This window comes from Bos grunniens, chromosome X (genome assembly GCF_055505025.1).
Source record: "Bos grunniens cultivar Pamir isolate PY7600 chromosome X, Bosgru_T2T1.0, whole genome shotgun sequence".
NCBI lineage: Eukaryota > Metazoa > Chordata > Mammalia > Artiodactyla > Bovidae > Bos > Bos grunniens.
The window spans coordinates 130,880,490-130,952,578 of NC_141194.1; the positions used below are offsets into that span (position 1 = coordinate 130,880,490).

General features: G+C 39.4%; 1 pseudogene; it reads right to left on the minus strand.

The window, feature by feature from the left end:
- Positions 1-29,133: 29,133 nt before the first annotated feature.
- LOC147341410 (olfactory receptor 13H1-like) lies at positions 29,134-41,875 on the minus strand (annotated as a pseudogene).
- Positions 41,876-72,089: the final 30,214 nt, after the last annotated feature.

The window sequence follows — 72,089 nt, forward strand, 5'->3', positions numbered from 1 at the left end:
TAAGTCGCTTCAGTCATGTCCGACTCTGTGCGACCCCATAGATGGCAGCCCATCAGGCTCCCCCGTCCCTGGGATTCTCCAGGCAAGAACACTGGAGTGGTTTGCCATTTCCTTCTCCAATGCATGAAAGTGAAAAGTGAAAGTGAAGTCGCTCAGTCGTGTCTGACTCTTAGCGACCCCATGAACTGCAGCCCACCAGGCTCCCTCGTCCATGGGATTTTCCAGGCAAGAGTACTGGAGTGGGGTGCCATTGCCTTCTCCATCCATATACTGCTTTAGCTATATGCAATTTTTAATTTTCATTCTGTTCACAATATTTTCTAGTTTTCCTTGTCATTTCTTCTTTGTCGCATGACTTATTTAAAAGTGTGATAATTTCATACTTGGGCTTTCTAAAATATATATTTCTATTTGTCTTTAATTCTTTTGTGGTAAGAAAAAATACTTTGCATAACTTCAGCCCTTCTACATATATTGAATCTTGTTTAATGGCCCGACATGTGGTCAGTCTTAGTGAATGTCCTGTATGCTCCTGAGGATATATATTTTGAAGTTGTTGCATACAGCGTTTTATTGATTGATACTGTTGATCAAGTATTATCATAATGAATTCATGTCTTCTTGTCCTATTCATACTAAGATAATTATGGACATCTCCAAATATACTTGTGTATTTCTTTTATCTCCTTCCAGTTTGTACCATTTTTTAGATTCTACGTATAAGTGATATCATATGAGTCTTGTTTTCTGTCTGACTTACTTCACTTAGTATGATAGTCTCTAGGTCCATCCATGTTGGTACAAATGGGATTGTTTCATTGTTTTTTATGGTTGAGGAATATTCCATTGTATATATGTACTACATCTTTACTGACTCCTCTGTTGATAGACATTTAGGTTGTTTTCATGTCCTGGCTATTATATTAATAAAAAATGCTGCAGTAAACATTGGAATATATGTCTCTTTTTGAATTCTAGTTTACTCCAGATATATGCTGAAGAACGGAATAGCAGAATCATATGGTAAGTCTATTTTTGGTATTTTAAGGAAACTCCACACTGTTTTCCGTACTGACTGCACCAGTTTACATTCCCACCAACAGTGTAGGAGGGTTCCATTTTTTCTATACCCTCTTCACCATTTATTGCTTGTAGGCTTTATCCATTCTCCCCCAAACTCCCCTTCTATCCAGGCTGCCGCATAACACTGAGCAGAGTTCCATGTGCTATACAATAGGTCCTTGTTGCCTATCCATTTTAAATATAGCAGTGTGTACATGTCCACCCTAAACTCCCTATCTCTTCCCTTGTCTTTCTCCCTAGCAACCATAAGTTCATTCTCTAAGTCTGTGAGTCTCTTTGTTTTGTAAGTAAGTTTATTTGTATCATTTCTTTTTAGATTCTACATAAAAGGGATGCCATATGATATTTATCCTTCTCTGACTGACTGACTTCATTTAGTATGACAATCTCTAGGTCCATTCATATTGTTGAAAATGGCATTATTTTATTCTTTTTAATGGCAAAGTAGTATTCCATTGTATATATTATGTACCACATCTTTATCCATTCCTTTGTCTATGGACATTTAGGTTGTTTCCATTCCCACCAACTGTGCAAATGGGTTCCCTTTTCTCTATATCCTCTCCAGCATTTATTGTTTGTAGACGTTTGATGATGGCTATTCAGACTAGTGTGAGGTGATACCTCATTGTAGTTTTGATTTACATTTCTCTGATAATTAGTGATGTTGAGCATCTTTTCATGTGCCTGTTGACTTTCTGTATGTCTTCTCTGGAGAAATGTCTATTTAAATCTTCCACCCATTTTTTGATTGGGTTGGTTTTTTTAATATTGAGCTGCATGAGCTGCTTGTATATTTTGGAGATCAATCCCTTGGTTGCTTCCGTTGCAAATATTTTCTCCCATTTTGAGGGTTGTCTTTTCATTTTTTATGGTTTTATTTATTTTGCATAAGCTTTTAAGTTTAATTAGATTCCATTTGTTTGTTTTTGTTTTTATTTTCATTACTCTAAGAGGTGGATGCAAAAAGATATTGGTGCGATTTGTGTCAAAGAATGTTCTGCTTATTTTTTCCTTTGAGAGTTTTACAGTTTCTGGCCTTACATTTAGGTCTTTAATCCATTTTGAGTTTATTTTTGTTTGTGATGTTAGTGAGTGTTCTAAATTAATTCTGTTACATGTAGCTGTCCTGTTTTCCCAGCACAACTTATTGAAGAGGTTGTCTTTTCTCCATTGTGTATTCTTGCCTCCTTTGTCAAAGATTAGGTGACCACAGATGCATGGGCTTCTCTCTGTGCTTTCTACCCTGTTACATTGACCTATATTTCTGTTTTTTGCACCAGTACCATACTGTTTTGATAGCTTTGTAGTATAATCTGAAGTTAGCGAGCCTCATCCCTCCAGTTCGGTTTTTCTTTCTCAAGATAGCTTTGACTATGTAGTTGTCTTTTAAAATCTAATCTGAAAATATCTATCTTTAATTGAATGTTTCAAAAATCTTCATGACTTCATTATATACACTGTTAGTTTAATTTTTAACATCTTTCTGTTTCTTTTCTAATTGTTCTATATGTTCTTTGACCATTTTTCTCCTTTTCTTGATTTTTTAAATTTGACTCTCTTTTAGTATCCCATTTTATCTCCAATTGGCTTATTACCTATATGTATTTGATTTTTTTAGTGGTATTTCTGGGGTTTAAAATATGCATCTTTAGCTTATCATAGGCTATGATCCATATCATTGTTGTTGTTTAGTCACTAAGTCATGTCTGGCTCTTTAGTGACTCCATGGACCGTAGTCCACCAGGCTCTTCTGTCTGTGGGATCTCCCAGGCAAGAATACTGGACTGGGTTACCATTTCCTTCTCTAGGGGATCTTCTCAACCCAGGGACTGAACCCACATCTCCTGCATTGCAGGCAGATTCTTTACCATTGAGTCACCTGGGAAGCCCTATGATCCTTATGTACTTGCTAAGTCACTTCAGTCATGTCTGACTCTTTGTGACACTATGGACCGTAGCCCACCAGGCTCCTCTGTCCATGTGATTCTGCTGGCAAGAATACTGGAGTGGGTTGCCGTGCCCTCCTCCAAGGGATCTTCCCAACCCAGGGATTGAACCCGTGTCTCTTACATCTCCTGCATTGGCAGGCAGGTTCTTTACCACTAGTGCCACCTGGGAAGCCCTATGATCCATATACTATGCAGCAAAATAGTACAATACTATGCCACTTCATGTATAATGCAAGAAACTTGGAACAGTATATTGCCATTTACTCCTTCACATCTTTTGTGTTATTGTTCATTTTATTGTTACCTATGTTATAAATTCAATAATAAATTACTTTTATTTTTTATGTAGACAGCCAACAAAATGAGAAAAAAAAACTCCTCTTTTTACATTTACTCATATATGCTATTTCTGGTGTTGTTCATTCCTTTGTATATATCTGAAATTTTAATCTGCTATCATTTTTTTCAGGCTAAATGCCTTCCTTTTATCATTCTTATAGTTCAGATCTTATGATATGAAATTGATTCAGCTTTTGTTCATCTAAAAAAATCTCCTTCTTTTGCCTTCACTTGAAAGATCAATTGAAATGATACATACTTTATATATCACAAAATACAGTCATCTAAAGAGTTCAGAGAGTTTTGATGCATGTATATGCCTGTGTAATCAACACTGCAATCGACATATAGTACATTTCCATTATCCCTTTGTGCCCATTTACAATCAATAGTACCTCCCAACCCTAGGAAGGCACATCTACTGATCTACTTTCTCTCATTACAGATTATTCTTGCTTTTTCTGGAATTTTATGTGAGTGAATTAATTTAGCATGTGTATTTCTTCTTTTGACTAGCTTCTCTTGTTGTTCAGTTGCTAAATCGTGTCCTACTCCTTGCGACCCCATGAACTGCAGCATTCCTGGCTTCCCTGTCTTTCACCGTCTCCACTCGTGCTAAGTGCTGAGTGGCTTCAGTCTTAGAATACTGGAGTGGGTTGGGTTGCCGTTGCCTTCTGCGAGGAATTTTCCTGACCCAGGGATCAAACCCACATCTCGTATGTCTCCTGTGTTTGGCAGGTGGGTTCTTTACCACTAGCACTACCTCTCTCTCCTGCAGTTTGCTCAAACTCGTGTCCATTGAGTCAGTGATATTGGTAAATGTATCAATACTTGTGGTAGATAGAATTCTAAGACAGGTCCCAAGATCCCTGCTATCTGGTACACACACAGCATCTCCAAATTATGCAATTAAGCCCTAATCTAGGTGCTAATGTGAAGGAATTTTACAGATGTAATAAAGTATCAAATCAATTCACTTTAAGACAGGGAGTCTATATTATATTTAAATTCCATTTCCAATCAATTGTTGCTAGTATATAAAAATGCCATTGATTTTTGTGTGTTCAACTTGTATCTTCTGTCCTTATTAAATTAACTTATTAGTTCTAGGATTTTTTTTTAAAACATATTCTCTTTTACAGGGTTTTCCAGGTGGCTCAGATGGTAAAGTGTCTGCCTGCAATGTGGGAAACCCTGGTTAGATCCCTGGGTCGGGAAGATCCCCTGGAGAAGGAAATGGCAACCCACTCCAGTACTCTTGCCTGGAAAATTCCATGGACGGAGGAGCCTAGTAGGCTACAGTCCACGGGGTCGCAAAGAGTCGGGCACGACTGAGTGACTTCACTTTCAGGGTTTTCTACATACACAATCATGGTGTTTGCAAATAAAAACATTTTACACCTTTGTTTCCAATCGCAATGACTTACCATCTTTTTTCTTGCCTATTACAGTGATTAATAAGTTGAAAGGAAGCAGTGGGAGTGGACATCCTTGCCTTTTCCTGGTTAGGTGAAAACCATTAATTTTTTTTTTTTATCATTGAGTATGGTGTTAGCAGGTTTTTTTTTTTTTTTTAATAAAATAGATGTCCCTTATATTGGGAATTCCCTGGCAGTCCAGTGGTTAAGGCTTTGTGTTTTCACTGCAGGGGGCATGAGTTCAATCCCTGGTCAGTGAAATAAGATCCTGCATTCTGGGTGGTACAGCCAAAACAAAAAAAAAGAGGTCTCATAAAGTTGAAGAAGTCTCCTTATATTCCTAGTTTGCTGAGTTTTGTCAGGAATAGGTGTTGAATTCTGTTAAATGATTCTGATAATACTCATTCTCTGCAGCATGAGGTTATATCTCATTGTGGTTTTGATTTACATTTCCCTAAGAATTAGTGACATTGAACGTCTTTTCATGTGCGTGTTGGCCATATGTATGTCTTCTTTGGAAAAATGTCTGTTTAGCCCCTCTGCCCATTTTGAATGGAGTGGTTTGTGTTTATTATTGTTGAGTTTTATGAGTTCCATTCAATGCAATCCCTATCAAGTTTCCAAAAACATTTCCCCCCCAACAGGAATAGAGCAAAAAATAGAAACAATTTATATATAATCACAAAAGACCCTGAGTAGTTAAAACAATCCTGGGGATAAAAGAACAAATCTGGAGGTATCACACTCCCTGATTTCAAACTATATTACAAAGCTACTGTATATCGAAATGGCATAGTATTTTCAGAAAACCAGATACAGAGATCAATGGAACAGAACTGAGATCTCAGAAATAAACCCACATATATATGGACAATTAATTTATGTCAGAGGAACAAAGAACACATAATAAAGAAAGGATGTTGCTGCTGCTGCTAAGTCGCTTCAGTCGTGTCCAGCTCTGTGCGACCCCATAGACGGCAGCCCACCAGGCTCCCCCGTCCCTGGGATTCTCCAGGCAAGAACACTGGAGTGGGTTGCCATTTCCTTCTCCAATGCATGAAAGTGAAAAGTGAAAGTGAAAAGTGAAAGTGAAGTCGCTCAGTCGTGTCCGACTCCTAGCGACCCCATGGACTGCAGCCTACCAGGCTCCTCCGCCCATGGGATTTTCCAGGCAAGAGTACTGGAGTGAGGTGCCATCGCCTGCTCTGAGAGAAAGGATAGTCTCTTCAATAAATGGTTTTGGGAAATGTGGGCAACCACATACAAAACAAAAATAATGATACCAGATCACCAGCTCACACCATACACAAAAATCAACACAAAATGAATTCAAGACTTGAGTGTAAGACCTGAGACCATAAAACTCCCAGAGGAAAACATAGGCAGCACATTCTTTGTCATTGGGGATAGCAGTATTTTCCTGGACTTGTCTCCTCAGGCAAGGGAAACAAAACAAAAATAAACAAATGGGGCTACATCAAACTAAAAACTTCTGTATAGCAAACAAAACCATCAACAAAATGAAAAGACAACCTACTGAGTAGAAGAAGATATTTGCAAGCCATGTATCCAATAAGGGTTTAAATGTGCTTTGACTTTTTGATAATATCCACCCTCACAGCTGTGAGGTAATATCCCATTGGGGTTCTGATTAATATTTCTCTGATGATGATTGATGCTGAACATTTTTTCACATACCTGTTAGGCATTTGCATGTCATCTTTGGAAAAATGCCTAGTCAAGTCTTTTCCCAATTTTGGAGGGAAGAATTATTTATTTTATATATTGTCTTGCACATAGTTAATTAACCATTACAACCATTACATTAGTATTGAGTAACCAATGTATTCTGGTTACAAATATGGAGAAATATAAGCAAAGACTGAGTCAGTCAGCTCAGTATATCATTATACCACAGGTTTCATTATGGGTTCTTTTGAAGGAAAATGGATATTTAAGAAATTTTCAATTGATTTTGACTTTCTGACTAAAGTACAATTTACTATCTTGGGTTTTTTCCTAGTGTAATTGAGACTAACAGACATATAGCATTATTTATGTTTAAGGTGTACAAAGTCATGATTTGTTATATGTATGCATTGTGAAATTGTATCACAATAAGATTCACCAACATATCCACCATGTCACACAGTTACCTTTTTGTGTGTATGGTGAGAACTTTTAAGATCTAGTCTCTAAGCAGGTTTCAAATTTACAGTAGTCTTAGCTTTAGTTATCATGTGGTACATTACATCTCTAGAACTTAATCATCTTGTAAATGGAAGTCTGTACCCTTTGACCATATCACCCATTTCTCTCATGCTCTTGCCCCTGGTGATCACCAATATATTCTCTGATGCTTTGTTTGATTTTTTTAGATTCTACATATGAGCTTGATTTTTAGATTCTACATATAAGTAAGATCATACAATATTTGTTTTTCTCTGTCTGACTTCTTTCACTTGGCATAATGCCATAAAGGTCCACCCACGCTGCTACAAAGGTCAGAATTTTCTTCTTTTTTATTGCTGAATACACACACACACACACACATGTTCACATATATATCACATTTTCTTTATCCCTTCATCTGTTGACAGACAGGTTGTTTCCAAGTCTTGGATGTTGCAAATAATGCTGTAAAAAACATGGAGGTACAGATAGTTCTTTGAGACATTGATTTCATTTTTTGGGTATATACTTAGAATTGGAATTGCTGGATCATATGGTAATTCTATATTTAATAGCTTGAAGAACCTCCATATTGTTTTCCATAGTGACTATGCCAATTTACATTCCCACCAACAGTGTACACGCATTCCTTGCCAATTTTTAATTGGGTTGTTTGAGGGTTTTTGTTATTGAGTTGTAATAGCTTCTTATGTATTTTGGTGTTAGCTCCTTATCAGATATACGGTTTGCAAATATTTTATCTTTTCTTTGTCCTTTGGAAACTTAAAGTTCATGTAGCTCCACTTTTTTTTTACTTTGCTTTTGTTGCCTATGTTTGGTTTCAAATTTTAAAAATTGAGTTAATTTTTTAGAGTGATAACAAGCATTTATTAGCTCAATAAACTGAGTTAACTTTTGTATACTATGAATCTTTTTCCCCTGTAGATTTTCAACTGTTCCAATACCATTTGTTTTTAAAAATGCTTTTTTTCCCTTCACTGAATTGTTTTTGCACTTTTGCCAAAAGCAGTTGGGTATATTTGTGTATGTCTGTTTCCAGGTTTTCCATTCTTCTTCATTGATTTGTGTTTCTATCACTCTGCCAATATCAGACAGTCCTTATTACTGTAGTTATATAATAAATCTTGAAATAGGATAGATTGATTTTCCCAATTTGTGCTTTTTCAAAACTATTTTCACTATTCTAATTCCATTGACTTTTCATATAAGTTTTATAGTAATCCCTGCCGAAATTTAGGAAAGACATTTCTGTAGATAAATTGTTTATAAAACTACATAATAGATATTATATGGTCTACAAAAAATCTTGTTTGGATTTTGGTAGGAATTACATAAATATATAAATTTGAGGAGGACTGACATTTTTACTTTTTCGAGTCTTCTAATTCATGGACATGCTATATCTCTTCATACATTTAGATCTTGTTTGGTTCCTTTTATTTTGTAGTTTTCATACAGCTCCTTTGCATGTTTTGTTAGGTTTACATCTAATTCTTTTACTTTTTGAGAAATGGATGCTAAGTCACTTCAGCCATGTCCGACTCTTTGTGACCCTATGGATTGTAGTCCGCCAGGCTCCTCTGTCCATGGGATTCTCCAGGCAAGAATACTGGAGTGGGTTGCCATTTCCTTCTCCAGGGGATCTTCCCAACCTAGGGATTGAACCCAGGTCTCCCTCATTGCAGGCAGATTCTTTACCATCTGAGTCACAAGGGAAGCCCCATTTGAGCAATGGTAAGTGCTATTATGTTTTTAAATTTTAATTTTGGTATCTACTTCTTCACCAGCTACCTGATCACAAGTGATCATGAAAGGGACAGTGTTTTGTCCTTACTGGAATAAGGACTCTAGATACTGTTTACCTTCCCTGCATTGAGTATTTCTGCCACAACTACCATCCATGGACTTACAGAATGCCTTAATCACTGTAATGTTATTGCACACATCATTGCTTCTGATCAAAGAATTCACTTTGATCAGAGAACTCACTTTGCAGCAATAGCAGTGTGGCAGTGGGCCCATACTCATGGAATTCACTGGCCTTACTATGTTCCCAAGCACCATGAAGCATATAGCTTGTTAAAAAGATTGAATGGTCCTTTCAAGACTCAGTTACAGTGCCAGCTAGATGGCATTACCTTCCCTGGTGGCTCAGTGGTAAAGAATCCATTTGCAATGCAGGAGACGCAAGAGGCTCGGGTTTGATCCCTGCTTTGGGAAGATCCCCTGGAGAAGGAAATGGCAACCCACTCCAATATTCTTCCCAGGAAAATCACATGGAGAGAGGAGCCTGGCGGGCTACGGTCCATGGGGTTGCAAAGAGTTGGACACGAACGAGCACAGCAAGTACTAAGTACTCTAAGACTGGGGCAAGGGTCTCCAGAAGGCTAAATGTTTCTGAGTCAATGTCTAATATATGGTGTTATGGGCTTCCCTGGTAGCTCAGCTGGTAAAGAATCCACCTGCAATACAGGAGACCCCGGTTCGATTCCTGGATCGGGAAGTTCCCCAGGAGAAGGCATAGGCTACCCACTCCAGTATTCTTGGGCTTCCCTGGTGACTCAGATGGTAAATAATCTGCCTGCAATGTGGGAGACCTGGGTTCGACCCCTGAGTTGGGAAGATCCCCTTAAGAAAGGCATGGCAACCCACTCCAGTATTCTTGCTTGGAGAATCTCCATGGACAGAGGAGCCCGGTGGGCTACAGTCCATGGGGTTGCAAAGAGTCAGACACGACTGAGAGACTTAGCTAAGCACAGCATATGGTGCTATTTCTCCGATAGTCACAATTCATGGATCTTGGAATCAAGGGATGGAAACAAGTTGCACCACTCACTATTACCCTCAGTGACCCACAAACAAATTTTTTTCGTCGTATTTCTGTGTGCTGAGGTAAGAGGGAGAGCTATGGAAGCTGCTATCTGTGTTCTCTCCTAGCCTACTAGACTCATCCAAGCTGCAAGTCTGGAAGGAGAGAGGTCAATCCTCTGGGGAATTTCTCCAGAGAATTTAGGAACACCATTTACATATAGCTCTACTTTTTCCCTTCTCAAGGAGAAGCTGAAACCTGGACTTTTGTGTCCACTTGCTCTGTGCTGAGCAGGAAGGGGAACTATGGTGTCTGTGGGCCCAAGCTATTGTCTACATTCTCCCTCAGACTTCTAGACTATGGTGGATCCATCCAATGCGAGATTGACAGGGCAGAGGTCAGTTCTCTGAGGAGCCTCCTCAGAAGGGCAGGGCACTGGAGGCACAAACGAATCATCCCCTTATAACTCCCCTTACCAAATCTAGGATCTTGGGAGCCTCTTTATGATCATATGGCATTGCACTGGGGGCAGGGACTCCTGCAAAAGGATGTCCTGAATCTCTCCACCAGCTTCAGTCTGGTTTCATGGTTGTTTAGTTATTTTGTTTCTGGATTTCTTACAAAGAGAATTTGTCCATGAACTATTGCTGAATTGGTGTGTTTGTAGGGGAAAGGATGGCCCAGGGCTTCCTACTTTGTCATCATGCTGATGTCACTCTTAAGACTTTTTTTAAAGCTTTGTTAGGGTAGATCAAATATGTCTTACTACTAGGGTATTATTGTAGGCTGAAAAAAAATGCTTTCTTCTTCCCCTAAATATTTGTTTCTAAATCCTTAGAACCCATGAACATTATCTTTTATAACAGAAAGGTAAATATGATTATATATGTAAAAATATGTGACTAAATAGGCTTCCTTATTTAATGGCTGAAATGGTGGCTCAGATGGTAAAGAGTCTGCCTGCAATGCAGGAAACTTGGGTTCGATTCCTGGATTGGGAAGATCCCCTGGAAAAGGGAATGACAGCCCAGTCCCGTATTCTTGCCTGGATAATTTCATGGACAGAGGAGCCTGGCGGGCTACAGTCTATGGGGTTGCATAGAGTTGGACACAACTGAGTGACTAACAACTCCACTTTTTCACTGTCTTGACTTATCTGGGTATGCTCTAGATGCAATGTATTCTTATAAGAGAGAGGCAGAGGGAGTTTACACCAATACACCCACACACACACGAAAGTGATGTGAAGAAGTTGGCGGAAATTGGAGTGATGCAGCCACAAGTCAAGGAATGCCAAGTCATCCATCAGTTACTAGGAGCTAAAAAATGCAAGGAACGGATTCTCCTCTAGAACTTTTGGAGGGAGTACACCCCTAACGGCATGTTGATTTTATGCTACTAGCCTCCAGAACTGTGAAAGAATAGATTTCCATTGTTTTGAGTGATCAAGTTTGTGGTAATTTGTTACAGTAGCCTCAGAAAACTAACTCTTTTGAGATTTCTACTGAATGCTCCAGATTTCAGTAAAATTTATCCACTTTTGCTGAATGATAGCCAAAGGTCTTCCATTCCTGTGTGAGCACAAGAAATTGTTCAACCTAAATCTCTCTGGTAACTGTTATTTGCTTAGCCTTTGAACATTTCACCCTTTGCAGACACATCTTATATTTACCAGAATAGTTACAGGGAACCCCCAGCAAATTTCTCTCATAGTTGCCGCTCTCTGGCACTCAACTTTGCAAATTCCAGTCACTTTAACTTCTCTAAAATCCAGTCTCTGTCTTCTCAACTCACTGATGCTACTTTACTTTGCTTGGCTTCCTACTACATGTGTGGCACTTCAAAAAGTGTGGGCAGGCCAAAAAAGTGGCATGTTTATAGGACTCACCTCAGGGTCAATTAGAGAACTGACCTCAGTATTATACCTTGAAAATCAGAGCATAATGGATCATAGCAGAGATATGCAGATTCACCTTAAAGAACAAATATAGGCAGAAAATTTACTCAAGACATTAATGTAGCTTAAGGGGAAAATGTGTCAATCTGGAGGTGGTTTTATCCTGTTGAGAGCACTCAAAAAATGAGTTAAAAAGGCAAATATTGGCAGGGAAGAAAAATGTTAAATTTGTCCAGGCGAGAATGTTTCCTAGAATAACATATTTTAAGTCCTGGTAGTTATAAACAAAATGAACAAACCAAGAGCTTTCAGAACCAAAGATAACTAATGCAAGAACTAGAATTCAGATGCTTGCTGTCTCTTCTTTTGCAGAGCTCATTAACCCAGACATAGGCATAGTAGGTAGCAGTCAAATATTTTGACACTACCACACTACTTCATTACCTTCTATGGGAAAGGCAGGTCAGAAGATTTTTCTGGAAGTGTGCTTCTATGTCTGCTTCTGTGGACCATAATCTTCTTAACTGGCTTGGTAGTTTTCCTGCCAAAGTCTAGCAGTTTCGCTATGACATACTCTGGTTCTCTATCCTAGATTGTTGGGTCAGTTGGAGGGTGGTAGTGAATTCAGGTATCCAGTGAACAGACATTCTAGAGAATGGTGGAAGTAGAATATATGCAAAGGAAGAGGGCAGTTGGCGTCAAAAGATGTTAGTTGATGATCTGTCATTCAAATGTGCTGTGTTTAGTAACTCAGTCATGTCTGACTCTTTGTGACCCCATGGACTGTAGCCTACCAGTCTCCTCTGTCCATGGGGATTCTCCAGGTGAGAATACTAGAGTGGGTTGCCATGCCCTCCTCCAGGGAATGTTCCCAACACAGGAATCAAACCCAGGTCTCCTTCATTGCAGGGAATTCTTTACCATCTCAGCCATCATTCAAATGGTCCCAAGTAATCATCTTTCAGCACGGATGGTAGATACTTGCCTATAAGCAATTATATAGATTTCTCACATGAATATCCTGCCCCAATATATATCAGCGCTTGACTTTCAGTCCTTGTGAAGGACTTGCAGTTCTCTCAGTGTTGTTTGTCCTGGGGGTAGATAACATGGTTGTTTTGAAAGAGAGATCGCTGAGTTTCTCGATCACTTGAAATATTATGTGAAAAGATAGACACAAAAGAGTACATAGTATATACTTCCATTATATGAAACTCCAGAAATGACAGATCTTTTCTAGATGATGAAAGCATATTCATGTTTGCCTGTAGCTTGTATTCGGGTACTGGTTGACTGAGATAGATGCATGGGAACTTTGGGGAGTAATGAAAGTCTCTTATATATATATATATTTTTTAATCTCTTATATTTTGACTGTAATAGTTGCTACTTCCAAGGGGGTATATATAATTTGTCAGAACTCGTCATAACGTATACTCAAAATGGTGACTTTTACTGTATATAAACTATACCTAAAAAAGATTTTTAAAAGAAGCTATGGTTTGCCAAGATGATCTGACAGGTACTGAATCATCAAAAAAATCCATAAACAATAAATGCTGGAGAGAGTGTGGAGAGAAGGGAACCCTCCTACATTTCTGGTGGGAATGTAAATTGGTACAGCCACTCTGGAGAACAGTATGGAGGTTCCTTAAAAAACTGAAAATAGAACTACCATATGACCCTGCAATCCCACTCCTGGGCATATATCTGGAGAAAAACGTGATCTGAAAAGATAGATGCACCCCAGTGTTCCCTGCAGCACTATATACAATAGCCAAGACATGGAAGCAACCTGAATGCCCATTGCCAGAAGAATGGATAAAGAAGATGTGGTCCATATATACAATGTGTGTATAGTATTGGAAGGACTTGGCCTTGGGCTTGGAGAAACTGTTCAAGTGCCTGACCTAACTGTGGGCTCCAGATCCCAGATAAACCATATTCACGTGTAGTTTTGCCTTAGATTCTGAAAGTGCCTCCTGGTTAAGTGGCAGACTTGTCTGGATTCCCAGTTAAGGAAGTGACAGATGGTGTAGGACCATAGTGGGCAGAGCTAGAACTTAGGGAGAAGTCCAAAACCAGATGAAGAGTATAGGTTTTCTTAGGCTCTAAGGCACTTGGATCTCCATCTGTATAAACAATAGACCAAGGAATGGATTATGAGCAGCAACGCACTGACAATACTGGTTTTTTTTTTTTTTGCTTGTTATCTTATGAGCATGTTAATTCAATTATCTCTATTGCTTCCAACATGGGATATCTAGAAGGGGTTTCCATTTAAACTAGGATAACTTTGGTATCTCATCATCACTGTGGAAAGCATACCACCCAGAATTCTATGCTCTGAAATGCCATTCCTACTGCTCTTTGCAGGTAAAAGATGAACCTTCTGTTCTCACCCTGGAACCCTGGTGAGTATACCAAGGAGTTTCCAGTGGAGGAGGTGGTACATATGGGCAAAGACTCTACTTTGGTACATATTCAGAGGTTAGCGTCCAGGAGGCCTGTGGCATGGATTCTTCTATTTCTCTAGTTTTGTGGACACAATCTATATTCATGCCTTGAGACTTACTATTTTTTTAAATTTTTAATTGAAGTATAGTTGATTTACTATATTATATTGTATACCTATACAAAATAGTGATTCAAAATTTTTATAGATTATACTCCATTTAAAGTTACTATAAAATATTAGCTATATTCCCTGTGCTGTACAGTATATCCCTGTAGCTTATTTCATACATAGTAGTTTGTACTTCTTAATCCTCTATCCCTATCTTGCCCCTCCCTTCCCATCCTGAGGCTTATTATATTTGAAAAAAATAATACTGCTCCAATCCATCCATCATGTAGTATCTCCTGAGAATTGCTGAGAGCTCAGACTACAGGGCCTATTCTTTCTAGTCAACAAATGGCACTGTAGGCTATCTCCTAACTGGTGGGGCTGCTGAAAAAAAAATTATTGCCTAAGAGAGTCGAGCTTACTAGACTCTCCTCGTGTTTTGGCAGAATCTGAAATCTCTAGAGTTCTTCCTCACCTGGGGTTGCAGGTTGCTGGTGAATTTCCCCTGAAGTGAGAGCAGCAGAGCAGTGATACTGGTTGAAAGCAATGATTCCCATTTCTGCTCTCTTTGCCTTTGAATGCATCGTGCTGAACGCTGGAGGGCACTCTTGGGCTATTAGAAGTTGAGAGCTGAGGGTGTCCTTAGATGCCTCAATAACTGCGTGGGGTGTAGAGAATTTTCTCGTCTCCTGAGGGATTTATCAGATGGTGCCACCAGGGCCTGAACTGGGTTTGGGGATATGAGGAAAATGATTAAGTACTGATTAGGAATTCAGGCAATGGTGGCCTGACTTTTTAGGCAGAGCTCACTGAGTCACGGGCATGAGACGAGGCCAGTTCAAAGGAACATCTACTTTCAATTACCATATGCATGCAGACTTGCATATCTATATTTCCAAATTTTCCTTCTGAGTCTCAAATATATATTTGTTGTTGTTGTTTAATGGCTAAGTCATGTCTGAGTCTTGCAACCCCATGGATGGAAGGCTCTTCCATCCATGGGATTTTCCAGGCAAGAATACTGGAGTGGATTGTCATTTCCTTCTCCAGGGGATCTTCCTGACCCAGGGATAGAACTCAAGTCTCCTGCATTGGCAGGTGGATTCTTTACCGCTGAGCCACCATACACACACACACACACACATAACATATGAATATACACATAACATATATGTATACACACATGAGATATGTACACACAACCATCTACTTGATAGCTGCTTGAATATCCATCAGCCACCTTAAAGTTTCCAAAAGGGAACTAATATTTTCCTTACTCTCTTTGCCACCCACTCTTCTCACATTTCCATCCCCTGGCAAACCTTACTAACCATACCCCTTCTCTGCCTCCCAGACTTGCCCACTTCCCAGTTGTCCCCATCTCATTAAACAGCACCACCTTGTTCAAGTCATCAAACTGGTGGTATAATCTTTGACCATTTTCCCTTCTATCTTCTTTTTCATTAATTAGCCTCTTCCTGTTCACTCTATTTCCTAAATATCTCTTGAATGTACACAATTTTCCACATGCCTCATTCCTGGCCATCATCTCCTCTCACTTGGATTGCTACAGTGACCTTATAGACACTTTCCTCACATGCCATGTTGATTTCTCCCATTTATTCTCTACTCAGCAACCAGAATGCATCTGAAATCTAAATCTGTGTTACTTCTCTGCTTGAAACCATTTAATGGCTAATCTTATCCTTCAGGATAACGAGTAAATTCTTTAGCATGGGACTCCATGCTTCTTTGAGAGAATATATTCTGTGCTTTGTACTATGTTAGAGACATTGGGGATGAATTCATAACTGAAATATATACAGTCTCTGGTTTCATGAAGCTTCCTTATTAAAGCCGTAACATATGTGGAGGTTATTGTATAGTGCCACAGAAGGCCATGCATGATCTGGTTCCTGCTCTATCCTCTCATTTTGGCATTCCCTCTTCTGACCTATCTTACCATCTCTTCACTATCCCTTCAAATTTTATAGTGCAGCCAGGCAGAGCTACTTCTGGTTTGCACATGCTTCTCTTTAAAGCTTTGACTCCTCTGAACAAGGTATTTTCTTTCTGCGTGGAATACCTGCCACAACTTCTTCATCCAGTAAAATCCTGTTCATCCTTCAAAGCTCATTTCAGATGTCGTATCTTACAGGAAACCCTCCCTGGTACCTTTATCCTCTAAGCCTGTGTTAGGTGTCACTATAATCCCATAGAAATCTTATGTTTATCTCCTTCACAGCATTTTACATACTGTATTATAATTGTTTCCTTCTTTGTCTCTCCCTCTTTGGTGAGAATCCATTTCACAAAAACCCAGAGTAAAGTATATGGCCACGTTAAGTTGCTCATGTTTGCCATCTCTCATTTTCTTCGTTGCTAGCTAGTGTTGACAGACCACTTTTCTCTCTTCTTCTCACAACCCCAATTTGCTACATTTTGGGGGCAAGTGGCTCCACACTGCAATAAGGAAAACATAAGCATGGAGAATGTCGTTGAGCCTAGTTCTAGCTTGGGCAGCAAAATATTCTAGAATACCTGACTGAGAACACTGTCAAAAGCACCCAATAAAGTATCATCAGAGATCTTATTAATTCAGAGCATTAGGGCTGATGCTGAAGGGAAATTGTGGAAAATCTCTGAGAGTTTGGATCTCTTTTCATGCACAAGCTATTTTGTATCCCTAACTCAGGTTATCACTTGAACTTGAACCGTAGTTTGGAAAAGTGATCCCTTTGAGCAACGACCTAGTAGATTTCTGAGGAAAGAACCGTAAAATGTTCTTTTGTTAAAGGAATCAGATTGGATTCATTTAGAATAAAATAGTAAGCCATTTTGATTATGTCTATACATATATGGGCTTCCCAGGTGGCACTAGTGGTAAAGAACCCGCCTGCCAACACAGGAGATGTGGGTTTGATCCCTGGCTTGGGAAGATCCCCTGGAGAAGGGTGTGGCCACCCACTCCAGTATTCTTGCCTGGAGAATCCCATGGACAGAGGAGCCTGACGGGCTACAGTCCATAGGGTCACACAGAGTCAGACTTGACTAAAATGACTTAGCACACACACATACATGTATAACCCAGGAAAGCCTCTATGTGGCAGGATTTCTATCATTCACAGGGTGCAACTAGAGGCACAACCCCATACCAAAGGTTATTTGTAGGGCAGTCTCTGTGGGCAGTCATCCATTTGACAGACACCATTTCAGGGACAGCTGCCTGTGATACAATTAGAGGGGCCTGGACTGCTATGATTTTGTTTTTGGAGAATCTCCTTAAATCATGGGATTTGAGGGGCTCCCTCCAACTCATACTTTTTCAGGTAGTTGCATATGAGGCATGACTGGAACAATATGAGTATAACATATGTCATATTCACATATTCACATATGACATATAGAATGATACAATGTTTATTTGTACATATAATATGGCAGACTCTACCATATGAGCCACCAGGGAAACCCTATTATAATATGACAACAACCATTAAACACATGATTTGAGAAGCCATCTTTGTGTGGTATGGTTTTATCTGCCAGTCAAATACAATCTGATTTCAGGGACAGTCTCTGCTACTGGTGCGAACCAGGTCTGGCTGTCTCATTGGTGGACTAGAGGAGGGGAGGGTCCTTCATACCATGTGACCTGAAGCACGAAAACCACGATAGCTTATTTAGCTATATTTGAGGGATAACTTATCTATAATGTATGAATGTATGTGTAATGTGTCTATGACTTCATTGTAAAAAAAGGCAGGAGTAGCTTGTGACACTATGAAGCTAGTCCTGGAGGGGATAGTAGAACCTGGCAGAAGTACTACATGAATATTGAGATAATAACAAAGATCCTAATAATATAAAATACAATGGAAACAGAACTAGCTATCATTTATTGGACACTTACTACGTACCAGGAAATTTTCAAACCACCTACCTTGTACACATTTTCTTTCAGTATTTCATTTTAAAAATCACAGTAACTCTGGAAAATAGATATGTTTCTCATTTTATAGAGTAAGAAGCTAGGGCTCAGAGAATCTAACTATGCCACATCATACAGGTATTAAGTGGCAGACCTGGGTTTAGAATCCAGGACTGTCTGACTCCAAAGCCCATGCTTTTTCCACTGCACTGCTTGAGAGATTCAAGCTTCAGATTCATTTAGTCCTAAGCTTTTTTTCTCTTGGCTTCAGAGGAAGGATCGCTCATCAGCTACAGAAGGATCTTTAAGAAGAAATGCAACAATTCAAATAAACTAAATGCTCATTCAATCACCAAGTTTTCTCAAATCTATCCTCAACCAAATGTCTCTGTTGTTGTTTAGTGGCTCAGTCATGTCCGACTCTTTGCCAGGCTGCTCTGTCCATGAGATTCTCCAGGCAAGAATATTACAGTGGGTTGCCATTTCCTCCTCCAGGGGATCTTCCCAATCCAGGGATCGAACCCGGGTCTCCTGCATTGGTAGGTGGATTCTTTACCACCAAGCCACCTGGGAAGCCCCAAATATCTCTGTAGTTCTCTCTAATCCATATGCTCCTCTCTCTGCCCACTTCTGTAGGCACCTACTTCTGTAGGTCCTCTCATCTATATTATTGAAATGACTTCTTAAATGCCGTCTTCACCTCCGAAATCTCTTCTCAATCTGCCCTCTGCAGATAATTCCTAGTGATGTTTTTAAAACACAAATCTAATCAGGTCATTCTCATGCTCAAAACCCTTCAATGGATCTCCATTGACAAAGGAATGTGAGAACATCAGCTCTTAGGTCCTTGATTAACCTTTCAACCTCAGATACTATTCTTTCAGTCATAACAAGCTCCTGCAGTTTTTCAAGCACAGCATACTCTCTTGAGACATTGGGATTTATCCCTATCTCAATTACACTAGAATTAATTAAATTCTTTTCCTCCATGTGGGCCTTATTCAGGCCATCTTTTACTATGTGTAGACTGATAAATATTGCTAAGACAAGATCTCTTAACTATGTGGATTTATCCTTCTACAGATTTATGGCTTTTAAGCTCCCTTTGCACCCCCATGTCATAATACTGCGATGTTTTCTTGGACTGCTCTCTGCTCCATTTCCCACAACAGCTTACTGGAACCTCCATGAGTTTCTCCCTGTCTTCTCCTTCATTATTTCTATCTTCACACTCAATACTTGACCTCCCTAATATCCAAAATATTGAAGTCATCAAGTTAGAATTCTTATACTTCTTGTCCCTTCCTTCTACCAACAGGTATATGTTTGACTCATCACTGTCTCCTTCCCTCCTGCTTTGGTGAAAAAGAATTCCCATTATGCCTAAGATAAATTCCTCTATCTGTGCTCTGGATTCCATTTCCTTTTATTTGCTCTAAAAAATAACTTTGTTTTGTATTAACACCTCACTCCCCTTTTTGACTGACTCTTTCCTCTTAATCTTGTAAGCATGTTCAAGTTCCCCCACCCTACCCAGCCACAAATGCTACTATTCCTTCTCTGGCTATCACTTTCTATTACAGTTCAACCTCTTAAAAAATGTAATAATCACTAGCTATAGTCTTCACTAGTCAGGAAAGGTCTGTATGAAAAACAGAGATTCAGGAATGAATATGTGTGGATGATGAGTTTATGTTGAAGGGAGAAATAAAAATCCATGTTAGGAGGGGTAGAGAAAGGAGTAAAAGAATACCAAAACGTGGAAGAGCAGCAAAAAAAATGTTGGGATAAACTGAAGGAAAAAAGACAATGTGGCTTTGTTACATAAAACATCTACAGAGTAGGGAAAGAAGGATGATAGAGACACACGAAAATAAATACTACACATTCCCTGAAGATGGAGTTCAAGACCCAGATGAATGAAGGATAGAGAAATGGGTAGTAAAAAATTTAGATTAATCAAAGAGGAGTAAGATCTGTTTACCCCTTTCTATCCTTTCAATTTTAACTCTCCTGTATCTGAAACTATACTTTTTTCTGCCTGTAGGAAAGAAGCTCCCACCTGCTTTCCTATCAGAGCTAACTACTGCATGCACATGGTTAGCTGATTTCACTTCCTCTTGACTTTTCAGGATCTTGCTTTAGTAACTATCCTCATGTTCCATGCTACCAGTTTTATGATGTATACACACACACACGTATCTCCTGATTTGTACCAAACTCTGTTCCTTATGTTTACAATCATACAGAGGATTCTCCAATTCTAAGAACATTCATCCCTTAATCCTGATAAATTCATGAGCTATCTTATTTCTTACTTTCTGTTTATCACCAAACTTTACTAAAGAGTAGTCTACAATTGCTGCCTCTCCTTTCTCACCTCCTTCCCACTATCTAGATTCTGCAACTTCCTGTCTACTGAAATACCTAATGCTTTTTAAAACACCTTCTCCTCTGTATCTCTGAACCATTTCAGCATTGTTAATCATCCTTTCCTTTAAATTTTTTCTTCCTTTGGCTTCAATAATGTTTCAGTCTCTGGATTCTTCTAACTACCATACAAAGCTTTTGCTCCTTAATCTCCAGTTTTCTCTTCCTATCCCCGTGGGTATTTTCCAAGGAAACACCTTCTGATCTTTCTTCTGACTTTAGGCATGGTGATTTCACTCACCTCTATAATTTTAACTATCCTTTCTGTGTGGTAGAATTTCAACCTTTATCTGTATGTTTAACCTCTTAAACTTTCATATGTGTGTTTTTGATGAACAGCTTGATTTGGATGGCTTTCAAGCACTTTATATTCACTTATATCCCATTTCCCACTGACCAAAGCCAGCAGATCCCCTTCTTTCTTTCCTTTGTTAAGTGTTGCTCTCTTCTTACTCACTCAAATAAAACATTTTGGACTTATCTTTGATTCATTCATTCACTCTTTCGGTAAAGATTTGAGAGTCTACTATGTTACTCCTTTTTAAACTTCCAAAGGCTTACTTTTTCCTATAGAATAAAAGATAAACTTAAGTGAATAATAGGCTCTACAACATGCCCCCACCTTACCGATGAACAATACTTGCAGCCCATCCTTCAGCCAACAGGAACTAGCCATTCTGAAAATACACCCCATGACAGGCATTTACATGTGTGTGAATTTTTCCCTGCCATTTGGAATATGATCATATCCATCCCACACCATTAAATGCTACCCATACTTCTTAACCCAGCTCGAATTCTTATGCGTTAAAGAAATAACCTACATTTCTTCTTCAGTTCAGTTCAGTTCAGTCGCTCAGTCATGTCCGACTCTTTGTGACCCCATGAATCGCAGCACGCCAGGCCTCCCTGTCCATCACCAACTCCCGGAGTTTACTCAGACTCACGTCCATCGAGTCAGTGATGCCATCCAGCCATCTCATCCTCTGTCGTCCCCTTCTCCTCCTGCCCCCAATCCCTCCCAGCATCAGAGTCTTTTCCAATGAGTCAACTCTTCGCATAAGGTGGCCGAAGTACTGGAGTTTCAGCTTCAACATCAGTCCTTCCAATGAACACCCAGGACTGGTCTCCTTTAGAATGGACTGGTTGGATCTCTTTGCAGTCCAAGGGACTCTCAAGAGTCTTCTCCAACACCACAGTTCAAAAGCAGCAATTCTTTGGTGGTCAGCTTTCTGTATAGTCCAACTCTCACATCCATACATGACTACTGGAAAAACCATAGCCTTGACCAGACAGATCTTTGTTGGCAAAGTAATATCTCTGCTTTTGAATATGCTATCTAGGTTGGTCATAACTTTCCTTCCAAGGAGTTAGTGTCTTTTAATTTCATGGCTGCAATCACCAAATGCAGTGATTTTAGAGCCCCCAAAAATAAAGTCTGCCACTGTTTCCACTGTTTCCCCATCTATTTGCCATGTAGTGATGGGACCGGATGCCATGATCTTCGTTTTCTGAATGTTGAGCTTTAAGCCAACTTTTTCACTCTCCTCTTTCACTTTCATCAAGAGGCTCTTTAGAAAGTTCCTCTTCACTTTCTGCCATAAGGGTGATGTCATCTGCATGTCTGAGGTTATTGATATTTCTCCCAGCAATCTTGATTCCGGCTTGTGCTTCTTCCAGCCCAGCGTTTCTCATGATGTACTCTGCATATAAGTTAAATAAGCAGGGTGACAATATACAGTGTTGATGTACTCCTTTTCCTATTTGGAACCAGTCTGTTGTTCCATGTCCAGTTCTAACTGTTGCTTCCTGACCTGCATATAGGTTTCTCAAGAGGCAGGTCAGGTGGTCTGGTATTCCCATCACTTTCAGAATTTTCCACAGTTTATTGTGATCCACACAGTCAAAGGCTTTGGCATAGTCAATAAAGCAGAAATAGATGTTTTTCTGGAACTCTCTTGCTTTTTCTATGATCCAGCAAACGTTGGCAATTTGATCTCTGGTTCCTCTGCCTTTTCTAAAACCAGCTTGAACATCTGGAAGTTCACGGTTCACATATTGCTGAAGCCTGGCTTGGAGAATTTTGAGCATTACTTTCCTAGCATGTGAGATGAGTGCAATTGTGTGGTAGTTTGAGCATTCTTTGGCATTGCCTTTCTTTGGGGTTGGAATGAAAACTGACCTTTTCCAGTCCTGTGGCCACTCCTGAGTTTTCCAAATTTGCTGGCATATTGAGTGCAGCACTTTCACAGCATCATTTTCAGGATTTGAAATAGCTCAACTGGAATTCCATCGCCTCCACTAGCTTTGTTTGTAGTGATGCTTTCTAAGGCCCACTTGACTTCACATTCCAGGATGTCTGGCTCTAGGTGAGTGGTCACACCATCGTGATTATCTGGGTCATGAAGCTCTTTTTTTGTACAGTTCTTCTGTGTATTCTTGCCACCTCTTCTTAACCACAAATAATTTATCTGTTTTCTTTATATGTGTAACATACCATTGTTTCCTTATAGTACATGTCCATTATTCATATGTCATAACTTTTTTTTTGACGTTCTTGTTGTTGAAAAGGAGGAAGAGACTACAACAGAGAGGAGGATTTTTGGTAAAATATTATCATAAAAATGTTTGAAAGATAGGAGATCTGAATTGGAGGGCATGATCAAGGATGTCAATTAGGGAGGAGAACAGCTTGGATTTGTAAACTAAAGATGTGGTGCCCTTTCTTCATTCTTCATAAAGCAGAGTGGTTTTGGAGTAGAGGGACATTTAAATTACATCTCAGGAAAGGGAAAAGGGCCAGAGATAATTGGAAATTGACCAGTAAAACTGAATACTCAGAAATTGTGTGCAAAAATGTAGACTTGAAAGATTATTTGGAAGCATATGCTAACACTTTGCAATATGCTTACATAAAAGGGAGGTGATCCAGTAGGTTGACAGGATTTATATGCAAGAGAGAGTAGAGTTCCGACATATAAAATGAAAGATAGCACTTTTTCTTATCATGCAATGGTAAAAGCTGAAATTAATTTCTTAAAAGCTTGGAAATTTGGCAGAGGTAAATGGAGGATGAGCAAATTCATATAAGTAAGAGAAGGTAGTGAAAACAATGAGGAATGGTCAAGGAAAGAGAAGCCCAGCTTTCATTTCAAGCTGTCAGAGAGGATTGGTACAGATGAAAAAATAATTTGAAGAAAGCTCTCAAAGAAAAAAACGAAGCCAAATGCTTTGAAGAAAAAAATAGATATTTTCGATTTCAGAACAAACTAATGGAGAGCACAGAAAAAAATAGAGAAATTAGAACATAGGTAGGGAAAATCAAAGCGCAAATGACACATGTCTGCAATAGACAGAAAGCCTGGGTAATATAGGGAAGAAGCAAAAGCAAGCAAAGCTACTGACATTTTTTTCATGTGTATGAAGAGAAGATTGCCATGTGTTTGAGAGATTATAGACAGTTAGGTTAAGGTGACTTTAAGTCAGTTATGAGAGTCTTTTATGGATCTATAATGCAGGAAAGAATATAGGCTAATATGAAAAAATAAGCAGCAAGTGAAAGAGTGACTCAGCAACAGACTTCACAGCTCAAGTGTGAGTGAGCACCATGAACAAGTTGTTGATGAGAAAATTGAATTCTGCTGCCTTATGGATGCAGCACAATGGAAAATCTACAAGCTTTAGAGTTAGAGATGGGTTTGAGTCCTACTTTTATTTTTGGCAAATCTTTGTAACTTCCAAATCCTTGAATTTCTCATCTGTAAAGTGACTTCATGTTGTTGTGAAACTCAAATTGAACGATCTTTGTGACCATATCTTGAAAAAAATTTAGATATTATTATTCTAGGACTTTTTTTTACATGGGCTGAGCAAACGTTTATTTGTGGGTGTCTTCCTGTCCTCCCCTGTCTTCACTGAGATATGACTGACATACAACCTTGTGTAAGTTTAAGGTGCACAACATAATGGTTTTAGACACGTACATATTGCAAAGGGATGATATCTGTAGTTTTCCGTGGTTTTATGGGATAAGCAGGAAGTAACTGATATGATAGAACAGGGAAGGTTAGTGGCATTTGAGCAAAGAAAAAGAAACTGGGAATCACTGACATTACTAAACAGTATTTTTAGAAATCTTTTTATTAAGGCTTGTGATGGCACTATTCCTGATGCATGAGATGCAGTAGTATGTCTAAACAAGTGACAGGTGACCAGTGAACTGCAGAGATCACGTGAGAAGCCAGAGGATCTTTATTATCTTTAAATAAATGTATTTTATTTGAGCAAAATGCAATTTTATATGCCGTACACAGCTATTGTGGGTTACAGAAAGGGCTGTAATACATAAATAAAACACCCAACTAAGTAACTTTGGACCTGGCTCTCTTCATATTTCTCTGTGCTCACTGAATGGTAGGAAAGAAATGAATGATGCTCAGGATGAGATCACCCGGCCCTGAGGCCCCTTACTATATTTGTGCGAAAGATCCTGCTTTGGAGAAAATGCATGTTGAATGTGAATGAAATTGCATGTCAAAATGAAAGAGGAAGGTTTATTCTAATGACCCGAGTTTCTTCCAAATCTGTATTGCTACAGTCTTAGTTTGAGTTTGTTGTTGAAGCCTCCTAATGGGCCCTATATCCAGTCTTCCATGTCTTCAATCAATTTTACACATTTATTGTAGAAGTTGGGGCTTCCCTCATAGCTCAGTTGGTAAAGAATCCGCCTGCAATGCAGGAGACCCTGGTTCGATCCCTGGGTCGGGAAGATCTGCTTGAGAAGGGAAAGGCTACCCCTTCCAATATTCTGGCCTGGAGAATTCCATGGACTGTATAGTCCATGGGGTGGGAAAGAGTGGGACAAGACTGAGTGACTTTCACTTTCACTTTCATTGTAAAAGTGAGCTTTTAAAAACACGATTCTGAGCATGTTACTGATCAGCTCAAAAAGTTTCAGTAGTTATCCATCACCTATAGCAGGGCTCAGCAATTTTTTTTTTCCTGCAAAGGGTCAGATTGTTGTTGTTTTGTTGTTGTTTAGTTGCTAAGTTGTGTCCAACTCTTTATGACCCCATGGACTATAGCATCCCAGGCTTCTCTGTCCATGGGATTCTCTAGGCAAGAATACTGGAGTGAGTTGTCATTTCTTTCTGCAGGAGATCTTCTTGACCCAAAGATCAAACCCAGGTCTACTGCATTGGCAGGTGAATTCTTTACCACTGAGCCACCTGGGAAGCCCTAAAAGGGTCAGATAGTAAGTGTTTTAGGCTTCACAGACAACACACAGACTTTGTCAAATTGTCTTCTTAGGTTTTTTTTTTTTTTTCCAGTTCAGTTCAGTCGCTCAGTCATGTCTGACTCTTTGTGACCCCATGAACCACAGCACGCCAGGCCTCCCTGTCCATCACCAACTCCTGGAGTTCACCCAAACCCATGTCCATTGAGTTAGTGATGCATCCAATTAGCATCCATTAAAAATTTGAAAACCGTACTTAGCTGTGGGCTACACAAACCAAGAGCTGGATTTGGCTCTTCAGACTGTAGTTTGTTGACCTATAGAATAAATGAAGTGCAAGCTTTATATATAGCATAGCAATCTTCCCATAATCTGGCCTTCTGCTTTCTTCTCAGGTTTTATATTTTGCCAAAACACGTCCCACACCCTCTGCTGTGGGAACTGAATTGGCAGTATCTGAGAGTTCAGCAACCTGGGTTTTATATCTCTGTTCTTGTTCACACTGCATCCACTATAATTGTCATTCCTTATCCAACTGGCAAACTCTTCCTTTCTCAAGGCTCTACTAAAGGTGTCATGTCTTCTAGTAAATGTTTCCTGACTGCCCAGTTAGAACTGATCTCTGTGACTTTTATAAATATGGATCGCAGTATCTGTAGCACTTCACTGTGTTTATTTACTCCCCAACTCCAATGTGAGCCTCTCAAAGGCAAGAGAATGACTTACTTGGATTTGTATCCTTAACATACAGTAGCCACTTTAAAAATCTTAATGGAATGAATGACCCCAAGCTTTCTGTTAAGAAGTCATCCAACACCAGCAATAACATAAAAAGAAGTGAAGAGAGGCTTAGCAGTCCTCTGAATTGTGCATGACCCATATATAGAAGTAAGTTACTACTTTTTTTAGTCTCTAGAGAAGCTCCCTGAGTCCCATTCTTACTTCTTCTGAAGATTTCCTCATATACCCATCAGGGCATGACAGTGGTTACACAGATCCTCATGGCAGATTTTTTTTTTTTTTTTTGATCACTAATGCTGTCTAATAGTGCCTGTCCAAAGTGGGACTCAGAACCTATCTTTCAATAAACATACTAAAAAAAATTCTCCTAAGGCCTTTAGTATTATTAGTGATAGAATGATGACCTAAATAGGTGTTGGTGAGCTGCCCTTGGAATGTTGCTATCCTGTCTCAGTGGGGAAAACGTGCTCTGAGTTCCAAGCTGATGACTTATGAGTTAACTTTTGGACATAACTCATTCCTAAGTTTGAGGCTGTCTCTACTTAAAATATATCAAGCGTAGGTCAGAGGAACTGGAATAGGAGTCAACCAGATCAAGAGTAAAGCCATAAAAGTGAGAGCCAAAGGGAAATATGATATTACTGTGTTTCTAAAATTGGAAAATGGGACTGATGAGGCTCCTCATTGTACACCCTGGAGAAAATGATGCATAAATGAAATTGATTTTAAAAAGCAAAGAATAGGAATATTTGGAAGCTTTTAGAAAATAACAGTAGTATCTAACATTTATTGAATGCTTACCATGTGCCAGGAACTGCTCTAAGAACTTTAAATAGATAATCATATCAATTTAATTTTTCCAACAGCACAATAAGAAGGGTACTATTATTATTTTTATTTTATGGGTGGAGAACTTGATGCACAGAGCAGTTACTTGCCAAAGATGCCATAGCTAATAAATAGTGGAGCTTAAATATGAACCCAAGCTTTCTGACTCCATTGGCAACAATCCAAATGGCTTCAATTATATATGGAACCATCAACAAAGCACAGTGTTGAATATAATTACATATATTATACCTTTATAATTTATTATATATTTTTTATATATTATAAAGTATATATAAATTATAAAATATAGAATATATTATAAAAGTATAATGTATGTAATTATAATATAAAGATAAGATAGTTGGATGGCATCACCAATTCAATGGACATGAGTTTGAGCAAGCTCTGGGAGTTGGTGATGAACAGGGAAGCCTGGCATGCTGCAGTCCATGGGGTCACAAAGAGTCAGACACAGCTGACTGACTGAACTGAACTGAATATATAACACATAATATATAAGTATATTATATGTGCATATATACAGGTATATATATCATTTCTCAGATAATATACCTTCAAAATAAACAACCTTCAGAAAGTGAAGAAAAAGGCTAATGACAGAAAGTATTGTGACCAGATACCCATCTACCCAAGAGAAGCCTCTAGGAATAAAGGAAATTTTAGAAGACATATCTACCTTCTGAATGTGCTGTGGCAAAAGGTTTCTGGAGTCAATCAACTTAAGATGAGAAAAAGAATCAACAAGTTACCATAATACAAAGTATAAAGTAAATGTTGCTTGGCAACAATAGGAACTGCATATGGCATCTTATTAAATTGGGGAAAAAGAGAAAAATATTCACAATCTTGGCCATGAAGGCTCTTGGGTAGAGCAGAAATGCTCATGAATGTGTATGAGAAGTGGGAGTAGAAATGACCAGAGGGTCACTAAAGCACATCACGGAAGAGAAGGCAGAGAAATAGGAGAAGGCAAAAGAATAACAATTTCAGTTTAGACATTTTCATAGGAAATTGATATGATGGAAATTTAATATATGCAGAAATAAATGTTGGTTGAGAAAATATTTATTAATATGTATAATATGCAAACTATTTTAAAATAAGGAATTATAAACATAAATTAGAATAATTTTTTAAAAAACACTTTCAAATGATAAACATGTTTTAAATACAAAAGTTGCTTATTGCCATGAGATAGTATCACCTACATGTGGGGTGTGAGGGGTCATTTGTCCATCAGGTTCAAATTGGGTCAGACATCTCTAAAATGCGATATGAGGAGCAAATGCTATATTCTGGTTGCATGACCACTGTCCTATATATGAATTCTGTCTACCTTGTGTGGCAAATACAAAGATGTTTGTTTGCAAAAGTCTTGTGCTCTATACCCCAGAAAAAAACTCCTTGATGGGCTACTATGGCTGTAGCCATCATCTTTGCTTCCCTAATACCATTATTCTCTTTGTGAACTATTTCAGGCACATTCATGGCCTTAACGCTTCACATGGCTTGACAAAATGTTAACTCTCATGGTATACTTGTTAATGAGTTCCTAGTGATGACCACAGAAAGAATGCTTACTCAGGTTTTGTTGTTGTTGCTGTTTTTAAATACGTAAACTGAAATTTTATGGACTGAGTTTTCACTGTTTTTCTGGCATGTTGGAGAGGCTTATAAAGAGAGCCATTAGGATTTTTCATTTCCTTTGGCTAACTTCATAAGATCTCCTTTTACGTCCTTATTTCTCAGAGTGTAAATGAGGGGATTTAACATGGAGGTGACTGTTCCATAAAATATTGAGATGACTTTGTCCTCTTCTTGATATTCTTTTGACTGAGGTTTCAGTAACATGTAGATGGCTGTCCCATAAAATATGGTGACCACAGTTAGATGGGATCCACAAGCGGAGAAAGCTTTGAGTCTGGCCTCCACAGAATGGGTCTTTAGCACGGCAACCACAATGCGAGTAATAGATGAGGATGCAAGTGAATGGCAGGGGCAGTGTGAACACACTGATAACCAGACCCAGAATTAGACTGACAGGGGTGTCTGAGCAGATAAGCTTCAGCAGGGCTGGGATCTCACAGGTAAAGTGGTTGATGAAATAATGCCCACAACCATGAGCAGGGCTTGCAATGATTGGTGTGACTGCTACTAAGAAGGCACTAGTCCAGGTTCCCAAGGCCAACTGTATGCAAACCCAATTGTTCATAATGACGGTGTAACGCAGGAGATTGGAGATTGCAACAAACCTGTCATAAGCCATGATAGCAAGGAGGAGACACTCTGTCATCCCCAAAAAGAGGAATGTGGTCATCTGGGCCTAACAGCTGGTATAGGAAATAGTAGGGAAGTCCCTGAAGCATTGGGCCAGCACATATGGCTCCCAGCTGGTAGACTAACAGATATCAAGGAAGGATAAATTACTGAGAAAAAAAATACATGGGGGTATGATGTTGAGAATCCCATCTCACTACAATAAGGTTGTTCCCAAACACTGTGACCAGGTAGAAAAACAGCAGTCCTAAGAAGAAGGCAACCTGGATTTGAGGCTGTTGGGAAAATCCAACAAGGATGAATCCAGTCACCTCAGAGGCATTATCTTTCTTTACACTGCCTATTTATTTAGTTGTCTCAAGTACTAGGGAAAGAAGACAAAACATCATGTTACTTAAATGAAGAAATAGGAAGAGTAGCATCTCAATAGCTTATTAGAAGCCATGTTCTGGATTAGTGTGTGTCATTCATTTTACTGGGTTAGACTCAGCTGTTCAAGTGTCCAGTGGTGGAAATAGAGGTTCTCTCTTTGTTTTTCTGTCTTACAGAACTGTATATGATCAGGAAAGGCTTATTACGTTGTTTGGACTGTTAGGTACCCCTTAGATCATGTAAGACACATTTGATCAAGTAAGTGGGTTGGTCATGTAAGACACTATTAAACATCAATAGTGGGTTAAACAGAACTATTACACTCATAAAGGGGCATAGCTAGATGATTGACTATATTCTTAACCAAAAAAAGGCAAATATGCTATATCTCCCCACCCAAAATGCTTGTTTATAGTCAGTTTTATTTAAGCTGGTTCATTAATTAGCAAGTAATAATTTTTAAGTTTAAGCTCAATGATCCAGTTGTGAATTCTTGGAATACTTCTTTGCTTTTAAACTTTTTTTTTGTTCATATATAATAGTAAAACCACCTATGCATGTAAATTAAAAAGTGCATATGTAGCTAAATCTATTACTCAGTTCAATGGAAAAGCATCACCAGCCAAAATGACATGAAATAAACCAAGTAATGTGTGGGTTTACTGAAATCACACTCTGTTTAGTTGTCCTAACAACTATTTTCAAATGACAGAAACTCACTATGTGTAGGTCCTGCCATCTCCATATAGTTCAGAACAAAAGCTTAAAGGGTGATGGGAAAATCTTATTAGATAAAACATTTCATGAAGACGACAGTTACCAGAAATTGTGAAGGGAGACAAGGGAAATCTTGGAATACATGTTTCCAGAAATGTTCAGAAAAAAAAAAAAAAGAAAAAAGACAGAGCTTTCCTAGTTTTATATGATTTCAGTAGGGAGTGAAAGAGATGACCCATCGAAGTCCCTTTTGGCTTTATGATTTTCTTATTTAGACACAGAATCAAACCTCTCCTTAACTGTATAGTTATGTTCGTGCTATATACATAATTAGGTAATTCTTCATGCTAAATAGGCAGAATGTTGAAATACAGAGAGAAGGCAAGGGAGTCACCTGGATCCACTAATAAGCTGCAACATCTTGAGAAATTCAGTTTCCTCACACATAAAATGGGAATATCACCTAGCCCCTGGCAGAACTGTTCCAAGAATTCAGTTCAGTTTAGTCGCTCAGTTGTGTCCGACTCTTTGAGACCCCGTGGACTGTAGCATGCCAGGCTTCCCTGTCCATCACCAGCTCCCAGAGCTTGCTCAAAGAATTAGACAAGATTATTTCTATAAAGAATCTAACACAGTGCTGAGTACAAGTATACCACCCAAGATACATTAGCTCCCTTCCCACTTTCATGGCCCATGAAGACCTTCCCGTCAGCTTGGATTTCATCCTTGTAAACATGTGCCAAAATGTCATGTCATTGTACCTTTCTTTGTAAGGTTATCATGTTACCAGAAAGAATACCATCTGAAGTTTTTGGTTTGAGTAACAACTAAAGAAAGTTTGAGTATGTAAGTCATTAAAATTTGTTCCTAATGGTAGGCGGGAAAAGACATATAAAGAGATGAAAATTACTCAGACTTAGGGCTGGAGGACAGCAACAGAGAAGTGCACCTCATTCATAACAGAAGCATTTTGCAGTTGGCGACACCCCCACAAATGACTAATCTCCAAGAAGAAATTTGATTCTTTCAACTGCAAGGAAAAGAAGTTTAATACAAGCAGCTGTGGTAATAAATCTTCCTATCAGTTGTGGTTATAAGGTTGGAAAATCTTGAGTTAACGGTGCTGGTGAATCATGACCATTTATTTCTACTTGTTAAATATCTTTTTCTTTTATTTACCCAGAGTTGGCTTATAATAAGGCTACCATGAAAGGTTGGTGTCTAAAAGACAATAGAAACATTCATTTTCCAGCATAATAATAATAATAATAATAATAATAATATAAATATCAATTCATGACATGTGGTTTTTCTTTGCCTGTACAAATATTAGAATACTATTTCTTCTAGAAGTGTCCAAAATTCTGTTACTTTGTTCCCAGCAAACACAAAAATAAATTGAGAAAATGTCCTTTCTGAATACATTGAGATATTTTTAAAGCATTTGTGTTTGCCAAAAATGTATAATCTACTTACAGACCAAAAATATTTAAGTAGTATTAAAAGAAGCCACAATTCAAAGGCAAGAAGGAACTTTGGAAATTTGGATAATCTTGTGGTGGGTTTGAGAATTTATAAGCTCAGTCTTGAAGAACAATTTCCACTTTGGGGATTTAGGAGATATCCCTGCTTTGTAATTAAGTTGCCTAATGCAAATAGAGAAGAGAGAAAACAAATAAGGAGGAGGAGACATCTGCTGTATTTAGCTCATTAAAATAATGTTCACTTTTCTCCTAACTTGATTAATGAGCATTTCAGTGAATGCTCCCTATAGCGATGATTCTAGTCAGTAAATATGGTGGCAGTTGGGAACCAGCACTGCTTTTCCTCAAAGGAGAAACTTTCTTCTGCCTGTAGCTCTTCATTTACTTACTTTTCTGATAACAAGTTAAATATTCAGGTAAGTGCTATAAAGAATTTATATTGAGGAATTTGGGGGATGAAGATGTACATCAAAGTATGATTATGTAACTTAACTTTTGTGTTTACTGGATCCTCCAAAGATATACTATGGTTGTCAGTCCAGTTCTCTCTCAAGTATAATTGTGAGTTCAATTTAGTTTTTTTTAACTTGAGGGACCTTTGTCTCTGTATAATGGAAGTAAGACTGAGTGTACATTTTGGAAGCTATAAGCCCCTGGATTTAGCGACCATATCTGAGTCATTTCCATTTTCTTTGGAACTCTACCTTGCACAGAGAAAACTCTTCAAAGATGTTTGTTGAAATAAAAGCTCTTGATGTCACTTTAACTAAATGGATTCTTCCATTCAGGTATTTTTTTACATTGCATTTAACCATACAATTTTTTTTTCTGAATTTTTTCCTTTCTGGCTGCCCTGTGTAGCACATAGGAATCTTAGTTCCCTGACCAGCGATCAAACCAGCAAAGTCTTAACCATCAGATCATCAGGGAAGTCTCTTTTCCTGAAATTTTTACTTGTCGATTTCTTTGTACCAAAAAAGTGTATCACCTGACGGAGCAGTTCTCTGTAGAAATACAACATAAGAGAACTTTCACCCAGTTAGTCACATCATAGCAGGTTCTGTGGGTCACTCTCTCCACAGAGTGTTGATGATAAGGTTCTGCTTATGTGAGATATTAATTCCTCAAGAATTTTCTTTGTGATTCTATCCTGGGGACTTTCTGACACCCATATATTAAAAATATATTAAACCTTTGTGGAAATCCACAAAACATGAAGGCGAATAGGATGATGAACATTTGTAGTAGCACACAAATTGAAAGAAATTGCAATGCTGCCAAAGAAATATTTCATGGAGAACATGATTGATGCTTCCCTGATGAAGATTATAGAACGGACATAGAGGCACAGCACAATAGGAATGGAAAGCTTCAGCTGTCCAGGCATCTGATGGAAATCTCAGTCTGGTAAAGAGCAGGGCATCTGATAAATTTGGGATTTGCCTTGCTGACAATTTCATTTCTCAGAAGGTTAAAGAAGCATTGAGGGGAAATGATGCTATGGATTTAATTATGATGGAATGGACCGGAATCTTGGACAAAATAACCATATCATCTGGGAGTTCATAATAGAAAGAAAGGCTATGGCCAATACTTCTAAAAGGGAAGTTGGCTATGAAACCAGATAGCTTTTCTCTGAATCTTTTAATTTCAAATTTCTTAAACACTCTGATGATACTTTGACCAGATACAGATAATCACAAGAGATTTAAGATGAAAATAGACCTTTTCCACTTCAAGAGCACAGGACAGAGCATGCAAACAGTCCAGACTCAGATCTCCTGCATGTAGACCGGACTTACATAACAATCTCTAAAGGCCTAATTGACAGCAACTTTCCTGTCTGTAGTCAGATTCTACTAGTGAAAATGAAACTTGCTCAGTCATGTCCAACTCTTTGTGACCCCATGGACTATACAGTCCATGGAGTTCTCCAGGCCAGAATACTGGAGTGGATAGCCTTTTCCTTCTCCAGGGAATCTTTCCAACCCAGGGATCGAACCCAGGTCTCCCTCTTTGCAGGCAGATTCTTTACCAGCTGAGCCACCAGGGAAGCCTAAGAATACTCAAGTGGGTAGCCTATCCCTTCTCCAGTGGATCTTCCTTACCCAGGAATCGACCTGGGGTCTCCTGCATTGCAGGCAGATTCTTTACCAACTGAGCTATGAGGGAAGCCCAAGATTCTACTAGACCCATCCCCCTATGAGGGTAGCTCAAGATTCTACTAGGCAACATAGATCTGTGTGGCGTAATTTGAAAGTTTACCAGGTACCTGGATTTTACTTGTCTTGTGGATATTTTTCTCAGAGCTTTTTGTTGTATCTATGAGAGAATTCAGTATATGCTTTAGAGTCAGGCATAATCATTTATTCATTTGTCCATTCAGCAAATATTTTTTGAGTTCATACCATGTATCCAATTCTGTTAAAGTTGCCGAGGATACAGCAATGAACAAATAGAGATTAGGCATCCCTTCTCATTTAACTTATACTCTATTTGGATGATAGAACAAGAAGTAGCAAATTAAGCAATTCATATCATTATAACTGTTATGAAGAAAGCAGAGTTGATATGAAAGAGAGTGCTAGAACAAGATTACTATTTGAGTTGAGACCAAAAGTACACAAATAGACTATGTGAAAATCTAGGGGAAGAGAGTTCCAGGGAGAGGGAACAGTAAGTGTTAAGACTCTGAAGCAAGAACAAGTTTCACTGTTTGCTGAATAGATGGCAGATAACTGCAGCTGAAGTGTAGTGTAGGGTAAACAATCATCCTGGCTTGTCCCAGACTTTCTTGGTTTTACCACTGAAAGTCTCATGTAATACGGAATCCTTTAATCCTTGTGTGGGACTTTAAGTATTAGTATAGAAACTCACTACTCATTACTATAGAATACTCTCACAGAGTATTTTTTTCCCCAAGTTAAGTATTCTGTAGCCCTTCCATCTCAACTCAGAAGATATATTTAGTTCTAAGGCCTCTCAATCACAAACGCAAAACAGCTCCTGATAATATACTTGATTTTCTCCCCAGTGTCCTTTTGAAGAGCGACTCTTTGAACCAGAAACCCTTAGGTATCTGCAGGTCTTGTGCCCTATTTGTGGTTCTCTGTGCCCTCTGAATTCCTCATAGAACTAAGGCCTAGAAATGTGCTACTGAACTCACGGTTCCCAGTCTTAGGGTTCTCTGAGAAGACAGCTTTTAAGCCTACCAGTTTTCATACATGCCCCTGGAGTGAAATTTCTGCCAACTTAATTATTAGGTGATAGCAATTAGCAGGCATTAGCACCCGTCCTGTAGAAGTTCAGGTTTCCTTCAGTGAAACTAACTCATACCCAGAGCTTTGACAGCCATTTACCAAAAGAGTCTAATCTCCTCTTGCACCAGAGGTTGTGAGCATCCCTGGATGACTGAAGCTACTGTTGGCAACAGGCTCTTGGGTAGAGCAGATGACTGAAAAGAGAAACTAGAGCAGGACAAGGGGAGCTCTGTAAGATGATGTTTGCAGATGACTGTGCCATCTAAAAGAGAGTTGAAGTCTAGGAAGCATATCTACTGCCTATGTAAAACCATGTTTTCCACTTGACTCTAGAATGAGTGCCAGGTTTTCAAATGCATAGGATTCTTATTTCACTCAAATTTTAGGTTAATTGAAAAACAGAATTCTAAATGTGTCTTCTTTAACTCTCAATTCGAAGAACAACTTAGTTTAGAAGTCCTGAAGCCAGATTTCTTGCCCTGGTTGTGCCAGAACACCTGGGATTTTGATTTCTCCTCTGTTAAGCAAATGACTGTCACTGGACAATTACTCTTTTTAATAACATTTTTCTAATCAAATGAGAGAACATGTAAGCCACAGAAAACTGTAGGTAATGGAACTAAAACCACAGAGAATTGTACTGTTGATCATGGCCATTGACAACATTTGAGCTCTTTCCCTATTCCTATGCCTATTTTCACAGTCATTATGTCAAACTATAGAAAATGCTGGGCCCTGTCTCCCACTCTAGCATTTTCCCCATGGCACAGACAATTATTTAGGACTCTTCTTGCCCTATGATTCTGAGTATATTTGGTTTCTTATGGTCAATGTAAAATAGATGATCAAAAATCATGGTGACATGTCAGAATTAATTGATATTTATAGAGCATTCCACCTCAAAGCAGCAGACTACACAGTCCTCTCAAGCACACACAGAACATTCTCCAGGATTGACCACATGCTAGGCCACAAGATGAGCCTTCAGTTCAGTTCAGTTCAGTTCAGCTGCTCAGTAGTGTCCTACTCTTTGCAACCCCATGGACTGCAACATGCCAGGCCTCCCTGTCCATCACTAACTCCTGGAGTTTACCCAAACTCATGTCCATTGAGTCAGTGATGCCATCCAACCAGCTCATCCTCTGTCGTCCCCTTCTTCTCCTACCCTCAATCTTTCACAGCATCAGGGTCTTTTCAAATGAGTCAGCTCTTCGCATCAGGTGGCCAAAGTGCTGGAGTTTCAGCTTCAACATCAGTCCTACCAATGAACACCCAGGACTGATCTCCTTTAGGATGGACTGGTTGGATCTCCTTGAGGTCCAAGGGACTCAAGAGTCTTCTCCAACACCACAGTTCAAAAGCAGCAATTCTTTGGTGCTCAGCTTTCTTTATAGTTCAACTCTCACATCCATACATGACTACTAGAAAAACCATAGCCTTGATCAGACAGACCTTTGTTGGCGAAGTAATGTCTCTGCTTTTTAATATGCTGTCTAGGTTGGTCATAACTTTCCTTCCAAGGAGTAAGCGTCTTTTAATTTCATGGCTGCAATCACCATCTGCACTGATTTTGGAGCCCATAAAAATAAAGTCAGCCACTGTTTCCACTGTTTCCCCACATATTTGCCATTAAGTGATGGGATTGGATGCCATGATCTTAGTTTTCTGAATGTTGAGCTTTAAGCCAACTTTTTCACTCTCCTCTTTCACTTTCATCAAGAGGCTTTTGAGTTCCTCTTCACTTTCTGCCATAAGGGTGGTGTCATCTGCATATCTGAGGTTATTGATATTTCTCCTGGCAATCTTGATTCCAGCTTGTGCTTCTTCCAGCCCAGCATTTCTCATGATGTACTCTGCATGTAAGTTAAATAAGCAGGGTAAACTGTGATTAAAAACCTACCAACAAGGGGACATGGGTAAACCTATGGCTGATTAATGTTGATGTTTGGTAGAAACCAACACAATACTGTAAAGCAATTATCCTTCAATTAAAAATAAAAAAAAAAAAAAACAAACTCCCAACAAACAAAAATCCAAGACCAGACAGCTTCACAGCTAAATTTTATCAAACTTTTAGAGAAGAATTAACACCTATCCTTCTGAAACTGTTCCAAAAAATTGCAGAGGAAAGAAAACTTCCAAACTCATTTATGAGGCCACTATTACCCTGATACCAAAACTAGACACAAATGACACAAAAAATAAAATTACAGGCTAATATCACTGATGAACATAGATTAAAAAATCCTCAACAAAATACTAGCAGTCCATATTCAAAAATACATTAAAAAGATGATATGCCAGATCAAGTGGGATTCATCCCAGGGATGCAAGGATTTTTCAACATCTGCAAATCAATTAATGTGATACACCACATCAACAAACTGAAGAATAACAACCATACTGCTACTGCTACTGCTGCTAAGTCACTTCAGTCGTGTCCGACTCTGTGCGACCCCATAGATGGCAGCCCACCAGGCTCCCCCATCCCTGGGATTCTCCAGGCAAGAACACTGGAGTGGGTTGCCGTTTCCTTCTCCAATGCATGAAAGTGAAAAGTGAAAATCATCTAAATAGATGAAGAAAAAGCTTTTGACAAAATTCAGCACTCATTGATACAAACTGTCCAGAAAGTACGCATGGAGGGTGCAAACCTCAACATAATAAAGGCCATATATGACAAATCTACAGCTAGCATCATACTCAGTGGTGAAAAGCTGAAAGCATTCTCTCTAAGGTCAGGAAAAGACAAGGATGTCCACTCTTGCCATTTTTATTCAACATAGTTTTGGAAGTCCTATCTATAGCAATCAGAGAAGACTGAAAAGGGAACCCAAATTGGAAAAGAAGAAGTTAAGCTATCACTGTTTGCAGATGACATGATACTATACATAGAAGATTCTAAAGATGCTACTAGAAAACTACTAGAACTCATCAATGAATTTGGCAAAGTTGCAGGTTACAAAATTATTATGTAGAAATCTGTTGCATTTCTATACACTAACAACAAGATCAGAAAGAGAAATTCAAGAAGAAATTCCATTTACCATTGCATCAAAAAGAATAAAATACCTAGGACCTCCCTGAGGAGACAAATACCTGTACTCCAAAAACTATAAGATGTTGATGAAAGAAATCAAAGAAGATATAAACAAAGATGGAAAGATATACCATCTTCATGGATTGGAAGAATTAGTATTGTCAAAATGACTACACTACCCAAGGCAATCTGCAAATTCAATGCAATCCCTCTCAAATTACCAATGGCAGTTTTCACAGAACTAGAACAACAACAACAACAAAAATCTCAAACTTTGTATGGAGACACAAAAGACCCTGAATAGCCAAAGTAATCTTGGAAAAGAAAAAAGAGCTGGAGGAATCATGTTCCCTAACTTCAGACTATACTACAAAGATACAGTCATCAAAACAGTGAAGTACTGGCACATAAATAGAAATATAGTTTGATGGAACAGGATAGAAAACCCAGAAAAAAGCCCATGCACCTATCTATGGTCAACTAATCCATGACAAAGGAGGCAAGACTACACAATGTTGGAAAGATAGTCTCTTCAACAAATGGTGCTGGGAAAACTGGACAGCCACATGTAAAAAAAAATGAAATCAGATCATTCTTTAACTCCATACACAAAATGGATTAAAGACCTAAATGTGAGATCAGACACTATAAAATTGCTAGAGGAAAACATAGGCGGAACACTCTGTGATATAAATCACAGCAATATCTTTTTTGATCCATCTCCCAGAATAATAGAAATAAAAACAAAAATAAGCAAATGGAACCTACTTAAATTCAAAAGCTTTTGCATAGTAAAGGAGACAATGAACAAAGTGAAAAGACAACCCAGTTTGGGAAAAAATATTTGCAAATGATGTGACTGATAAGGGATTTTTAATTATTTAATTTATAAACAGCTTATGACACTTAATAGCATCAAAACAAACAATCCACCCCAAAAGTGGGCAGAAGACCTGAATAGACACTTCTCCAAAGAGGACATACAGATGGCCAAAAAGCACATGGAAAGATGTTCAACATTTCTAGTTATTAGAGAAATGCTAAACAAAACTATAATGAGATATCACCTCATACCAGCCAGAATGGCTATCATCAAAAAATCCACGAACAGCAAGTGCTGGAGAGGGTATGGAGAAAAGGGAACCCTCTTACACTGTTGGTAGGAATGTAAATTAGTACAGCCAGTATGGAGAACTGGGTGGAGGTTTCTTAAAAAAACTGAAAATAAAACTACCATATGACCCTGCAATCCCACTCCTGGGCATATATCTGGAGAAAAACATGATCTGAAAGGATACATGCAGCCCAATGTCCATTGCAGCACTGTTTACCATAGTCAAGACACAGAAACAACCTAAATGTCTGTTGACAGATGAATAGGTAAAGTAGATGTGGTACATATATCCAATGGAATATTACTCAGCCATTAAAAAAGAATGAAATAATGCCATTTATAGGAACATGGATGGACTTAGAGAGTGTCATACTTACTGAAGTAATTCAGACAGAGAGGGATAAATATTGTATGACATCCCTTATAGTGGAATCTAAAAAGAAATATAAATGAACTTACTTACAAAACAGAGATACTCAGAAAATGAACTTATGGTTGCTAGGAGAAAGGGATAGTTGGGGAGTTTGGGAAGGTCATGTACACTCTGCTGTATTCAAAATAGATAACCAACAACGTCCTATTATGTAGCATGTGGAACTTTCTCAATGTTATGTGGCAGCCTGGATGGGAGGTAAGTTTGGAGGAGAATGAATACATGAATATATATGGCTGAGTTCCTTCACAGTTCACCTGAAACTATCAGAACATTGTTAACTGGCTATATCCCAATGCAAAATAAAAAGTTTAAAGTTTGAAAAAAAATCATGGTGAATAATATTTGTTTTTTAACCAATAAAGAGGTCAATATAAAGTTTTTCATGGAAAATAAATGTAAGAATTATACAAATAAATTATTTATAAGCTTGTAAGGAATTATTACAATCCTTGGTCTTCACTGGTGGTACAGTGGCTAAGAACCTGCCTGCTAATGGAGGGGATAACCTGATGGAACCAATAGGTTCCATCCCTGGTTGAGGAAGATTCCACATGCTGCAGAGCAACTAAGCCTGGGTGATACACCACTGAGCCCACCATCCTAGAGCCTAGGAGCTGCAACTACTGAGCCCATGTGCTGCAACTACAAAAGCCTATGCACCTAGAGCCCATGCTCCACAAAAAGAAAAGCCAGTGCAGTGAGAAGCCTGCATACTTCAACAAAGAGTAGTCCCTGGTAGCTGCAACTAGCAATGAAGATTTAGTGAGGCCAAAAATAAATAAATAAATAAATGCGTGTTAAGTCACTTCTGTAGTGTCCGACTCTTTGTGACCCTATGGACTGTAGCCCACCAAGCTCCTCTGTTACAGGATTCTACAAGCAAGAATACTGGAGTGGGTTGACATGCCCTCCTCCAGGGGATCTTTCCCACCCAGGTATCAAACCTGTGTCTCTTACATCTAACCTGCATTGGCAAGTGGGTTCTTTATCACTTCTTCCACATGGGAAGCCCAAATAAATAAACAGATAGATAAAAATAAAAAAAAGAAAACAGCATTCTAAAAAAGAAATTATTACAATCCTTCATTTACCCTTGTCGGCCTGTGTTTGGATTGTATCCTAAAGAATTGTCTGGCGTGGTAAATTAAAAACCAGTTATACAATTCCTTTCTCCCTCAGCAGAATCATATGGTCATAAGGCCACATGACCTAAGGTCATATTTTATGAAAATTACTGGAGATGAAAAAATATATTGTTTCCTAAAAAAGAGAAAATTCCTCTGAATTCAGAAGTTTAGAATATAAGTTTTAGCACCTGATAAAAAAACGAAGCAATATTGATATAATATGGAAAACAATGAAAATGGCTGACTTTGAGAATGAATCATAGAAAACTTTACATGACAATAAAACAGTGTTGAGAGACCAATAAAGCAACCTTGAAATTTTGGATGTTGGCCAAATATTGGACAAGCATCTCTTACATACAATGCATTGGCCCTTGGCACATAGCATCCTAGGAAAACCAAAACACTGTTGTTGCCTGACTTGGGCGAGGAGAGGTGACTCTTGGACACAAATACCTCTCAGATGAGGGACAGAGTGGTAAGTATCCTCACAGAGAGGCATCTGAGATGTTACAGGAATTGCTTTCTTCTGACGACCTGCAGCAGCGTTCCAATGGATCATTCCATCCCTGGACAGAATCCTTGGGCTGAGCAGTTTCATGCCTCAACACAGAACATGCAGTAGGAGTAGGCTTTTTCCTACTTAGTGGAGGGCTCATGCTATGCTATGCTATGCTAACTCACTTCAGTCGTGTCCAACTCTGTGTGACCCCATAGACGGCAGCCCACCAGGCTCCCCCGTCCCTGGGATTCTCCAGGTAAGAACACTGGAGTGGGTTGCCATTTCCTTCTCCAATGCATGAAAGTGAAAAGTGAAAGTGAAGTCGCTCAGTCGTGTCCGACTCTTCGCGACCCCATGGACTGCAGCCTACCAGGCTCCTCCGTCCATGGGATTTTCCAGGCAAGAGTACTGAAGTGGGGTGCCATTGCCTTCTCTGGTAGAGGGCTGAAGTGAACTTCAAATGTAACTCAAAAGCAGCAGCATCTTTAGTAAATGGGGAGAGGAAGACTCCAAAGTCTGTTTATTAAGATGTCTGGGGAGGGAAGTGGAATCACACCTGGCAAGGGACACAGCATCAAAGGTTTCAAAGTCACAAGGACAAATCATTTCAAACCCTCCAGGATTAGGTCCCAGAGATGCAATTAGAAGAAAAAAGTTCATGTGAAAGAGTTCAGAAGTATTTACAAGAACAGGCCCCAGAGAAAGTATTTATTTCTGGATCTATAATGCTAAAGTTTCTCTCCTCCTTAATTAATTCTCTAGATCTTTGGAAACATAACAGTGGCCTGGGAATCCAACCTGTGGGACTAAGTGGTACCAAATGCTAGGATGAAAGGCACAGAAATCTAGTAGTCACCTGGTGATTCTAAATATCTGGATGGTTGATTAGACATGTATTTAGTTTGGTTCCAAGGTTACTACTGCTGAACAACCGTCAACAGGAGAATGTTGGGTTCCACCAAAAAAAGATACCCCACGTCCAAGAGCAAAGGAGAAGTCCCCAAAAGACCTCTCCTTTTTGGGACCTCCTACCAAAAAGAGGGTAGGAGGGGAGAAATGGCATTTAGAATCAAGCCCCATTCCTGCCAGAGACGCTTGGAGGGCTCAAACAAAACCTTGTGCCCACCAGGACCCAGAGACCCCGCAGAGTCTGAGCCAGACCTGTCTTTGAGTGTTTGAGTATCTCCTGCAGAGGCACGGGTCAGCAGTAGCCTGCTGCGGGGACAGGGTCTCTGGCTGTAGCAGACCTGGGAGGCACAGTGTGTGGCATAAGCCCTCTTGGAAGAGGTTGCCATTAGCCCCACCATAGAGCTACCGAGTAGATGACCCACAAATTGGAAAACAATTGTATCAAAGAAGTCCTCACCCTGTTATGAAAGTTCTAGGACCCACAACAGATTTCACAACCTGGGGATCAGCTAAGGGACTGAGACCCTTCCAGGGAATTTGACTTTGAAGGAAAGTGGGATTTGATTACAGAACTTCCATAGGACTGGGGAAGCAGACTCTTGGAGGGCACAGAAAAACCTTGTGTGCACCAGGACCCAGGAGAAAGAAGCAGTGACCCCACAAAAGACTGAGCCAGACTTGCCAGTGAGTGTCTGGGAGTTTCCAGCAGAGGTGTGGATCGACAGTTGCCTGCCACAGGGTCGGGGCACTGAATACATCAGTGCTGGCATAAGTCCTTTTGAAGGAGAAATGTTACCCCTACCATAGTTTGACCTCAGGCCAAACAATAGGGAGGGAACACAGCCCTGCCCATCAACAGAAAATTGGATTAAAGATTTACTGAGCATAGCTGCCCATCAGAACAAGACCCAGATTCCCCCACAGCTAGTCCTATCTATCAGGAAGCTTCCACAAGCCTCTTATCCTTATCCATCAGAGGGCAGACAGAATGAAAACCACAATCACAGAAAATGAATCGAACTGATCACATGAATCACAGCCTTGTCTAACTCAATGATTCTGTGAGCCATGCCCTGTAGGGCCACCCAAGATGGACGGGTCATGGTGGAGAGTTCTGACAAAACATGGTCCTCTGGAGAAGGGAATGGCAAATAACTTCAGTATTCTTGCCTTAAGAACCCCATGAACAGTATGAAAAGGCAAGAAGATAGGACAATAAAAGATGAACTCTCCAGGTCGGTAGATGCCCAATATGCTACTGGAGAAGAGTGGAGAAATAACTCCAGAAAGAATGAAGAGAGCCAAAGCAAAAACAATGCCCAGTTTTGGATGTTACTGGTGATGGAAGTAAGAACTGTAAAGAACAATGCTGTTCTGATGCTGTAAAGAACAATACTGCATAGGAACCTGGAATGTTAGGTCCATGAATCAAGGTAAATCAGAAGTGGTCAAACAGGAGATGGCAACAGTGAACATCAGCATTTTAGGTATCAGTGAACTAAAATGGACTGGAATGGGTGAATTTAACTCAGATGACCATTATATCTACTACTGTGGGCAAGAATCCCTTAGAAGAAATGGAGTAGCCCTCATAGTAAACAAAAGAGTCCAAAATGCACTACTTGGGTGCAATCTCAAATATTTTAGAATAATCTCTGTTCATTTCCAAGACAAACCATTCAACAGCACTGTAATCCAAGTCTATGCCCCAACCACTAATGTCAAAGAAGCTGAAGTTGAATGGTTCTATGATGACCTATAAGACCTTCTAGAACTAACACCCAAAAAAGATGTCGTTTTCATCATAGGGGACTGGAATACAAAAGTAGGAAGTCAAGACATACCTGGAGTAACAGGCAAGTTTGGCCTTGGAGTACAAAATGAAGCAGGGCAAAGGCTAACAGAGTTTTGCCAAGAGAACACACTGGTCATAGCAAACACCCTCTTCCAACAACACAAGAGAAGACTCTACACATGGACATCACCGATGGTCAGTACCAAAATCAGATTGATTATATTCTTTGCAGCCAAAGATAAAGAAGCTCTACACAGTCAGGAAAAACAAGACTGGGAGCTGACTGTGGTTCAGATCATGAACTGCTTATTGTCAAATTCAGACTTAAATTGAAGAAAGTAGGCAAAAACACTAGACCATTCAGGTATGACCTAAATCAAATCCCTTACACTTCCCTGGTGTCTCAGATGGTAAAGCGTCTGTTTGCAATGCCAGAGACCAGGATTCATTCCTTGGGTTGGGAAGATCCCTTGGAGAAGGAAATGGCAGCCCACTCCAGTACACTTGCCTGGAAAATCCCATGGATGGAGGAGTCTGATAGACTACAGTCCATGGGCTCACAAAGAGTCAGACATGACTGAGCAACTTCACTTATGATTATATAATGGAAGTGACAAATAGATTTAAGGGACTAGACCTGATAGACAGAGTTCCTGAAGAACTATGGACAGAGGTTCATGACATTGTACAGGAGACAGTGATCAAAACCATCCCCAAGAAAAGACATGTGAAAAGGCAAAATGGTTGCCTGAGGAGGCCTTACAAATAGCTGAGAAAAGAAGAGAAGCTAAAGACAAAGGAGAAAAGGAAAGATATACCTTTCTGAATGCAGAGTTCCAAAGAATAGCAAGGAGAGATGAGGAAGGCTTTCTAACTGATCAATGAAAAGAAACAGAGGAAAACAATAGAATGGGAAAGACTAGGGATCTCTTCAAGAAAATTAGAGATACCAAGGGAACATTTCATGCAAAGATGGGCACAATAAAGGACAGAAAATGTATGCACCTAATGGAAGCAGAAGATATTAAGAAGTGGCAAGAATACATAGAAGAACTATACAAAAAGATCTTAATGACCCAGATAATCACGATGGTGTGATCACTCACTTAGAGCCAGACATCCTGGAGTGCAAAGTCAAATGGGCCTTAGGAAGTATCACTACAAACAATACTAGTGGAGGTGATGGAAATTCAGCTGAGCTGTTTCAAATCCTAAAAAATGATGCTGTTAAAGTGCTTCACTCAATAAGCCTGCAAATTTGGAAAACTCAGCAGTGGCCACAGGACTGGAAAAGGTCAATTTTCATTTCAATTCCTAAGAAAGGCAATGGCAAGGACTGTTCAAGCTACCACACAATTGCATTCATCTCATGTGCTAGCAATGTAATGCTCAAAATTATCCAAGTGAGGCTTCAACAGTACATGAACTGAGAACTTCCAGATGTCTAACTGGATATACAAAAGGCAGAGGAACCAGAGATTAAATTTCCAACATCTGCTGGATCATCAAAAAAGCAAGAGAGTTCCAGAAAAACATCTACTTCTGCTTCATTGACTACACTAAAGCCTTTGACTATGTGGATCACAACAAACTGTGGAAAATTCTTCAAAAGATGGGAATACCAGACCACCCTACCTGCCTCCTGAGAACTCTGTGTGCAGATCAAGAAGCAACAATTAGAACCGAACATGGAACAACAGACTGGTTCCAAATTGGGAATGTAGTACATCAAGGCTGTATATTGTCACCCTGCTTGTTTCTGCTTATTTAACTTATACGCACAGTACATCATGCGATATATGCCAGGCTAGATGAAGCACATGCTGGAATAAGGATTTCTGGGAGAAATATCAATAACCTCAGATATGCAGATGACACCACCCTTATGGCAGAAAGTGAAGAAGAACTAAATAGCTTCTTGATGAAAATGAAGGAGGAAAGTGAAAAAGCTGGCTTAAAACTCAACATTCAGAAAATGAAGATCATGGCATCCGGTCCCATCACTTCATGGGAAATAGATGGGGAAACAATGGAAACCGTGCCAGACTTTATTTTCCTGGGCTCCAAAATCACTGCAGATGGTGACTGCAGCAACTTCAATGCAACTTCAATGAAATTAGAAGACGCTTGCTCCTCGGAAGAAAAGCTATGACCAACATAGACAGCATATTAAAAACCAGAGACATTACTTTGCTGACTAATGTCCATCTAGTCAAAGCTATGTTTTTTCCAGTAGTCATGTATGGATGTGAGATTTTAACCATAAAGAATTCTTTTTTTATTTTTTTTTTTTATTCTTCCAATTTTATTTTATTTTTAAACTTTACATAATTGTATTAGTTTTGCCAAATATCAAAATGAATCCGCCACAGGTATACATGTGTTCCCCATCCCGAACCCTCCTCCCTCCTCCCTCCCCATACCATCCCTCTGGGCCGTCCCAGTGCACCAGCCCTAAGTGCCAAAGAATTGTTGCTTTTGAACTGTGGTGTTGGTGAAGACTCTTGAGAGTCCCTTGGACTGCAAGGAGATCAAACCAGTCAATCCTAAATGAAATCAATCTTGAATATTCATTGGAAGGACTGATGCTGAAACTGAAGCTCCAGTACTTTGGCCACCTTGTGTGAAGAACCAACTTATTGGAAAAGACCCTGATGCTGGGAAAGATGGAAGCAGGAGGAGAAGGGAACGACAGAGGATGAGATGGTTGGATTCCATCACTGATTCAGTGGACATGAGTTTGATCAAGGTCCGGTAGTTGGTGATGGACTGGGAAGCCTATCGTGCTATAGTCATGGGGTCACAAAAAGTCAGACATGACTGAACAAGTGAACTGAACTGAACTAAAGGTTACTACCTTGGGGCAGTGTACCTTGACTCCTCAGGAAGAAATCGTGCTCCTTTTCTTATGCTCACACTCACCCCTCTATATTTTTAGTATTTGTCCACTCGTGTGTCTCCAGTACTGGGTCTGATTTTGGGAGGAGAGGCGCTGTGTCCTCCCTGCTCACCGTTGATTTCTTTCCACAGTGTGTAGCACACGGCCTGGAGGGTCACTACACACCCGTAGATGTTAGATAAAGAGAGAGCACGTGGGCGAGCTGAGGTGGGTGCATGCAACACTTTCTGGTGAAGGCAGGAGGGAACGAGCTCTGCCAAGGGTCAGCCCTGGGGAGTTGCCTAAGTGGGTGGGGGCACAATGGCTAGAGCTGTGCCAGTGTGCAAGGGTTTCTCCTCACGTCAGGTGAGGAAGGTCAGGAATGGAGCTGGGGAAGCCGATGTGATGTATGACACCATTTTCACGCCCAACTGAGGACCTTGGAGCCCATGATACAGGGCCCTCATTCTAAGGATGAGGAAATTAAGCCCACAAAGGAACAAAGTCTGTCTCTGAGGCATTAGGTAGCAGAGAAGACTCTCATACCTGCATTGCCAGGCTTTCTGCTCCGTGTTCTTTCCTCTGTAATCAGCTGCCTCTCCAAAGAGCTCTGAAACTCAACAGTTTCAATGGCAGCTCCACAAAGGAGGTAACCGTATGGCCTTAGGAGATGTTCCCTCCTTTCTCAACCTCTGTTTTCCCATTGGGAGATTGGTCTTGCAATATGTGACTCCCGAGGCCATGTGAGCTGGCCTTAGAGGGAAGAGCGTATGTGACGTCCTGGCAGAGTGCCTCTTACATAATTGGTTCTCAGCTCCTTAACTCCCTTCTCCCCACCTCCTGCACAGGAGGAGTTTCAGGACAAGCAGAGGTGTAGAGTGTCCTTAGTGGTTCCCAGGACCAGCCCTGCTGGGGGGTTGACTGCTTGGCCCATCTCGTCCTCCAGGAAGCCAGTTCAAAACTCAACCTGGCGGGAATGTGGTCTTGCTCTAAAGAGACTCTCCTTGCTGACTCCTAACATCCCCCAAGGAAACACAGCTTTCAGAACACAGACTTTCCAATTTTCCTAGTAAAATGAATGAAAGACGCTTTTGGGGAATAAAGTGATTTCTTTTTAGCTCCACTTGTTTACTTTTCCATAAGCTCCCAAGATGGCTTACATGTTAGCTGTTAATCACACCATCTGTTCAAACAGTACTTCAGTAAATGATTCAATTCATATTTTTCTTCTAAAAAGATCTTTTAAAAGGCAGTGTTTATATCTCTGTTATCCTTCATTTGGCAATGTAGCATGAGCTATTTTAATGTTGCCATCACTGTAAACACACTGAATTCCCCATTTCTTAACCGTGCAGAAAATAGGACAACTTCTCTGTGTTTGTTCCACTTGACTCTAGGCTTGGAGGCTAGAGATTGTAATAGATAAAGATTTCATATTTCTAAAAAGAAAAAGATTAAGACACAAAGTTCCAGTCAATATTTATTCTGAAAGCTTAAATTTAGTGACAATGAGTAGTTTCCAGCCACTTGAGGCCTTTTTAGGCCAAGCAACTGTGAACAGAATGTGCTTAGTGGTTGGGTCAGCTATACTGTGATCCTGGCCTGTCAGACTCAGCTCATATCACAAGAGGCAAAATTGCCTGTGAGGAAGTTCCTGGGTCCCACCAGCAATTACAAGCCCAAAGCTTGGGTGATATAAGGCTTGAGGAGGAGGTATATGCTCTTTTGATGCTTTTGAGAAAGAGTCTCTTGAGTTAGTAGAGTGAAAAGGATATGCAGGCAGAGGTAGAGTTCTTATTGTTTCAAGATGTTCTCTGGATCTCTGAAAGCCCCACATTCATGTGAGCCTCTAGGAAAGGTTGTACAGCAGCAAGGATATGTCCTAGTGCTGGTCCATATGGAGACGGTTCTCTTTTGTTTCCTAAGACCTGTAGCCAAATGGAAAGAGTGCTATGTTGTGCAGTCACATACAAATTATAAGAAATGTACAAAGTAAGCAAACACAGATTTGTGTTTGGGGACACTGACAAAGAGGGGACTTACTTTCCAAGCCTAGAAATAAAGAGTAAATGAAGACCACTGATATTAAAGGAGGCATTTTTCCTGGGTTTCCAGGGTCAGATAGCTTACTAGTTGAGTAGGCATATATTTTGTGGAGATCACATCAACCCTATGCACAGGATTGGAGAAGAATGAAGTGTTTATTGGAATGGTAATTAGTCTGTTTGATTCCATCAGCAGGTCAGGATACCCATGTGAGCCCGGTCCAGATCTTGGAAAGTCTTAAATGCCACACTGATGAGTCTTGCTTTTTTGCATCCACATGACTAAATACCATTGAGGATATTAAAACAAGAAAGTGATGTGCTTTGACATGTCTCAGGAAGATCGGTGACACTATAATGTAGAGCCTAATTGCAGTGGGCTGTTGAGGAGACTGTTTCAAGTCATTGGAACAGTCAGAGCAAGAAATGATGAGTGCTAGAAGTGAGAGAGGAGTGGGATGAAAGACCAGGAACGAACTTGAGATTTATCACAGAGGTAGAAGAGGCAAAGCTTCAAAGATGATTGGACTGTGTAGTGAGGGAGCAGGAGGATTACAGGATGTCCCTCAGGTGGATGGGGGCACCATTAAATGAGATACAGAAAACAAGAGGGGGAGATTTTAGGGTGAATATGGAGTTTTCTGGTTTGGAATGGTTCCATTTGGGTTGTCTGTGAAGCCTTGAAGTAGATACATGTCCATTTTTTGAGAACACTTGTGACTGGAGCTCAGAAGAGATATCCAAAGTCTAGATAGAGCTTTGGCAGTTATTACTCTAAATAATGATTTGTCACAGTGTTCATGAGTTTGAACTTTCTTTTACCAATATCTTTTGCTCTAGTTGTCTTATAGAAATCATGTTTCACCCATGCCATGGTATATCCTCCCCCAATATGGTTTAGGGTAGAGAATGAAATCAGTATAAAACAATAATCACCAGGTATACAGTGAATAATAATAAGTCAGTTTGTAGGCAGTGAAGGAATGAACAATGCAGTTAAGACCGAAATATTGTAAATACCCATGAACCATGCATATATAAAGAGGTATAATTAGTCAGACATGTTGAGCTTTGAAACATTGTGTGGTAAGGCTTAGTTATCTTCAAATGGACATGACAAACTGGCAAGGACCATGTATCAGTCGAAATCAGTTTCAGCTTCAAGGGATAGAAAACTTAATATACAGCAGTTATAAAAGATGGGTAATCCCGAGGAAACTAGAATTGAAAGAGACACATGTATCCCATTGTTCATTGCAGCACTGTTTATAATAGCTAGGACAAGGATCAGCCTAGATGTCAATCAGCAGACAAATGGATAAGGATTTATCCATGTACAAATGTGATACATATACACAATGGAATATTATTCAGTCATAAAAAGGAATGCATTTGAATCACTTCTAATGAGATGGATTAAACTGGAACCTATTATACAGAGTGAAGTAAGTCGAAAGAGAAACAAAAACTGTATATTAATGCATATATATGGAATTTAGAAAGACGGTAACAGCAAAGATCTTCATGACCCAGATAATCATGATGGTGTGATCACTCACACTCACCTAGAGCCAGACATCCTGGAATGTGAAGTGAAGTGGGCCTTAGGTAGCATCACTATGAACAAAGCTAGTGGAGGTGATGGAATTCCAGCTGAGCTATTTCAAATCCTAAAAGATGATGCTGTGAATGTGCTGCACTCAATATGCCAGTAAATTTGGAAAACTGAGCAGTGGCCACAGGACTGGAAAAGGGCAGTTTTCATTCCAATCCCAAAGAAAGACAATGCCAAAGAATGCTCAAACTACAGCACAATTGCACTTGTCTCACATGATAGTAATGCTCAAAATTCTCCAAACCAGACTTGAGCAATACATGAACTGTGAACTTACATATATTCAAGCTGGTTTTTGAAAAGGCAGAGGAACCAGAGATAAAATTGCCAACATCCACTGGATCACTGAAAAAGCAAAAGAGTTCCAGAAAAACATCTATTTCTGCTTTATTGACTATGCCAAAACCTTTGACTGTGTGGATCACCATGAACTGTGGAAATTCTGAAAGAGATGGGGATACCAGACCACCTGACCTGCCTCTTGAGAAACCTGTATGCAGGTCAGGAAGCAACAGTTAGAACTGGACATGGAACAACAGACTGGTTCCAAATAGGAAAAGGAGTACATCAAGGCTGTATATTGTTGCCCTGCTTATTTAACTTATATGCAGAGTACATCATGAGAAATGCTGGGCTGGAAGAAGCACAAGCTGGAATCAAGATTGCTGGGAGAAATATCAATCACCTCAGATATGCAGATGACACCACCCTTATGGCAGAAAGTGAAGAAAAAGTAAAGAGCCTCTTGATGAAAGTGAAAGAGGAGAGTGAAAGAGTTGGCTTAAAGGTCAACATTTAGAAAACTAAGATCATGGCATCTGGTCCCATCACTTCATGGGAAATTGATGGGGAAACAGTGGCTGATTTTATTTTTGGGGTTCCAAAATCACTGCAGATGGTGATTGCAGCCATGAAATTAAAAGACGCTTACTCCTTGGACAGAAAGTTATGAGCAAGCTAGACAGCATATTAAAAAGCAGAGACATTACTTTGTCAACAAAGGTCTGTCTAGTCCAGTAGTCATGTATGGATGTGAGTGTTGAACTATAAAGAAGGCTGAGCACCAAAGAATTGCTGCTTTTGAACTGTAGTGTTGGAGAAGACTCTTGTGAGTGCCTTGGACTGCAAGGAGATCCAACCAGTCCATCCTAAAGGAGATTAGTCCTGGGTGTTCATTGGAAGGACTGATGTTGAAGCTGAAACTCTAGTACTTTGGTCACCTGATGCGAAGAGCTGACTCATTTGAAAAGACCCTGATGCTGGGAAAGATTGAGGGCAGGAGGAGACGGGGACAACAGAGGATAAGATGGTTGGATGGCATTGCCGACTCAATGGATATGAGTTTGGGTAAACTCTGGGAGTTGGTGATGGACAGGGAGGCCTGGCATGCTGTGGTTCATGGGGTTGCAAAGAGTTGAACACGACTCAGTGACTGAGCTGAACTGAATAGCTATCCTATATTCAAGACGGCAAAAGAGACACAGATGTAAAGAACAGACTTTTGGACTATGTGGGAGATGGCACAGGTGGGATGAATTCAGAGAATAGTACTGAAACATATATATTACCATATGTAAAATAGATGATCAGTGCAAGTTTGATGCATGAAACAGGGCACTCAAAACCAGTGCTCTGGGACAACCCAGAGGGATGGGGTGGGGAGGGAGGTGGGAAGGGGGATCAGGATGGGGGACACATGTGTATCCGTGGCTGATTCATGTCTATGTATGGCAAAAACCATCACAATATTATAAAGTAATTATTCTCCAATTAAAGTAAATCAATTTGAAAAGTAAAATAAATAAAATAAGAAAACATGGGTGATTTTTTTGTACCTTACATAATAGATAACTGAAGATGAGAAGTCTTGTAAAGCTATAGTAGTTCTACAATATTTATGGACTTGCATTCCTTCCAGCTAAATATTCTGCCCTCATTCCCATAGAGCAGAAGCTTCATAGAGCTCCAAATATCACATTTACATTCTCAACATCAGGACTGAAGAAAAGGAAAATAAGGGGAGGGGAAACTCACTTTCTCCTTTTTAGGGCTTTCTAAACATTTCCCACAACATTTTTACTTGTATTTCATTGATACGAATTTTGTTATCTGGACACACCTAGCTTCAAGTGGAGTTGCAGTTTTTGTTGTTGTTTGTTTTTTAAGCTAAATATGTTGCTACCTAAGTAAAATTTAGTGATCTAGTACCAAAGAAGATTGGGAGGAAGAATGGGAGAAAGGATAATGGGATAGATAAATATCAATCCTTGCCACAGGACATAATCTCAATTTGGGCCCATTTGGTGTAAAGAAGAGCTAAAAGAGAGTATCATCTAGAAGATCCATGGGAAGGTTTCCAGTCTGATAAGTGGAACATGATATTTTGAGGGATTGTCCAGGAAAACACTTGACCTAAGAGACATCCAACTTGAGTTACCAGGTATAGCCTCACAGGCACTTAAAGAACAGTAAAAAAAAAAAAAAAAGCAGTAACAAGTAACATTTGGAAGGTAAACTAATCAAGTGTATACCCCAAGGGATCCATCAGTAGGTAGAAGGATCCCAGTCACAATATCCCATTTCAGGAATAGGATACTAATCCTTGGCTGATGGTGATGGTGAAGGACATCAACAAAAGCACAGCAAGGTCTAAGTCTTAGAAGGCACGGGCTACTCAGCAGAGGTCCAAGGCAGGACTATAGATCCAGTACTGAGACACAAAGGGAGAAATAGCAAAAAGATAAACTAGTTGTTGGCTCCCCAAGAAGGACCTTAGAACAATGGTACTACAAATTTTGGATTTCATATATTAGTACATATTTTTAAAGTAAGTTTGCCATAACATTGCCAATTTTTATTTGCCAAGTAAAGATATACTAAAAACAAAGAAACCAGCCACAACTTACAAACTTTGTTATTTCATTTAAAAGACTATTTTAAGCTAAAAAAATGAGATAAATTCAAAGAAAAGAACAGTCCTTGTTCAAAATTTAAAATGTACAGAAGAAGAGACAAAATTAAGGCTCCCACTTACTCCTGTCCCTTTATCACCCACTGTCCCTCTCTGGAGGCAGTCATTGCTATCTGTTCCTTGGACATCTTTCCAGAGATGTTCTATGTAGAAACCAGCAGATACATGTGTGTGTAGAGCATTCTGTACACATTTTTTTAAACTAAAAAGGGTATCTTTGAATGCACTCATGTGAATATATAAAGACCTTCTCGAATCCCTTAGACGAAATGGAGTAGCCATCATAGTAAACAAAGGAGTCTGAGGTGCAGAACTTGGATGCAATCTAAAAAAACGAAAGAATGATCTCTGTTTGTCTCCAAGGCAAACCATTCAATATCAAGGTAATCCAAGTCTATGCCCTGACCAGTAATGCTAAAGAAGCTGAAGTTGAATGGTTTTATGAAGACTTACAAGACCTTCTGGAAGTAACGCCCCCAAAAGATGTCCTTTTCATTATAGGGAACTGGAATGCAAAAGTAGGAAGTCAAGAAACACCTGGAGTAACAGACAAATTTGGCCTTGGAGTACAGAATGAAGTAGGGCAAAGGCTAATTGAGTTTTGCCAAGAGAACACACTTGTCATAGCAAACACCCTCTTCCAACAACACAAGAGAAGACTCTACATATGGACATCACCAGATGGTCAACACTGAAATCAGATTGATTATATTCTTTGCAGCCAAAGTTGGAGAAGCTCTACACAGTCAGGAAAGACAAGACTGTGAGCTGACTGTGGCTCAGACCATGAACTTCTTATTGCCAAATTCAGACTTTAACTGAAGAAAGTAGGAAAAACCACTAGACCAATCAGGTCTGACCTAAATCAAATCCCTTATGATTATACAGTGGAAGTGAGAAATAGATTTAAGGGACTAGATCTGATAGACAGAGTGCCTGATGAACTATGGATGGAGGTTCGTGACATTGTACAGGAGACAGGGATCAAGACCATCCCCATGGAAAAGAAATGCAAAAAGGCAAAATGGTTGTCTGAGGAAGCCTTACAAATAGCTGTGAAAAGAAGAGAAGAGAAAAACAAGGGAGAAAAGGAAAGATATAACCATTTGAATGCAGAGTTCCAAAGAATAGCAAGGAGAGATAAGAAAGCCTTCCTCAGTGATCACTGCAAAGAAATAGAGGAAAAAAACAGAATGAGAAAGACTAGAGATCTCTTCAAGAAAACTAGAGATAGCAAGGGAATATCTCATGCAAAGATGGGCTCAATAAAAGACAGAAATAGTATGGACCTAAGAAGCAGAAGATATTAAGAGGTGGCAAGAATACACAGAAGAATTATACAAAAAAGAGCTTCATGACCCAGATAATCATGATGGTGTGATCACTCACCTAGAGCCAGACATCCTGGAATGTGAAGTGAAGTGGGCCTTAGGTAGCATCACTATGAACAAAGCTAGTGGAGGTGATGGAATTCCAGCTGAGCTATTTCAAATCCTAAAAGATGATGCTGTGAATGTGCTGCACTCAATATGTCAGCAAATTTGGAAAACTGAGCAGTGGCCACAGGACTGGAAAAGGGCAGTTTTCATTCCAATCCCAAAGAAAGACAATGCCAAAGAATGCTCAAACTACAGCACAATTGCACTTGTCTCACACAATAGTAATGCTCAAAGTTCTGAAGCCAGGCTTCAGCAATATGTGAACCATGAACTTCCAGATATTCAAGCTGGTTTTTGAAAAGGCAGAGGAACCAGAGATAAAATTGCCAACATCCACTGGATCACTGAAAAAGCAAAAGAGTTCCAGAAAAACATCTATTTCTGCTGTATTGACTATGCCAAAGCCTTTGACTGTGTGGATCACCATAAACTGTAGAAAATTCTGAAAGAGATGGGAATACCAGACCACCTGACCTGCCTCTTGAGAAACTTGTATGCAGGTCAGGAAGCAACAGTTAGAACTGGACATGGAACAACAGACTGGTTCCAAATAGGAAAAGGAGTACATCAAGGCTGTATATTGTTGCCCTGCTTATTTAACTTATATGCAGAGTACATCATGAGAAATGCTGGGCTGGATTAAGCACAAGCTGGAATCAAGATTGCCGAGAGAAATATCAATCACCTCAGATATGCAGATGACACCACCCTTATGGCAGAAAGTGAAGAAAAAGTAAAGAGCCTCTTGATGAAAGTGAAAGAGGAGAGTGAAAGAGTTGGCTTAAAGGTCAACATTTAGAAAACTAAGATCATGGCATCTGGTCCCATCACTTCATGGGAAATAAATGGGGAAACAGTGGCAGATTTTATTTTATTTTTGGCTCCCAAATCACTGCAGATGGTGATTGCAGCTGTGAAATTAAAAGACGCTTGCTCCTTGGAATACATTGTATGATCAACCTAGACAGCATATTAAAAAGCAGAGACATTACTTTGCCACCAAAGGTCCATCTAGTCAAGGCTATGGTTTTTCCAGTAGTCATGTATGGATGTGAGAGTTGGGCTATAAAGAAAGCTGAGTGCCGAAGAATTGCTGCTTTTGAACCGTGGTGTTGGAGAAGACTCTTGAGAGTCCCTTGGACTGCAAGGAGATCCAACCAGTCCATCCTAAAGGAAATCAGTCCTAAATATTCATTGAAAGCACTGATGATGAAGCTGAAACTCCAATATTTTGGCCACCTGATGCAAAGAACTGACTTATTTGAAAAGATGCTGATTCTTGATGCTAGGAAAATTGAAGATGGGAGGAGAAGGGCATGACAGAGGATCAGATGGTTGGATGGCATCACCGACTTGATGGACATGAGTTTGAGTAAACTCCAGGAGTTGGTGATGGATAGGGAGGCCTGGCATGCTGCAGTCCTTGAGGTTGTAATGAGTCGGACATGACTGAGTTACTGAACTGAACTGAACTGAATTCTTTTCATGTATCTTGTAGCCCATTGTATAGATTTACCAAATTTGTTTATAGCCATTTATTAATGGAAATTTTGATTATTTTTAACCATTTGCTATTATGAAAAGTGCTTCAGTAACCTGGCTCATAACTCTCTTTGAAGTGAATCTAATTATGAATATCTCTTTATTTTCACTTTTTTTTCATTTCAACATCTACTGTTACAAGCTTTACCATCACCAATACCATTTTATGTACTGGTATTTGACCAACTCTTTCCCTCTACATCCTTGAAGTCATTTAGGTTTTTTAAATTGGCCATTTGCTTTTAGCTGTCAGGTATCTCATCAATGGGCTTCCCTTATAGCTCAGCTGGTAAAGAATCCAACTGCAATGCAGAAGACCCGGGTTTGATTCCTGGGTCAGTAAGATCCCCTGCAGAAGGAAATGGCAACTCACTCCAGTATTCTTGCCTGGAGAATCCCATGGGTAGAGGAGCCTGCCGGGCTACAGTCCATGGGGTCGCAAGAGTCTGACATGACTTAGTGACTAAGCCAACAATACCAACACCTCCTTTATAAAATAGAATCCACTGGAAAAGGTGGTTTATCTTGTGAAGTGGGAGCTGAGTTTCTGTTTCCAACTGCTTTTTTTTTTCATACTGTTTTTCCCCTGGTTAAATATTTTTCCTATTTGGTTTTGCATGTTTATTTGTACCCAAACACAGAAATTTGATATGGCTGGACACAGGCTAATTAAAGATGCCAGATGTACCAACAAAAGGACAAGATTTTGAATGCTACTCAGGCATTGGGTGGATCTGGCACAGTGAGACAAGAATATCCTCAGGTGTTGGAATATATTAGAATCTCTTTTGTACATCTTGGCTTCACCTGTATATTATTTACTTGTCATTATGAAAATTAGCTGTGTGAATTCCAGCATACTTCCTGCAGGTACACCCTGACAGTACCTTACCTCATGCTCTCTTTGTACGCCTCTCAACTTCTGGGCTGGGATTGACCAGTGATCACTACCATGAGACATCACTGCTACCTGTATATCTACAATCTGAAAGCATGTATGATTGAAGAATGAACTTTTTGTTCATTGGGAGATAAGAGATGCTGGCTAAATTCATCCATCTTGTTTTCACTCATGAATATGATTGAGTTTATAAAACTTCTTGAAAAATCCAATGAAATTAATAAACAGTCTCACTGAGCTGAGTTTAGCTCAGTAACACGTCCTAGAATTGGCTTTACCTGTTTCCTTCGTTCACTATCCATGTCCCCCCATTCTTATTCTCTGGAATTTTACTCCATATAACTGCACATAAATACTCTGCCTCAAATTGGGGTAGTGATGTGAGATAAGACCTTGTATGTAAGATATTTAGGCAAGGATGGCCAAAGCAAACAATAGAGAATACAGATCAGCAGTCATAAACAGGGATTTAGTAATAATGGAAGCTTTTCCAGACATGAAGATGGGACATGGTGATCAGAAATTCATTGTGCATATGGTAACTATATTTAGTAATCTATGAGGGTAATCATCATTCAGGAATTTTGTGATCATAAAGTTGTACTCTAGGTCAGGTAGGATTTGGATTTCTGAAAGGATGGAGGGAACACTGCTTGAAAGTGTAAGACTGCTCATGAGTCCTAGAGGACCTAGAGTTCTAGGCATTTGATGACCAAAAGAACTACTTTGAATAAAGCTAATGGAGGTCCACAGGGGCACTAGGTCAAGGATGGAATAGAAACTGTATATATTGAATCACAAAAGTATTTAGAATTTCCTATGTAACCCTTGCCCAAGTTCAAGCTTGCAATTGGAGTGAGGCTTGGTAAGTAGGCAGGAGGGCAAAAGACCCTGTGCTATGCTGAAAGAAGTGTTTCAAAACCAAAGACTGGGAATGACACAGAAATTGACAAGAGGGGCAGTGTTTCTACACTTGATGACTCTAGCAGGTGGAGTGAAACAAATACTATCCTCCTAATGCAGATCATGTTTCTTGGTTTAGCATTTCACTCTATGACACACATGAATTTCTCTACCTATTTGATGAGAAAACTTGAACATGCCACCAAAATAAATGACAATCAGAAGTTTATCTTCAACAGTTTACTTTAAGACACATTCTTAGATGTACAATAGGAACTACGCTGGATGTTTAGTCAAGATCCCTGTCTGTAAGTGGTGCCCTTTAGTGAGTCATCTGATTTCTCTGATTCTCTTTTCAATTCTGAAAAAGAGGCTACTTTTCTTTGCCTTATCTAACTCATAGGTTTGCTATAAGTATGAAATATGATAATATATGTGAAAACAATGTGTAAATTGCTAAATGTTATGCAAATGCTAGTTATTATTATAAGAAAGTATCTTTAATGTTTAGGAAAATAGAGCTCTTTATATGATTTGCCTTAAATTTTGCATATGATGCAAATGCAATAACATTAGCTTCAGGGTGGACACATTTCCTATATTTATGACATTAGGTTCCTGGACCACTGCTTTGTCCTTTCCAGCCTAATGCCAAAAATATAGCTTTCAAGCCCCTGTCCATGCAGCAAATGTCTCATTATCCTCTGTGGAAGTCTCACTTTAGATGTCATTTTGTAAACAGCATCATTAAAGATTAAGAAAAGCATCACTGAGTCATTGTCATGTAAGTTATAGAGTCTTGAATAATATCTAAGGCAGAAATGTGTTCTTTGTGGGGAACTTTATTTTTTATTCTCAGTGTTATAGGAAAGCATAAGAATTGTAAAGCAAAATGTCAAAATGTTTAAGGATTTCTGTGTGATACTATGTATGTAAATTTTCTCTCCATTTATAGTGTTATTTGACATCCACATTACCATGTCAGTTTTTTCTAGATGGAATTAGTCACACTCTTGATACTCAAATGTGTGGTCTATAGGCTAACAGCATTATAATCACCAATCTGAAATTCATCAGGATTTCTCAGGTGATTCATAAAGTTTAAAAACCAGAGGTCTACACTAACCTGTTCTTATGAATCAGTTCACTTCAGTCTTCTTAAATTTTTAGGCTCTGTTCCTGTGCCCCACTCTGCTTTGCTTTGGGGTCCTTACATCAATTCCAGATTCTAGCCCTATGAATTTGTCTGTCTTTATAGTATATGTGTTCTCTCAAGTGTCTGAAATTCCTCTTTTCCTTATGCACGTTGTTTTGACTCACCAACTTGTCCTAGTTGCTTTTAATACATAAACATATTGCTCTTGTTTAGTTGCTAGGTCATGTCTGGCTCTTTTGTAACCCCCTGGACTATAGCCCACCAGGCTGCTCTGTCCATGGGATTTCCCAAGCAAGAATACTGGAGTGGGTTGCCATTTCCTCCTCCAGGGAGTCTTCCTGACCCAGGGATCAAACCCACATGTCCTGCAAGTCTTCTGCATTGCAGGCAGATTCTTTACTGTTGTGCTACCTGAGAAGCCCCATAGAAATATATGGTATATATTTATATTGAGGATCTACTTCTTTAGAACCTAATCCCACACCCCTATCCATTTAACTCAGCCAGTACTGAATAGGCCAGGCCAACTCCTTAGGAAGGAAGGGAGTTGGAGAAAATAAATTTGGCAGTACCGTAGAAGTTGCCTACATTAGATAGGGTATGAATATCTGAGTCTTGGCACATTTCTTATTCCTCTAGACTGACTTTTTTGGTAGTTATCTGGTCCTTTTTGTAGTATAAGCTTCTGGAATATGAAGAGATCTCTACTTTTACTTCCTAGACTCTCATTTCTGTATATTGGCAGCAATATACTAGAGTAGGCAAAACAGAGCAATGGTTGATCCAAAAGTCATTTGATCTGGCTCTGGAAATTGGAAACTTATAGCAAACACATCAAGATACCTAGCATACCAGGGAGAATGTGGAGAGTGTACCTTCTTGCCACATCTTTTTATTCTATCTAGTGAACACCATGGCTACCTAACTGCTTCAGAGCTAGTGTGTGAAATTTGCTAGCAACACAATTGTTTGTGGCAATCTCTTCTTTGGGAAGGGGCAGTTTATAAGCCAGAGTATACTGTACAGTTTGTATATAAGAGACCAGTTCTCTTCCTTATGTGGTACCACAGAGACTGGACTGTCCACTCTCTTCTAAAATCTAGCGTTTGCTTTTTCTAACAATTATCATCAGTGAGAAATAAATTCAAAAACTGGAGAACTATCATTAATATCCATTTTCTTAAAGATGAAACTGTCATGGAAAAGAGTCTTTTGACAACTGATTCCCATTTGATTGGGTCTGAGATAGGTTCATCTTTTATTCAGTTCTTTGTGGACAGTTGCGAAAGAGCAAAGGACTGATGACTCATTGACAAGGATGCAGGACATTTGAGGACATGAGACCATTATCCTTCCTTTGACCACCTTCATTAGGGAATCTTTCACAGTCTTGTTTCTCAGAGTGTAATGAGTGGGTTCAGCCTATCATACAACATTGTAATGATATTATCCTCATCCTGGGAAGATGAGAGTGTGGGTTCATATACATTAAGATTGCTGGCCCATAGTAAATTGTGACCACAGCCAAGTGGGAGCCAGTGGTAAAAAAGGCCTTGAGTCTGGCCCCTACAGAGTGGATCTTCAGGAAAACCACAGTAATATGGAAATAAGAGAGCACAGTGAGCCCAAAAGGCAGGAACAGTATTATTTTACTGCTAGGAAATATTAGGATCTCCTTTACTAGCAAGTAAGTTTGAAGATTACTTGGAGCTCACATGTGAAATGGTTAACTACCTCGTGGCCACAAAATTGGATTGATGTGACTAGGACAGGGATCATAGCCATTAAGATAGCAGTGGCCCAAACTCCTGCCACCATCCAGACACAAACTGTTGCACAGGGGTTTTGCAATGGCAATAAACCTGCCATAGGCAATAACACCTGAGTGCTGAAGGATTGATGCTTTTGAACTGTGGTGTTGGAGGAGACTCTTGAGAGTCCCTTGACTGCAAGGACATCAAACTAGTCAATCCTAAAGGAAATCAGTCCTGAATATTCATGGGAAGGACTGGTGCTGAAACTGAAGTTCCAGTACTGATGTGAGGAACTGACTCATAGAAAAGACCCTGATGCTGGGAAAGATTGAGGGCAGGAGGAGAAGGGGTTGACAGAGGATGAGATGATTGGATGGCATCACCAACTCAATGAACATGAGTTTGAGCAAGCTCTGGGAGTTGGTGATGGGCAGGAAATCTGGCGTGCTGCAGTCCATGGGGTCACAAAGAGTCGGACATGACTGAACGACTGAACAGAACTGAGGTGATAACAGCGAGAAGGAAACACTCCATCACCCCCGAGTAAAGAGAAGTCATCATTTGGAACAAGCAGCCACTATAGGGTGTAGTGGGAATGTCCTTAAAGCAATTCACCAGAACCATGGGTATAGAGCTTGTAGACTAACAATTATCTGAGAAGGATAAGTGACTGAGAAACAAGTACACAAGCATGAAGACCGGAATCAATCTGGATAATGCCAATGATGAGAATATTGTCCACAAAGGTAACCAATTAGATGAACAAAAGGAGCTGAGATGCAGGCAGTCTGGAGAGTCCCACCAGAATGAATTCCATCACATTTGCATTATTTTCTTCAGTTGAAGAAATCACCATCCTTTCTATGAAGAGAAAAAGGAGGAAAGTATGACAAATGTGACAGAGTCCTAAGAAGGCACTGGGAAAAGTGCAAGGCTGATGGTGAGGAAGAACTTCACTTCACCAGAGAGAGGAAAAATATAGTTTATGCCACTCTAACTGTAATCCTTTGCATCTTCTCATAGCTGTGGTTAGGTCAATGAGGCCTTGTTTTTAGCTCTTCATCCTCTCACTCAACAGTCAAACCTGAAGAGGCAGAACCACACCCTCCTTACAGACTATTTGTTTTAAAATGGAGTCTTTTGTATAGAAATTTGTTTTGAGTGGCTAAACTTGATTTTATGTCTGTAATGAGTGTTCTCATGGTGAAGTGCAGCCTTTCAAAGGAAGGCTTTGAAAGGCCTTCCTATACTTACTAACACATTTACTTGGCCCAGAATAATAAGAGAAGCCATCCAATACAAGGGCAAGCATCTCAAACCTAAACAGAATATTTCCCTTGTCTTTGTCTAAGTAACAAAATAAAAATTATTTTGCTTCCAGTCAGACTTCAAGTCTTGAACATCTATTGTGTTTAGAGAACAATTTCTTAGGTACAAGAGGCTAAAAGATACAGTTGAAATTAAAGATCTGATCATAGAATTCAAGGAACTTGAAAAGGGACTTGATCATCAAGAGAAGTCAAGAATGTGTTGAGGGTAGCTCTGTGCCAATTTTGAGCTTTGCTTTTTGTGAAATTGCATGCAACTCTCACCCAGGATAATTGTAGTTGAGTTGAATTATAACAAAGAACCAGTGAAATTTATAGGAAAGAGTACCTAAGTAAGGGCATTTTAGCTTTGGATGGACTCTTTACTTGCTATGTGACTCAAGTGAGTGGCAGTTTCATTACCTATAGAATGAGGGGAAATATATGCCTTTCCTACGTCACAGAAATAGATAGATAGAAATAGACAAAAAGATTCAAGGGATTAGATCTGATAGACAGAGTGCCTGAAGAACTATGGACGGAGGTTTGTGACGTTGAACAAGAGGCAGTGATCAAGACCATCCCCAAGAAAAAGAAATGCAAAAAGGCAAAATGGTTGTCTGAGGAGGCCTTACAAACAGCTATGAAAAGAAGTGAAAGGCAAAGGGGAAAAGGAAAGATATACCCTTCTGAACACAGAATTCCAAAGAATAGCAAGGAGAGATAAGGAAATCTTCCTCAGTGATCAATGCAAAGAAATAGAGGAAAACAACAGAATGGGAAAGACTAGAGATCTCTTCAAGAAAATTAGAGATACCAAGGGAACATTTCATGCGAAGATGGGCTCAATAAAGGGCAGAAATGGTATGGACCTAATAGAAGCAGAAGATATTAAGAAGAGAAGGCAAGGATACACAGAAGAACTGTACAAAAAAGATCTTCACAACCCAGATAATCCCGATGGTGTGATCACTCACCTAGAACCAGACATCCTGGAATGTGAAGTCAAGTGGGCCTTAGAAAGCATCAATATGAACAAAGCTAGTGGAGGTGATGGAATTCCAGTTGAGGTATTCCAAATCCTGAAAGATGATGCTGTGAATGTGCTGCACTCAATATGTCAGCAAATTTGGAAAACTCAGCAGTGGCCACAGGACTGGAAAAGGGCATTTTTCATTCCAATCCCAAAGAAAGGCAATGCCAAAGAATGCTCAAACTACCACACAATTGCACTCATCTCACATGCTAGTAAAGTAATGCTCAAAATTTTCCAAGCCAGGCTTCAGCAATATGTGAACCGTGAACTTCCTGATGTTCAAGCTGGTTTTAGAAAAGGCAGAGGAACCAGAGATCAAATTGCCAACATCTGCTGGATCATGGAAAAAGCAAGAGAGTTCCAGAAAAGCATCTATTTCTGCTTTATTGACTATGCCAAAGCCTTTGACTGTGTGGATCACAACAAACTGTGGAAAATTCTGAAAGAGATGGGCATACCAGACCACCTGATCTGCCTCTTGAGAAACCTGTATGCAGGTCAGGAAGCAACAGTTAGAACTGGACATGGAACAACAGACTGGTTCCAAATAGGAAAAGGAGTTCATCAAGGCTGTATATTGTCACTCTGTTTATTTAACTTATATTCAGAGTACATCATGAGAAACACTGGGCTGGAGGAAACACAAGCTGGAATCAAGACTGCCGGGAGAAATATCAATAACCTCAGATATGCAGATGACACCACCCTTATGGCAGAAAGTGAAGAGGAACTAAAGAGCCTCTTGATTAAAATGAAAGAGGAGAGTGAAAAAGTTGGCTTGAAGCTCAACATTCAGAAAATGAAGATCATGGCATCCGGTCCCATCACTTCATGGGAAATAGATGGGGAAACAGTGGAAACAGTGTCAGACTTTATTTTTTTGGGCTCCAAAATCACTGCAGATGGTGACTGCAGCCATGAAATTAAAAGACACTTACTCCTTGGAAGGAAAGTTATGACCAACCTAGATAGCGTATTCAAAAGCAGAGACATTACTTTGCCAACAAAGGTTCGTCTAGTCAAGGCTGTGGTTTTTCCAGTGGTCATGTATGGATGTGAGAGTTGAACTATAAAGAGAGCTGAGCACAGAAAAATTGATGCTTTTGAACTGTGGTGTTGGAGAAGACTCTTGAGAGTCCCTTGGACTGCAAGGAGATCCAACCAGCCCATTCTGAAGGAGATCAGCCCTGGGATTTCTTTGGAAGGAATGATGCTAAAACTGAAACTCCAGTACTTTGGCCACCTCATGCAAAGAGTTGACTCATTGGAAAAGACTCTGATGCTGGGAGGGATTGGGGGCAAGAGGAGAAGGGGACGACAGAGGATGAGATGGCTGGATGGCATCACTGACTCGATGGACGTGAGTCTGAGTGAACTCCGGGAGTTGGTGATGGACAGGGAGGCCTGGCGTGCTGCGATTCATGGGGTCACAAAGAGTCGGACACGACTGAGCAACTGATCTGATCTGATCTGATTGGTGTTTTTCTTTCTGACTTACTTCACTGTGTATAACAGGCTCCAGTTTTGTCCACCTCATTAGAACTGATTCAAATGTTTTCTTTTTAATGGCTGAGTAATACTCCATTGTGTATATGTACCACAGCTTTCTTATCCATTTATCTGCCGATGGACGTCTAGGTTGCTCCCATGTTCTAGTTATTGTAAACAGTGTTGTAATGAACGTTGGGGCACATGTGTCTCTTTCAGTTCTGGTTTCCTCAGTGTGCATGCCCAGCAGTGGGATTGCTGGGTCATATGGCAGTTATATTTACAGTTTTTTAAGGAATCTCCACACTTTTCTCCATAGTGGCTGTACTATGTTGCATTCCCACCAACAGTGTAAGAGGATCCGCTTTTCTCCACAGCCTCTCCAGCCTTTATTGCTTGTAGACTTTTTGATAGCAGCCATTCTGACTGGCGTGAGATAGTACTTCATCATGGTTTTGATTTGCATTTCTCTGATAATGAGCGATGTTGAGCATCTTTTCATGTGTTTGTTAGCCATCTGTACGTCTTCTTTGGAGAAGTGTTTATTTAGTTCTTTGACCCATTTTTTGATTGGGTCATTTATTTTTCTGGTATTGAGCTCATGAAAGGAAGACTAATCCTTTTTTTAAATTTTTAATTGGAGAATAATTGCTTTATCATATTGTGTTGGTTTCTGCCATACATCAACATGAATCAGCCACAAGTATACATATGTCACCTCTCTTAAACCTCCCTTCCACCTCTACCCCATCCCACCCCTCTACTTGTCACAGAGTAGGTTAGCTCCCTGCATCATACAGCAAATTCCCATGGGCTATCTATTTTACATGTGGTAACATATATGTTTCAATGCTCTCAATTCATCCCACTCTCTCTTCCCCTACTGTGTTCACAAGTCTGTCTTCTATATCTGCATCTCTATTGCTGCCTTGCAAATAGTACCATTTTTCTAGATTCCATATATATGTGTTAATATAAATATTTGTTTTTCCTTTTCTGACTTACTTAGAGCCTGTATAACAGGCTCTAGGTTCATCCATCTCATGAGAATTGAGTCAAATTCATTCCCTTTTGTGGCTGAGTAATATTGCATTGTATATATATATATATATATATATATATATATATATATATACATACTATATCTTCTTTATCCTTTCATCTGTTGATGATATTTAGATTGCTTCCATGTCTTTGATATTGTAAATAGTGCTGCTATGAATACTGGGATGCATGTATCTTTTTAGATTAGTGTTTTCTTAGAAACACTTTTTTAAGGAGGAAGCCTGATCCTTCATTATGTAATACTTGATACACAAAAAAGTAGTTTAAAGTATACATTAAGTTGTTTGCGTAGCTAGAAATGTGGTATTCTGGATAATCAAATCTACTATATACTGATATTTATGTATATGAATATTTACCTTTATGTGTATTATTAAGAGTAAGGCCAATTTATTCAATAACTTGCTGAAAGTAACAATTATTAAGCATAGAATTAATGTTAAGTTTGTAGTTCTGGGTCATCAGTAAGAGATAGGAAGTGAGAGGCAAAAATGAGGAATGGAGGAAAGAAGGCAGAGAGAAGAGAGAACATCAACATCAAGAATGAAGTATGGAAGAGAATAATTTCATTGCAATAAAGGAGGGTAGAATTGGAAGCCAGTTAAACAGAGGCAGATTTCAGCTGAATAGGAGGATAGATTTTCTGTCTAGATAGCTAGAGTTATCTAATATGATGGAATGAGCAGTTTCATGAATTAGTGGGCTCCCTCCTTCACTGATGCACATTCAATTTCAGCTTGGTTGTCTGGGAAATCCCATGGACTGAGGAGCCTGGCAGGCTACAGTCCATGGGGTTGCCAAGTGTCAGACACAACTGAGCTACTAACACTTTCACTTTTCACCAGCCGACAGTATGCAACTGGCTAGTCCCAATTTCCACAGCTTCTTACTTCCATATCACTTTTTTAGCTTGTTACTATTAATCTGCCCATGATAAGCATCCTTCACCCCACCCTCCTTAACCCTAAAACTTTATCCAGCACTGATACAAGAAAGTTTGGATTACATCACTTCTGCTACTACCATCAGTTGCAATACACTCATATTTCTTGGCTATGTGATAATAAGCTTCTTAAGATTATATTTTCATAGTGAAATGTTGGGGATAAAATGGTAAGGATAGAGAATTTGTTCTTACATTTTAATATCCTTAGCCTCATGTGCTTAATTTGGGAAAGTTAGTAGGAGGCAAGTGTGCACTGAGAAATCCTTGATTTTAGATACTTTTTGTGGCCTCAATTCACCTCAAAGGTCATGGTCCCCCTCTCCTGAGCTAAACCCTTCTTCTCTTTAAGTAAATTAAATTTGACAGATAAATTTTGAGCATCTGTAATGTACATGATACTGTGCTACCTGCTGTGTTCTTATAGGACTCTACACATACTTCTATTAGAGCACTCTGTGTATTAAGTTGTTGCTGTTTGTTCAGAGTCTGGTTTCCTCACTACACTGAGAGAGAGAGAGAAATAATTTTTTTAAGTGTATCCAGTGCTCAGTACAGTGTCAAGGACAAAAACAGTGCTCAGTAAAGGTTGGAAGGATAAATTTGTAGATACTTAAAAAGAAACAGGGATAAGTGAAGGACGTGATCCCTGTCCTGGAAGAGGTTACCACCTAGCAGGTAGAAGAGGAGAGGACCTCAGGATACAAATAACTTGAAAGAAGTCACACAAAAGTCTTGTCAGTCTATTTTAGAACCCAGTGAATAACTGAGAGATTTATTTTGACCAGGGCATCTTCAGTTTATCTAAGTTTGAACTCAATGAAACTTTGGGGGTTTACTTAATAAAGCCTTATGGCAGATTTATACTTGGCCCCAAATTTTCTGTATTATCTTCAATATAGGCTTTTATTTTGTCTTAGAATTGCATGACTTGATGACCAGCTTCATTTTTCTGCTAGACAATATTTTTTCTTGCCATGAAAAGGTACTAATATTAAAAATCAAAATAGAGTTGTTGTTTTCTTGGGAGAAAAATGGGAAGGTAGAGGAATGCTAACTGAATTTTCTGAATCTAAAACTGATACGGGTAATCTGACAATTATGAGGCAACTTTCAGGAATATTGTGATGGAGTATTAGAAGCAGAGCTTATCCTAGATAATTGAGTTATGAGGGACAGTATGGTGTTTAAGGGTGTGAGCTCTGCAGACAAACATAGGTTTGAATCTTGCCCTTGCTACTTCATGTGACCTTGGCCAAATCATCTAACTTCTCTGAGTTTTAGTTTTGTCATTTGTAAAATAATTTCTACTCTAGAGTAATGTTATGACTTTTAAATGAGATGATAGATAAAATATTATCCTCAGTATACAATAAGTACTGGATAAATTTATTTCTATTCTATTGTTATTACAGGAGCCTGAATATGATGCTCAAGTGATATAGGAATTGACTAGAAGTTGGACAAGATGGCTTTTTAAGTTATTCCTGGCCAGAGACACTGAGTTTATAATTCTTTGGCCGGGGGGAAAATAAACTTTACTTACCATTGCCTGTGCTGATCAGATAACCTCAAAGCCCAGACACACTGCATAATTCTCCGACAGCAATAACTCAGCTGGCAGTTTCCAGGCAGAGATGTAGAAGAAAGTCCAATATCCGGGAAGGCTAGGATCTACAACTTCCTGTGGCCTGCCTAGTGAAATTTGACCAGATAAGAACAGTTAATAAAAAGCTCTTGTTATATAAAAGCTCCTTTTATCTCTGAATGAGAGTATATTGATGTTAAATACCCGAACGGATGAAATTAATTTGAATAGTCTTCTATTGTTGCAAGAAATATGGAAAAGTATTCAGGAAAACTTGAAAAACTCATTTTTGTGGCATGAACTGAAAGAAGTATTTTCTTATTCTGAAAAAAATGATGGTTCTACTGCATGAGGGTAGAAGCATTTAAGGTAGAAGCTTTCAAGCACTGGACCCAGAGTCACCCCATTGTGATGTCTAAGAAGAGATCAACTCTTATATTCTGGACCTGCCTTCTGTGACACTTTGCAAGTCATGCCAGATTCCTATCAAGGCCAAACAACTTACCTTGAGGTCCACAAGTTTTTCCAACTGCAGTTAGTGACTTGAATTAAGAAAGCATTGCATTTCAACGAAAACATTTAATGGCTATAAATTCAATTTCCAAGAAGCTCTTCTCTTTTGAATACTCAAGCAGCAGGGTCCCTGGGCAATGGCCTTTTATTTCTCTTGCCTGCTCTGCAATGATTACAGAGACAATCCAGGTAAATATTTTGATAACTTGATTTTCCTAGTGATCCCTCTCCATTTTCATTTCTGGAAACAATTTTTTAAGCATGATCATACACCTTTTCTCCTTCCATCATGAACAGGAGAATGTACTATAACATCAAAGACTGCATTCATGCCTCAAACTCCCTACGAGTGCACACCCAAGCTAAAGGCCTGATAAGGATTTAGCAAGAAAGCAGCATGGCATAGTATTTAAGTGAGAGTTCTGTTGTCAGGCAATCCTGAGTTGGATTTCCAGATTGCCACTTACTAATTGTGTGAACTCTGCATCTGTTTCTTCATCTGAAAAATAAATATGACCATAGCAATACTTATCTAATAGAGTTATTTTCATAATAAAATATAACAAAGCATAGCAGTACCTGATTAGTGTTCAGTAAATGGTAGCTACTATTATTGAGAAGCAAATTTCTTCATCAAGTTCACAAGATGAGAGGATGTAGCTGGAAGTGGTAACTGTGTATACAAGTACTTTTTGAAATATTAGATGATTCTGAAAGTATGTTGTTGTTCATCTCCTGGAGTTTGCTACATTGGCAGGTGGGTTCTTTACCGCTGGCGCCACCTGGAAAGGTCTGGGTTTGTCATATATGGCCTTTGTTACGTTGAAGTATATCCCTCTCTCTGATACTTTGGCCACCTGATGCAAAGAGCTGACTCACTGAAAAATATCCTGATGCTGGGAAAGATGGCAGGCAAAAGGAGAAGTGGGTGTCAGAGGATGAAATGGTTAGATAGCACCACTGACCCAATGGACATGAATTTGAGCAAACTCTGGGAGATAGTGGAGGACAGAGGAGCCTGGTATGCTGCAGTCCATGGGGTCATAAAGAGTTGGACACGGCTTAGTGACTGAACAACAACAACCACAGCTTTCCCTCTACTTTCTAAAAGTTTTTTTTTATTATCATAAATGGCTGTTGAACTTTGTCAAAATAATTTTCTGCATCTATTGAGATGATCGTATGGTTTTTATTTTTCATTTTGTTAATATGGTGCATCATATTGATTGATTTGCATATATTGAAGAATACTTGCATCCCTGGAATAAATCCTACTTGATCATGGTGTTTGATCTTTTTAATATGTTGTTAGATTCTGTTTGCTAGCATTCTGTTGAGGATTTTTGCATTTATGTTCATCACTGACACTGACCTGTAATTTTCTTTTTTGTGTGGTATCTTTGGTTTTGGTATCTATGTGATGGTGGCCTTATGGGATGAGATTGGGAGTGTAATTTTTTGGAAGAGTTTCAGAAGGGTGGATGTTAACTCTCCTTTAAATGTTTAATAGAATTCCCCTGTGAAGCCATCTGGTCCTGGCCTTTGGTTTGTTGGAAGAATTTTAATCACTGTGTCAATTTCAGTACTTATAATTGGTATTTTCACAATTTGTATGGAAATACAGAAAACCTCGAATAGCCAAAGCAATCTTGAGAAAGAAGAATGGACCTGGAGGAATCAACCTGCCTGACTTCAGGCTCTACTACAAAGCTGCAGTCATCAAGAGAGTATGGTACTGGCACAAAGACAGAAATATAGATCAATGGAACAAAATAGAAAGCCCAGAGATAAATCCACGCACCTATGCACACCTTATCTTTGACAAAGGAGGCAAGAATATACAATGGAGAAAAGACAATCTCTTTAACAAGTGGTGCTGGGAAAACTGGTCAACCACTTGTAAAAGAATGAAACTAGAACACTTTCTAACACCATACACAAAAATAAACTCAAAATGGATTAAAGATCTAAACGTAAGACCAGAAACTATACAACTCCTAGAGGAGAACATAAGCAAAACACTCTCTGACATAAATCACAGCAGGATCCTCTATGACCCACCTCTCAGAGTAATGGAAATAAAAGCAAAAACAAACAAATGGGACCTAATTAAACTTAAAAGCTTTTGCACAATGAAGGAAACTGAAAAGACAGCCTTCAGAATGGGAGAAAATAATAGCAAATGAAGCAACTGACAAAGAATTAATCTCAAAAATATACAAGCAACTCCTGCAGCTCAATTCCAGAAAAATAAAAGACCCAATCAAAAAATGGGCCAAAGAACTAAATAGACATTTCTCCAAAGAAGACATACAGATGGCTAACATACATATGAAAAGATGCTCAACATCACTCATTATCAGAGAAATGCAAATCAAAACCACATGAGGTACCATCTTACACCGGTCAGAATGGCTGCTATCCAAAAGTCTACAAACAATAAATGCTGGAGAGGGTGTGGAGAA